We start from the raw sequence: 55721 nt of genomic DNA, 5'->3' as shown, positions 1-55721 counted from the left end.
GTGCCGGACGGGAGCACCAGGTGGCTGGTGGAGTCGCGCAGAGCTGTGTCAGCTCTCAGAGCTGCAGTCGAGTCTTCGACACGGCCAGGTGGTCACCCGCGCTGTCGTAACGGAGTGGCGTGTGTCCCCGCGGCGTCCGGGACAGTTTTATTCACCGTCAGTCATGCTCGGTAATGCAGTCGGCGCCTCGTCCATGTCAAACAGCAGCGTATTACCATGCGGCGGCCGCCAGCGTCTGTTAGCCGTGTAGAAAGTGGGGTCGGCCAACGGTGCTATATAGATCCGTTTTTAAGCGGCCACTGCCGGGCAGCGCGCGGTTCCTGCCACGCCCACATTAACCCGGAATGGCCCACCGCCGCCCACCTAGCCCGAACTCCAGAGGAAGGCCCGACCCGGCAGAGGCGGTCAGAGCGCACTGGCCTTCCGGCGAGCCCTGAGGTGTGACTGCGCACCACGGAACGGCGCTGGCGGGCTGCCAGCCAACCCGTGACCGCCCAGAGGCGTTGCTAGTCTTTTCACACCTTGTGCATAGGAGAGTGGTACTTCTTTTCAGGTCATACAGATGGATATCGTCTCTCTCAGAGAGCTATTCCTATAAATGCATAAGAAGAACAACTTGCTACCTTCTGGTACGGAAGAGGAACGGTTGACGATATACCTTTCTATCGGGAAGTACGTTTTCATTATTTTGTTTGCAAAGCTATTTGGACAATTTAAACTCGTAGTCCGTTCAAAACTCAACCAAAGGGGAATGCCGCAACGTTCACTTGTGGACCATTACGTTGACTTAGTCACTTAGCTCGACAGTTGAAGTCGACACATATTCCTGAATCTGCATTTCTGTTTGATAAACCAACACACTTCATTCAGCATCATGACGACAGGGCATACGCCGGACCGTGCTCAAACACGCGGGTGTGTTCACTATCTATCATCATGTATTGGACTTCAACACGAATGAACTCATAAAGCAGAGTGCGGACACAGTTCGCGCGACTTCCTCCATATATTGACGGTACATTCACACGACGTTTACACAGTTAATATTACAGACATTCGTACAAACCGGCCAGTCGGCCGCTCCGCCCGCGAGCCGCAGCCACGCACACGGCACACATTTACACACAATACGCCGCACGGCATGATTGGCAAATGCAAGAATGCTCTTTGATCGATCGGTCTTTTGAGCGGCGCCCGGGGAGGCGCTCGCTCGCTCGCACCCCGGGATGGGACGGCGGCTCCCGGGCGGCACATCGCGCACCACGGCTCAGCCCGGTCTGCAGAGAGCGGCTCTGTACACGGCTCCTCGGCAGCAGCTCCACAGCGAGGAGCCAGGCCACGCCGCCCTGAATGTCAGACTTCTCTCTGGCGTCAGCGCCGCGAACTTCACTCCGCTGACGACTATTTGAACATCGTTTCACGTATCGACACTCTGTACAACATTATTCTGTGTATTTAGTGTCCGGCTCCGTTGAACCTCGCACTGACTGTCCTCAGTGTTCAGTGCTCTCACATTCTGTGACTCGCTCGGACAGTGTATCGGTCACCGGTCACCGGTGGCCGCCGGTGGCCGCTCGCACTCGCTCACTTGCACGTGTGGATGGTGCGCTCCCGGCGGCAGGTCTTGCACTGCACCTTGCAGCACCAGATGAACTTGCAGCTGCAGCGCTCCGCCACGGTGACGTGCTGGGTGTTGTAGCCGCGGCCGCAGCAGAGCAGGCCGCAGCCGTCCGTGCCCTGCGAGGTGCGGTCGCAGGTGCGGCCCGTGGTGCCTGCGGACGGCACACGGGGAGAGGTTACCACTGAGGGCACCACCAGTCACTGAGGGGCAGAACCCTGCGAGGTGCGGTCGTAGGTGCGGCCCGTGGTGCCCATGGGGGCGGTAAGTAGAGCTGACTACGGAATGTTGTTCCATTTTTCACAGGCAGAGTTGCCTGGAGTAGTAGACTGTGCCGCATGACACGGGCTGGGTTCACAGTTAGGTGCTGTTACTCAAAGCTCACCATAGACACGCTTTATTGCGTGATAAATAGCACATCTTTGCGTTCCAGTCAACTGATGGCTTCTGGGGAGTGGAACATCATTCTGTAGTCAACTGCACACGGGGAAGGGTTATAGAGGGCACAAACGAAAACACATACGAGGTAGCAGTCAATGAAGGAGCACCGTTGTTGAAGGGCCAAGCTGTCAAAGGAAAAGACAGGAGATTGGCGAACAAACAGACAGGCAGACGGACAGACGATCGGATAGATGGGCCAGCGACGGATGGCACTTGTCCCCATTTGCATACACGTATAAGTACGCGAAGACAATTAATACACTCACGCACATATGCTGAAGCCTATTCAACAATAGCCTTGCAAACGCATACAAAACAACAGGCACGCAACAGGAGCGGCGCTGGTTGTGATGGTCGGCGCTCGTGACTTGTGTCGACATGCACAGTGAACCGGAAATTAATGTGACTTTTTACGGATGCCCGGCACTCGCGCGGTCATCCACTAAATCAGTCTAATCAGGTTTAGTGTGTAATTATTTTAAACGCAGGGCAGCTTCAAGGGTCCTCCACCGGTCGTAAACATTCCAACTGACCGGTACGCCACTGTCTGACCCGGCCAGGCTGCTATTTTCCGCCACACGGAATTATCTAAACGGCTCCGCGTTGCAGCTTTACGTTTACCGTAAACATCAACATGATAGACCCCAGAGTGGACTGGCGCCGGAGGGTCGACATTGCTCTGAGAAATCAGCCGCGGGCCTTCCATTCCTCACGGGCCATGGTCGGCCTGTTACGCCCCTGGCCGTCCGTCCTGCTCCCGCTACCCGCCCGTTCCGGCGCTCACCTGACGAGCCGAGCGTGCTGTTCTTGCGGCAGTAGTCGGGACTCTCCTGGATGTAGACCAGGTCCTCGGGGGTGGGTCGCCGGTAGCGTCGGTCCGTGACCCGCAGCCGACCCCGCCGGGTCACGGTCACCTCCGTGGCGCCGTCGTACTTGTCCTTGAGCAGGTCACCTGCAGGGGCGCGCGCAGGGGGTGTGTTAGGTTATAGAGGGTCGGCGCACACAGTAGAGGGCTTACAAGGGCGAAACAAGCTTATTGGAATGCAGAAGAGCGTGAAAAGTGGCATGGTACTCACACACCTGGACACACCGGGACGCACACACAAATATATCGGGACACACAAGGACGCCCTCAGCACGAGGCGCCGCGGCTACTGCGTGCTCCACACCGGCCGCATATATGCAGAATGCTAATCCAACAGGCCCGCTCACCCGATATGGACCATAAACATGGTATCGACAGGGGTCACACGTGACAACGGACGACTTATGAATACGCCCATTTAATTCGCACGCACTGATGTAAACCCTGGCGCCACGCGCCGCTGAGGCAGCGTTTATTGCAAAACGCGTCACAACCCGGCACCTGACGTGATCGATTTATCGCCAACTGGTCTGCAAACACGTGTACAGCTGTCAATTGGACAGCCTCCTCAAACGGGCCGATCTCTGTGAAATCGCCGGCGTTTGATACAATCGGGCAAACACTGCGAGTCGGAGCCTCCCACCAATCAGATTAGGGCAGGGCGGGGTGGACAGACGGCCGGCTGATCTGGGACTACCGCGGCCGACTGACCAGCTGACTGACCGGCCAACTGACCGGCTGACTGACCGGCTGACCCGGGGGTGACCGGTCAGGTAACCGAATTGGGAGATAGCGGCGAAAGCGAGGTGATTGAGCGCAGCGGTCAAATCGCAGCATTGGTCGTTTCGTATGCCAGTGAAGGAATTTAAACAAAACGTCCTGTCCCATTCCCATCCCAACATCCAAAAACAAAACGTCCTAACATCCAAAACGTCCTATCCCAATTTTTTGACTTCATCTGTTTCCCATCCCTTCACACTCGCTCCTGACCCGTCCATGTCCGTCCATCCCTTTGCCTCCCGTGTGACACTCACCGACTTCTCTGAAGGCGGGCAGCCGCTGCCAGCAGGTGACGGCCGAGCACGAGCCGGACACGCCGTGACACTTGCAGTTCAGCTTGGTCAGCGCAATCACCGACTGTCGGAGAGAGAGAGAGAGAGAGAGAGAGAGAGAGAGAGAGAGAGAGAGAGAGAGAGAGAGAGAGAGAGAGAGAGAGAGAGAGAGAGAGAGAGAGAGAGAGAGAGAGAGAGAGAGAGAGAGAGAGAGAGAGAGTGAGAGAGAGCAGAGGGTGAGAGAGAGCAGAGGGTGAGAGAGAGAGAGAGCAGAAGGTGAGACCGGCGGCGGCTCATTATTGATGGCACACGCCGTCTTATGAATAGCCGGCCACCGTTTGTGTGTTGTCTGCAGCGGCGAACACGGCGGCGGGTCGCCGCTGCGCCGCTGATGTATACAGAGCGGGTGTCGGTATGCAGGGCGCCTGACCAAATGAGACGGACCCGAGCCTGTCGCGCCGTGAACTCGGCCCGATGTGACATGGGACCGGCCCGTATCGGCCGATGTGGGCGTCTATCCGGCTCAGATAAGGCGCTCCGGGGACATGGGCAGGGTGCGCAGACACCGGCCTGTCGCCGGCCGCCCGGCGCGGGGCCGGGGCCAGCGCGGCGACCGTGTCTGCCACTGCGGACACCAGTCCCTAACAGCGCGACTGGTGTCTGCCGGGGCGGCTGACCGCCGGGCAGTGTCCGAGTGTTGTCGGACCCGCCCCGGCAGACTGCCGGGGCGGCCTCCGAACTGGCAGAGGGCGGTCACCGCCTTGCAGCGCGCCCCTGTCGGCTCAATAGGCTGCCGTGTTCACCCGCCCCGTCCAGACAGACTGTCTGTCGATTGGGGCACTGACAGGATCGTCACCAGAGGCCCGACGATGGAGAAGGCTGCTGGCAAGGGTAAATTATGTCTGCTGCCGAGCCTCCTTGGTATCGCGCTCTGCCAGCTCTGATGGCGAGGGATGGTTGCTATCGATTGCAAACAAAAAAAACATATCGACACTTTTGTGATAATTCATTCATCCGTATGGAACTTAACCTTCCGAGTCAACATTCCGTGCGAGACGTTGCCCTCAATGCCGGTGCGTCTCTCTCGTGTCCCAGCCCGTGGCTGCTGCTGCTGCGGTGGAGGCGATGGCCGGGATAGTCCCAGTCACGGTGTGCGTGCGCCCCCCGCCGGGCGTCTGAGAGCGCCGCTGATGACGCGCCGTTCCCGGCCGGACCGGGGGAGGTGCCGCCAGCACCGGCCGTCGGTGAGCGATGATCGGTCGGCCGCAGCCGCGCCGGCCGCAGGGGGAGCTGCCCTGCCCTGCCCTGCTCTACCAGGGTACAGCTCCGGATACCACCGGCCCTCACTGATGGATGTGTGGGCGGTCAGCCGCGCCCGGAACGGTCCGCGAACGGAGACAACCGAGCCGACCCGGAGAACCGACCGCTGTCCGCTGACGATACACGGCCCGGAAACGGAAACCGCCCCGCCGGAATGGACGGGAATTTACGGGGCCAGTTCGGACGCTTCTGAAGGAGCGCATCTGCTCAGATAGCGTTTTATGGCATTCTCGGGATGGAAGTCAATTTACTGCCGCCGTTTTAGGACTTCTACTGAAGCGAAACATACGATTCGGAGGTCATTCTAATGGGCTACAAACCCTCCGAGTAATTGAACGAAATGTGACATTTATGAGCAGATGTTTGCAAACTGGGCATGAAAATACGCATGCAACACCAATGAAGTTCATTGCTCAATATTTTTTTCCCAAAGCAGGCTCCAAAACTATATGATGCAACAGCCGGGAATTTGAGAGCTTGTGCTCACTGTATGCTCTGCTGCAAATGAGGCTATCGGTGTTGTTATGCTGTCATTTGTCATAAATATTAACACATCCATAAGCCGATGTCGCCATGAGCAATGCTTTACTCATTGTCATACACGACATTCCGTGACATCGACACACATGTTGCAATCTTATATATGCTGTGGCTGCTGTCGGCCTGACGAACCAATGACCCTTTCTTCTAAGGCACGCAGAGCTTTCTCACCCTTCCAGTTCCGCCGCGGGTGAGCTCTGCCCCCTCTCCGGTCTCAGCCGTTCCCAGAAGGCACCGTCTCCCAGTGCGCACCGGCCGGCCCTCTTTACCTCCCCCCTCGGTTACGACCGCGCCGCGTCTATACCGGAGTACCGACCTCTGGCGCGATCGGACGCCGGGGTGCCGCCGATCTGCCGCTCACGACCGCCGAGATGGTGCTATGACGAATGGTCGCCGCCGTACGAGCGCCGGTGGCGGCCCGCACTCGTGCCGATACCCGCCGAGATTCGGGCGACCGGCCCGTCATGGGGGTTTTATGGCGTCGCGTGGGCTTACCGCCACTGTCAATAAATTTCTGGACGGCTTTTAAGCTAATGTTCAGCAGTGATGGCAGCTGTAACTTCTGGCGGCGACATTCCCGCATACGCTCGTGCGTGCAGCTTGGCGCCGCGATGTAGGTATCTGAGGGCGTGCAGCGTCCGCGGCGCTCTCGGGTTCCGACGGCGGGCGATAGCTGCGGCTGGCCGTCACTCGTCTGGGCTGGCCGCGTCCGGTCGGAATAAAGCCGTCGGCGGCGGGGCGCGCCATGCAGTCGGCCCGGTGCGACACCGGATGGTGGACGGCCCGCCGATCGGTATCGGCGAATTAATGCCTCATCAATGTCCGCGCCGGTATCAGATGGGTCGCGCGCACGCCCGCCGCCGGCCCGCTAATAAATTGATGGTCTCTCGGTCATAGCAGTGACGCCAAGCACGCCGTTCGCAGCACGTTTCACTCAGCGCCATGACACAAATTCGCGACTTTACGAGCGGCGAGCGGTGCTGGCCCGAGCGGCCGCCGTCCGCCGCACACTGGGCCGGGGGCCCGGAAAAGTGCTAGAAATTATCTGTGATTGAGTTGTTGATCTCAGTGACAAGCAAACATGCTAAAAACGAAGTGGGGCTGCTTAACCCTCGCCGGACCCATTGTCGGACCCCCCACCCCCTCGGCCGGCCGAGGGGGGAGGGTTGGTACGACCCCTTTTCGCCGTTTCGCCCCTAATGGAGCTAGAGCCTCGCGGAAAAAACAAGCGTGTGCGCCGTTTCAAGACAGAACGAAAGATACCCGATTTTAAGGTCCCAGGTCAACCGGTAACCTCTGAGGTGAAGTCAAAAAACCCAAGGTAGGGTTTGGTTTTTGGTAAATAATTTCGCATAAAATGGCCGCAGAGCAGCGATTTTGGCACCATCGTGTTCGCCTGGCTCAGGCGCGTCGAATGGTATACTTTTTGTCCGGGTGAGGTCAACATAAGGTGTTGACCTCGAGTCAAGGTCAGGTCAGAGCCCATCAGGCCACGAACTTAATCGAAGGAAGTCGTATTGCATATCATTCGATTCGGGAGGTCTTTCCGAGTCCATTGGTGATTTTTCCGAGTCGCTGGCTCAATTTGATCATGAGTTATTGACGAGAAACTCCTATGACCGTAGTGACGTCATAAATGACGTCACGGAAGGTCAAAAATGCAAAAGTAAAGCATCGGATCTTGCAAGGAGTGCATGAAATCACGATTCCGTGTGCTTGAGATAGTTTGAGATCATTCCATGCGCAAAAACAACAGTTTCCTTATTTTCCCATTTACTTTTAATGTTGAGGTCACGTGACCTCGAAGAGTAGCAGGCATTAGCAAAAATTGCGAGTAGGGCACGACAGAAAGATGATTAGTGGTTTGTATGGCATGGTCATTTTTAGCGGCTAGAAATAACATTTCTCAAAAAGTCTAACTAAAGAGCAAGTTGTTGTTGATTATCACTGACTTGTGTTTGGGGGTTAATAATGACTGAATTTTTGAATTTGGCCCAAAAATTTTGACAGCATTGTGTGCGTTGATCAATTCTGAGCTCAGGGACATATATTTTATTCAGATTATACGCGTTTGTTTTTCACAACTTCCAGCGCTTTAAAGAGCGCCGGGCCTTCAGTAGAGCGGCGAGGTGACAATTGCCCCTACATCATGTGGTTTACTGGCGCATATCTCGAAAAGTAGCAGGGAAAAGCAGCAAAGCACCTATATGGAACGAAAGATGAGTAATCAGAGGCTAGTATAAAATGTTCATTTTTAGCCGCTCGAAATCACATTTTTATAAAAGTCTAATTAAAAAATTAGATATGATTTTTAATTACGTCTTGCAGCTGCTTGCAAAAAGCTAGCTTATCTTGCAGAAAAGCGATGCAATATGTGAGAATGATGTTGGCACAGTGAACAACAGTGCCCTGAACTAGTCTGACAGGAAATTTCGTTCAAAAGGACGATTGGTCAACTAATAAATTACCACCAAAGATCATCATGAAAATCGGTAAATGTGGTGGCCACTAGAGAGTCTAAATTGTCTTGTGTTTGGTGACAACTGACGACCTCAATTTTGACCTTAGGGAAAAACTGGCATCGGAATCGTATTCTTCGATCAATTTGGGATTAAATGATACCTATTTTGTTCATATTGCGGACAGTCAGTTTGGGGGAATTTCTAGCGCTTTTTCGGGCTGCCGGCCTACAGTGCGCCGGCGACTCTCCGCGGCCCGCCGGCGACTCTCCGCCGCCCGCTAAAGACCCGCTAAAGGCCCGCTAACGACCCGCTAATCCGCGGCAGGTCGTTGGTGAACCGGACTTGTATGAGACGACTGGGCTGAACCCGTGCCAAAGGAGGATGTGAAGAAGAAAGGTAGGTACTGCTTCGTGCACATTGCACATTGCACATACAGCGGGAGACACTGACTGTATTTATTGATTGAATGATCGGTGATATCTGCACGACTCGCGGTATATGAACGATGACGGGAAACATAAGTAGTCAGATGTCATCTCGACTCGAGACTGGTCCTTCTCCACTGATATGAGAATGAATGACTGTTGATTTGTGTTTCCGCAGAAGACTACTCAAAGCATAAACAAATACTTTTTAAAGTGAACCATGTAATAGCTACACGCAGCGTCTTGAGGTTTCTGACTAAACAATAAACATAGAACACACATTATCCTGTAAAGTTAGTCTCTGGACACCTTAAAAACCTCATTTGCGTTACACCCACATTTCGCTTAGAAATCCCGGTGTGTTTCCCAAAAGTAGGTCTGATTTAGCGTCTCTCCGGGCTGTTAATTGGCACCTGTGGTGACCAGGTTCTTGTGCAGTCGCTCCGGCCGACCGTTACCACCAGCAGAGGTGGCCGGAGCCGCTGGCGGCCGGCGTTGAGGCTGAGCCAGCCCTCCGGAGAGGCTGGCACTGCCCCACCAATGGTCTCACACAGAGGGCGCCGAGGAGTCAGTGATTAGCGATGCAAATTTGTGGCGGTCGGGTGTTGTGTATGAGGATCGCCGGCGGACGCGCTGCCGGAGGAGGGGTCGGTAACAAACGGATCGGTCGACGGAACAGCACCGAGCGAGAACAGCTCCCTAGCTGACAGAGCCGACTGCAGTGGGATCCATCGCCCATGGCGGCCGTGTGGAGGGCTGCTGTGTGATAGACTTTCAGAAAAAGTGGAGGGAGGACCCAGCAGAGCACAGGCTATCATAAGAGGTCGGGGGAGGGCCGGAGGCAGAGACCGGCGACAAAGTCCGAAATACCCAAAGCTGTGTCAGACCGTCTGTGAACAAGTTAGCATCTCGCTACTCATATGTACTCACCCGCCGTCCCGCCTCGTTATTGTGAATGTTCATCCGAGACCTGGCGAATTTCACCGAGCCGCGCTTGTGCTTCTTCTCCTTTTCCCGAACGTCTACGAATCCTTTCGCAAACCTGAAACAGAAAGGACGGGACTGAGTTGAATAGAAAACAAACAGAATGATTTTTACTTCTTTGGTAAAAAAATGCGCAGTATAACATTAGACTCAATGCTTTTCCTCACCGTGCAGTGCAGAAAAACGATATCAGAAAATGGAAATCCTACGAACGTTATTGAGGATTGCGATATTCACGATTCATCAATTCGACGGCGAATTTTGACGGGGTAAGGAAGATGTATGCTCGTCAGATGCGCACTTTCACTTATCGCGGACGGCTTTTCATCTGTCTCAGCCTGATGAATGGATGAGTCTCTGTACTTGATCCGTGTTTCGTGCATTCAAAATTGACAATCTAATGCAAAATGGTTAGGTATGCAAATATTACCTATTCAATCATCCACGAACCATGGACGTAGGATAGAGTCCTAAACAACAAACAATCAAAGTACATATCAGCGTTATATTATAGCATTTGGGAAAATATGAAGGAAAAATATAGGACTTCCACGTTAGATAAATGGCAATAGAATTGCGGTTCAAATTATTTACCATAACCTATATCTTTGCGCGTGCAGCCACAGCGAGGATAGGTCATTACGTTACGACATTATCGGATCGCACACACACGCAAGAACGGATTGATGAATGGATAGCTATCTAGTAATTAGGAAAATAGGATTATGTCCTAACCAGCCGCACTAATGCCATATGAGCCAAAAATGCCACTCGGGCGTCTGTAATTATGACATATCTCTTCATTTGGTAATAATATTGTGCTTAGATAATCTATCAGAGATTTACTCTTTTTCATTACGGACATTCTGAAATTCTGACATTATGGACATTCGATAAGGGACATCCTTATAAACTCGTTCGGTAAATCATCTGCGGGGACATGAATGCCATGATATCAAACACTGTGGTAACATTTTGGTCTTTACGACTCAATATCAAAACACCGAACGGCTTTGGGCACCCTTCTGCGGCCTGTAAACGGTCCACGTAGAAGCTGTTTTTCGTCATTTCCTGATCATAAATTTCCCTCGTGCTCGCGATAAACTGGGAACTGGAGCTAACTCTAAATCTTTCTGGGGCTGTCGGCGGCGGCGGACGGCGGCCGGCGGGCGGTGCCGGCCGGTGGCAGCGGTCGCTGGCGCCGTTCATCACTTTAATAGGCATTTGTCGCAATAACTCTCTGCGAGGCGTTTTCGGCGGCTTAGTATCTTCACTGGGAATGATATACGGCGGTGGTAGAAATTGGACTGCTTTGTGGTGCGGTCGGGGCTGTCTTTTTGACAGGGCCGCCGGCGGTGGTCGGCCTACTGCCGCTGCCGCTGCCACTCGGCACATCGGGATACAGGAGCAGCACGGGACCGCCGCCGTAGAAAGTCGGCTATTCTCGGCACCGCTCGTGTTAAGTTGTTGTTAACCTTATTGTGCCTCTGACATTAATCTAATTAAAGACACTAAATCGTGATACTTCTCTTAACCATAATCGCTGGTTTGACAGCGGTGCGACTGACTATGTGTAGGCACGCACCGTTCTACAGATAGGTGCGACGTTTCCTCCGTTGGTGGAATACAAATGCCATGGTGAAGTGTACCGGTGCCGTGGACTGACCTGCTGCGCCTCTCTCTCCCTCTCCCTCTCACTCTGTCTCCGTACTGACCTGTATCCGTAGTGGATGTTGTCGCCGCAGCCGCCCCACACCCACTCGTCGTCGAGGTGGTCGGGCCGCGCCGCCTGCGAGCACCCGCACGAGGCCAGCTGCCCGTCCCGGCACGAGCGGGCCACCGACATCACCACGCCGGCGGCGGCGATCGAGTGCGCGAACGCCGCCTCCCGGGACGCTGCCGATGGACATCAGTGCCAGGTCAGTGGAGGGATCACAGGTCACAGGTCACAGGTCAGAGGGAGGAGGGTGGGCTGAGGTCACAGGTCAGGGAGTGGGCAAAGGCCACAATCACATGGATGAGGGCGGGTCAAGGTCAGTTTCTGTGACCTCAGAAGTCCGGGCTAAGTTTTGGTACGTTTTGTTCAGTTGTTCTGTTCCGTTGTTCTGTTCAGGTATGTTCGGCCCACGTGCCGTGTCACCTGTCGAGGAGTGCCCGTTTCTCCGGAGTGGCCATCCGCAGCCTCACCTCACCGCTCTCTGGAGCGGGGACAGGGGTAAACAGGAGATTAGTGGGACAGGACAACAGTTAATCCAGAAAAAACGATAGTTAATTCAATCAACACATGTTGATCAGTGTAAAGTGGACGATACTACTTCATATTTCCATCATTCATGAATGTTACATTCAGTCGCAACACGCGACACAACCAAAAATAGTCAGAATGACAATTGTTATACCGGTCAAGACGTGAGCCATTCCAACATGAGTCATGTAAGACCCTTACTTCATCATGTCATAAGATAACTTCGAGTACCTCGATTCCAGCGCGATTCCTGGAATCCCCAGGTAAATCCAAGCTAATTTATGTTCCCGCAATTCATGCAACGGTGTTAATAGGCTCTGGCTCAATGTAAGATTTTCTGATCCCTCTACTGCATGAATGATTTGATATCATGCTTATGAATCAGCCAGAGGAAACTTATATTTTTTCCATTTCGACATGCGTCTACGTGGATAAAAAGTAGGAATGCTTGTTACATTTAACAATAAGCTTGGGAGCATAACTTGTGATTCAGAAAGAACTCAGACCTCATGAAATGTTGCGCCGGACATGGTGAATGGTCCTGTCCGTGACCGCTGGCTGAGCGCCGTTGGGTCACTCTGGGTCACCGATTCACCTCGGGTCACGTCAGGTTACCTACCCTAGATCACCGGTCGGGTGCACCAGGTCGCCTCAGGTCACTGGCCCTCACTGTGCCCCAATCAGCCGTCCGTTTATGGGGGCCGTTACTGCTGCCGCCGTTCGCTCGGCGTTCCCACGCCGGTGACGGTGCGTTTACTCCCAGGAGGTCAGCATTCGGACCGGCTCATTGTGTTTACACGGGGTAATCGGCGTGTCAACAAGGAGCCGGCGGACAACAGCGCGCGGCGGCGGGGACATGGGACCGCCGCCGCGCTGCTCTGGGGACTCCGGGCCGTGGGCGGAGGACGGGGAGCTGGTGGCGGCTGGTGGGCGGTGGGCGGAGGACGGGGAGCTGGTGGCGGCTGGTGGGCGGTGGGAGTCGGTGGGCGGAGGACGGGGAGCTGGTGGCGGCTGGTGGGCGGTGGGAGTCGGTAGGCGGAGGACGGGAGCTGGTGGCGGCTGGTGGGCGGTGGGAGTCGGTGGGCGGAGGACGGGAGCTGGTGGCGGCTGGTGGGCGGTGGGAGTCGGTAGGCGGAGGACGGGAGCTGGTGGCGGCTGGTGGGCGGTGGGAGTCGGTAGGCGGAGGACGGGGAGCTGGTGGCGGCTGGTGGGCGGTGGGAGTCGGTAGGCGGAGGACGGGAGCTGGTGGCGGCTGGTGGGCGGTGGGAGTCGGTGGGCGGAGGACGGGAGCTGGTGGCGGCTGGTGGGCGGTGGGAGTCGGTAGGCGGAGGACGGGAGCTGGTGGCGGCTGGTGGGCGGTGGGAGTCGGTAGGCGGAGGGTGATATGTTGACCGATTGTAAGGACTGGTGCTTCGCCGCTTTGGCTGTTATTGGCCGTACTCACCCACTTTTTGGTTGCGCTCCTCATCTACCACAACCTTGGGTGAGACGACGGTACCTATTACTGGAGACAACTAACAAAGACAACGAAGCAGGAGTGGAGTTAAAAAAAAAACGAGAGAAGGAGAGAAAAAGAAAGGGAGAGGGGCCGCTGTGCGGGGATGGTGGGCGGGGTACGCGCTGTCCGCGGTCCATCTCCGCTCCCCGCCGGCCTCTGCCGCAGACTGACGGCTGTCCCCTCCGTCCCGTTTCCCCCTCCCTCCCCGTCCTCGCCCCCTCCCCACAGATCGTGTTTCCCGACCCTGCCTCAGACCAGGCGGCTCGCGGAGTCCAATTCGCGCCCCGTCGGGCCACTAAACTTCATTAGCGTGCCCTAATGTCGCTTAGTGTTTCCTCCTCTATCGCCACTGTCCCGTGCTCCCATTCCCATTTGGCTGTTATTGGCCGTACTCACCCACTTTTTGGTTGCGCTCCTCATCTACCACCAAATGCCCCTGTCGCGGTCGTAGTGATGAGCGGGGTCCATGTCCCGTTGCATTGATCTGAGCCCTCTCCACTGAGTCGTCCTCGATGGTGCTCACTAGGCCACACTCTACTCACGAGCCCGACTCACAGGACGTAAAGCACACGCTCTATCACACAGGGACGCGCTGTCCGCGGTCCATCTCCGCTCCCCGCCGGCCTCTGCCGCAGACTGACGGCTGACCCCTCCGTCCCGTTTCTCCCTCCCTCCCCGTCCTCGCCCCCTCCCCACAGATCGTGTTTCCCGACCCTGCCTCGGACCAGGCGGCTCGCGGGCTCCAATTCGCGCCCCGTCGGGCCACTAAACTTCATTAGCGTGCCCTAATGTCGCTTTAAATCATCTCCTTGATTGACACGAGTTTACTTTCTTGTGCAACCGACAACAGCGATCGACATTTGAGTAGGTAGGCATATTCTAAATTTCTGCGCTGGCTGGAACACCAGCCAAAGTGCGCCGCTTCCTATTTGTCCGTTCCGCCGAGATCCGGAAGTCCTGAGCTCCGGTTCCGCCACTCCAATTCCTTGCCATCCAATTCCTCTCAGCAATACGCCATGCTTCACATACACGAGTTTACCGTGGAGAAACCGCCACGCCAGACTGCAGACCGATGCCGGTGAAGTCCCCGTCTCCTGCAGCAGTCGGCACTCCAGCGTCCACAGAGTCAACATCAGCGGCTCTCGAGTCGTGTGGTCAAACTGACCACTGCGCCGACAAACGTGCTGGCACACACCCGCACACAGACACACAGAGGGTGCTGAGGGGTGGCCCAGGCGGCGCCGGTACCGAAATGGGCGCCGGCGCTCCCATATACGGTGGGTTTGTGATGCAAATTCAACACCGTAGCTTCACACGTCTATCGGTGGGTCCACTCATTTGAAAAACGTTATGGGGATAAACTATGGATGATGACACTATTATGTCGAATTACAAGGGATCGTCTCACAATCTTCTCGTGTAATTCCTCGTTGGAGGGTCTCTTCAATGCCCCATTGACACAGAAACCGGGTCGTGCGGCCTTCACACTGGCGACCGAAGAATGCGACCCCACCACAAGGCAGCCCTGGGCATTGTGCCTGGCCCGGAGGCCGTCTCCTTCCCACCATCAGCGGCTGGAGGTCTCCATCAGCATCACACACCGGTACCACAAACCTTCCCACAACTCTCAGCAACGTTTGAAGTCGCACTGACGTCATAAAACCCTCCCTGGCAGACACGTAACACAGGCTCATCATGGTAATAAGGCTTCCGGCGGTTGGAGAGCCGCCGAGCACACACCCTTCCTTTCCCTTCTCCACCTTGGAGCTGAGGTGTGCCCTGTTCGCTCCGTGGTTTCCTCGAGCTTATCTACAGACACGAGTGTGTTCTAAACAGTCACGAATCCTACCGCACTGCAACATCTGTCCGTCAATATACTCACGAACCGGGGTAATCACTTACTCTCAGTCCAGTACCGTAACCGCATTGAAAGTCACGCATTCACTCGGACCAGAGTCATACACTCTCTCACAGTCTATTCTTCATGGCTGTAACCTGTTCGTTGCCGCAATCCTATTCTGTTTTCTAATGGATGCAACGATCAATTAACAATCAAACGATCAATGTTCACTGTTATCTCTGCTATCATTATTGGATGATACCGATGATAGCGGTGATACTATCCCAGCTCTCACGACATCACAATGATCACGACTTGATTCCCCGCCCCCTGCGGCAGGGTGCGGCGGCCCAGCCCGTGCCACGGTTCAACCCTGACTAATAGCGGCAGGGTGGTTCACGGTCAATGTACTCACGGATCTGGAGGACGGGCCCGAACACGGACGAGTCGTCCACTGTGGAGCAGTTCCAGCGACTGTGCCGGAACTGGTGCTGGCACTCGGCGATTCCGGCCCGCGCGCCGCGACCCACGCTGCTCATGTGGTCCTGTGGGCAAAGAGCCTCAGGTTAGACAGAGGTCAGGGCTGGGGTCAGGTCTGACTCGGGACACGGGCTCGGGACAGGATAGTCAGGTCCGGTCGACTCTGAACTATCGTGGCGAAATCTTTCAAGGGACATGCTGGGTAGAGGTCGATGCATGTGCAAATGCATCCGGCATCAATCCATATCAGCTGGTTGGATCAGAAAATGGTGGCCGTTGGAAGTCCCAACAGCTCTACAGCTACTGGGAAGCACATTCGCCAGACTGAGACCTGCGTGCACCCCCGACTCCACACGGTCCGATAAGTCAGCCTCGGCCCTCAGCCCGGCAGTGAGCTCACCAGGTCTGTGTGGGCGGCCCGCGAGTGAGCAGCGCGTCCGAGCGGCGCGCGGGAGGACGCGGCAGCCGTGCTCCATGCAAATCAGACGCATAAGTATGCACGAATTCGAGTCTTCAATCGAAATAACGAAATGGCTGTCGGTGGGCTCCGGATGATGGACAGACGGCTGTCAGGTGGCGGGGTGCAGGGGTGGCGCGGGGGTGGGACAGACGCCGCAGATTATCAGCGGCCAGGACCGTCGGGGTCGCGGACTCACCTGCCGGAGCTGGCAGAGCTTCCTCTGACCCGGACTGAGGCCGGGGATGCGGCCACACAGCGGAGATGTGCCCACCACGTAGATCTGTGGATTCCGCCAAACGTCCAGACCCTGCATGCCCAGATTCCTGAAACACAGACAAATCCAGGTGTGGGGTAATTCCAGCCGAGGCAAACACTACCAACATGAATGAGCGACTGGAACAATTTTGGAGTCTATCGTTAATGGGATGCACACACGTTGCACCAATACGATGTAGTGAGACGTTGAGTGTTCTCCATGACCGGGGTCAGGGGCCGCGATAGTGTCCCATCGTGTGGTGTACTGTGTGCAGTGTGCACTATATCCCCCAGTCAGTCGACGCCCCTCTAACTGCGACCCAAGAGCAGCCCAGTGAAACACAGCAGCCCTAATCGCATCCCACGCTGGCTGCCGGAGACCGCCACCCCTCCCTGCATCCCTCTCGCTTCTCTCTCCTTTCAGCCGGCTGACTTGGCCAATTACCTGCTCCAAACGGAGCTGCGGAGCCCTTTGAAGGCGGCACGATCCCGCTCTGCGGCTCAATTCGGAGCGACACCGCGTAATACCGGCGCGCTGTCGGGCGAATCATCGCGCCATTAGCCGGCCGTCGCCGCCGACCAGATCGTGATAATTAATTCCGGGCGAAAGTCAAACGGGTGACCGAGTCACTCATCACGGCGGCTGTCCGTCCCAGGACGGCTGTCAGCGCGGACCGCCAGCAGCCGGGGACCATTAGACCGGTATGGTCCGGCCCCGGAACTGTAGGCGGTAGCAGTCTCGGCCGGGAACCATAAGACCGGCATGGTCCGGCCCCCGGTACAGTCGGTGGTGGCGGGGGCAGGGAGCGGACCATTAGACCAGTGGGCGCCGCTCTAACCACCGGCTAATTTGTATAAACATGAGCCGGGCTGTGGATGGGAGGGCGCCACTCGGCGGCGACAGTCGGCCTCTAATGACAGATCGCTGCGCCGCTCCGCTCCGGCCTGAGCCACGTCAGCGGCGCGTCACGGCGCCGCGGCTCATTGAGCAGCCGTCACGGAACGGCCGCAGACCGCGTCATAGAATGGCCTCAGACCTGTCACGGAACGGCTGCGGACCCGTCACGGAACGGCCGCGGACCCGTCACGGACCTACCTGAAGTCGCAACCGCAGTCCAGTCACGGATGATGCACAAATCCTTTTGTCGACCCTTAGACTGCACTGGTCGGTCGTGGGCTCGTGAGAACTAGCTTGTGTCGTGCAAAGCCCAGAGAGGGTCCGTTGTTGACTCTTTGCAGGTCTGCGTCAACGATCGAAGGTGCCGCCGGTTGGGCAGAGCGGAAATGGCCACAGAGGGGTGCAGCATTACGGAAACGACCGCAGTCAATTGCAGCAGGACAGTAACGCTCCGAGTTCCTGCCCATTGCAGGGTGGAGGCAGGAGTGCTCCCGGGCGCCGTAGGGTGAAACGAGCTCCTTCTTCTAGAACGACGGGGCTGGGTTTTGGGCGGCGCATGACTCGACCGGGTGAATTAAACGTCGTTAGCTCTCCAAACTGCCATGCTCGTGCCATACCCCTGCTGTATTTATGCCGTGCCCATCGCCCATGCCGTGCCCTGACCTGTCGTGCTCCCTTCCAGTAGCGGTGCAATGCCGGTGACAGGGCCGTGGGCTGGCGACTGCCTGCCGGGTGGCCCTGTGTGTCAGTGCCCTGACTGGAGCGAGCTCCGCCCTGCCATTGCCGGGGTACGGGAGGGGAGCCGGTGCACCACGAGAGCTATGGCCCCCGCTGACCTCGCTAGCACGAGTCCACCTCGCAGTCTGTGTAAATTGTGCCCGGCGAGCACCGCCAAGGATGAATGAAATCGGCCCACACCGCCATGGGCCAAACACATAGCGCTCGCACTCGTTTCACCTGAAATTCGGTATCTCGAGTGCATCAGCTATTACGAGTATATCACCTTGACCGACACACTGGGCATTTGCATTTTGCCGTAAAACTGGGCCTGTGCCGCGACTCCCACCGCTGGGCCGGCCTCACGGCGCACCTGGGTGTTCCAGGCCCGGTGCCGACATTTGAGCGCCCTTTCCTTGGATCTTATCGACAGTAATGGGGCGTCTCCGATCGGCTTTAGGTGAGAAGCGGGCTGTCCGCGGGGCGTCATTGGCCCGCGTTGGACGGCGTGTCTGCGGCGGCTCCGGAACCATCGACCGACGGCCGATACTATCGCTCGGTGCATCGCCATCTCTCCGAAATCGCTTCACATCGCTATCGCCCAGTCATTGTTCTGCCATCGCACCTCCATCGCACCGGCATCACCGTCTCGCCGGCATATCACTCTTATCATTACCGTATCCAGCTGCATCCGACCGATCTTGCCATCGCTATCCATCGCCTATCTCCGGTCCCACCATCGCTGTTCATCGGCCTAGCAATGGCCAGCCATCAGATCACCCCACCCACAATCGCGGAAGGGTGGCTCGCGATCCGAGCCAATGTCAAACGATTCGGCCTTGCTCCCACCATCGAAGGCAGAGCTTAGCGCGGCAGCCAGTGTAGGCGAATCGGTCCGGGTCTGTCCGACATCGCCCAGTAGCCTGACGCCTGACGCCTCAGCGGGCCGACGACTCGCCCGGTATGCGGACCGTAGCACCCAGCCCAGCTGTCTGACGCCCTGGGCGCGACGAACAGTCGCGACAGGCGTGAGACGGTGGCGTGGGACAGTTGTTCCGACAGTGAAAGTGACACTACACGTCTGCAATTGGACGTGAGGGCGCGCTCTGGCCGTGGTCAGCCCCGGGCGGCGGGAACTTCCACCGACAGAGAGTGCGGCAGCGCCGGCGGCGACCGGAGAGGGATGGCCGAGCGGGCGCTACTGCTCGCTGACACGCCAGGCCGGCTCAATCATGGTGTTTCACTGAGACACAGTCAACGTCTGTGGTGCTCGATGTTTGATGCTTTTTTAATTGGGAGCTTAAATTTTTGGACAGAGATTCCATCGGTGATTATATAAAACTTTGGAACTGATTATGATAGCTTAAATGATTGATGAATGATGGCATAATTATGCGTCATCGGCATGAGCCAAGAAGCAGGCGTCAAAAATGCTTAGTCACAAATCGTTGCATTGCATGTTTAGAGAGGCCTATCCTTTGTTAACCACGCAGTATAGCGGTATGATTTGGCAAATTAACACAGGAGGTAGTAATTGCCTTTTAGCTGCTGTGGATTTCCCTACATTCCAATCCCCACAGATGTTTCGAAAGCTATACCCTTTCGTCAATCCCTTCCTCTTTCTCTTTCCACCCCTTTCTCTGCTTCTTTCTATCCATCCATCGCAAAGTCCGCCCGTCCGTCTGTCCATTCGTCCGTCCGTCCGTCCGTCCGTCCGTCTGCCTCCTCTCCGTCCGTCTGCCTCCTGTCTGTCCGACGGTCCGTCCGTCTCCGCGTCTCTGCGTGGCTCGGCGCGTCTCCCGATGACGGCCGTGTCTCCGGTGTCGGTCCGCTGAGGCGGTGGTGCGCCCCGCCCCCGTCCGTCTCCGCACCGGTACACCGGTGTCACCCGTCTCCGATCTCCCGGCCCACGCCCGCTCCGGGCCGGTGAGATACCATCGCAGGACCACCCCGGCACGCCCGGGCCGTCAGGAGCCGCTAACGGGACGCGGGCTGTCACAGAGACCGTCACACCGAGCTGTCACACTGAGCTGTCACACTGCCGCCCGGTCTGACACGGCCGTTTGGCAGGGTGACACGTGCAGTCTGTGCAACTATAGAGCTTGCCATTTTATGGAGCTGGTACGGGCTTTAGTCTGACACTTTTGATTGCCCCTCAAAAGGCAGTCCGCTGACTGCTAAGAGCAATGCTAGCCCTGGTCTGCACAGTGCACTGCATCTCTCATGGGCTGTGTCGCAGCATGCCTGCGTCGCCTGGCTCCCCCGACCTGCGACGTGACTTGACAAATGGTTCCATCTTGTCAACCCGTCCGCCGGACGCTCCTCAGTGCGTCCTGTGGTGAGGGTCTGTCCAGGTCATGCTCCACCACCGGGCCGCCTGGACACAGCCTGCCGACCGCTGCGGGGCGCAGAGCGGAAGTTTTATTCAGTAGATAAACGATGACGACGGCTAGATTTTTGACATTCTGTAAATGTAACAGAAAGTGATTTAATGTGTACGCTCCTCGTAAGAACGTGGCATTGTGACTAAATTGACGTAGTCTTTTATTGGGTTGGTATAGGAGACGTCATTAAAACTGGCAGATGAGCTGGTTCCCGGTTCATTATCCATGCTAATCAACATAATTCTTTCCAAAAATGTCCTACACACGTCAGAGGCCGTTGCCTTACTCGTTCCGCCCGTAAAGGCCTCTAACCGCGTGACGCGGGCGGTCACATGTTGACACAGAGCTCGCTGTGTCTTTAGCACACCGGTACATGTTTTCATTCATTGGCCGTAATCCTGATTTAAGACGGTGTCGCGGCGACTTTATCTGCAGTGGGGCTCTGAGACAGGGGAGAGACGGGTCCAGATCGGCCCGAAATCGGCCGCAACACCACACACCGTCCGCGGTACCGCAGAGCGGCGGCGAAAAAAGGCACCTGTCACCGTCCGATCTCAACAAATATGGACAGCCAATCAGCCCGGGCTGAGGCGAGAACCAGTCTCCCGGAAACCTGCAGAATGGTTCTGGCCAGAGCCATTCATGACTTCAGCGCTCCTCGGACTGGATTGCGGCTTTACGGGTAACCTCAAGGTGAACCGCTGCTTAGAGGTGTTTGACAATGTCTTTCATCTGGAGCCGCCCATTTTTACATTTAGTTCTAATTTTTCCAAGTTAAGATACCGGTTGAGAGCGGTGGCCGGTAAAACTGAACAATGCACATATATGGATCTCTTTTAGAATGATTCTCTTTTGACTTAGGATTAACGTTTCTAATTAAAATGGTACGGGCTACCGCATTGACCATCAATTAATGCTAAAAAATAGTGTTCCGAATTACCAAGGAAGAGAGTTGGACTGGACTGGACTACTACTTACGTCTGTAGAGTTGGACTGGGCTACGTTTCGAGGTCTTTCATTCCGTGCCACGGAACTCAGCATGTTTACACCCTGCATGACTATTATCATTATGATGGTCTTTGATTGCCGCCCGACGACAAATCGCGACTAGTGACTGACGTGGCGTCACGTGACGTCACTTCACGGGCCTCAGGTGGTGGCTGGAGCCGTCAATAGAGGCGTTAATGCAGCCTGTTGCGATCTGATACTGGTCCTAATGACTTCCTGGCCACCCGTGCGGTCGGGCGGCGAGGTCACGTGCGATCGATCACTGGGAGCTGCCGTCGCAGTGTAATCAGAGTGAGCGGCGTCACTAATCGGCACACAATCGGCGCAGCTGCCGACCGGCCGCCGCGCGCCGCTGAGGTCGGCGGCTGACCTCCGGGTGACCCCGGGTCACACAGGAGACGCCCCAATAGCGCCCGGGGGCACCTCCAGCGCGCCGCCGCGCCAGCCAGGGTGGCCGCGAGGGGCGTTCATTAATTCCGAATTGATTGCGGGTGTGAGATGTTTTGACAGGGCCGCGGAGAGAGTGGGAGGGGTCGCCCGAGTGATTTCGCCCACGTGCCTGGCTGGGCGGCGCGCCGACGGTCGGGGAGCGCCGACTGATGTGCCGTCGATCCTGGGCTGTCGATGTGCCGATCGACTGGCGTCTTTTGTCCGAGACGAGGACAATGGAGCAGCTCCGCGCATGGTTTCCACAGGCACTTATTACTCAAAATGGCCGTTTTTCTCAGAACTGCACTTTGTATTGTTCGCCAAATGTTACCTAATGTATGTACTGATTACATAGTGTGCAGATTTCATCTGATACGAAGAGTTCCTTTTTAATATTTCCTCGATAGTCGATTTTTGGCTTTTTCCCAGCAGCACAAGGCATGCTTTTTATGACAGTTTGACCTGTAGTGTCTGTGGCGGTGTATTATATTACACCATAAGCCATAAAACACTGGCATGTCGCAGATGATTAACATTCGACATGTTACAACATTTGACATGAGTTTCCACGTTTTATTGTCCAAAATCCAAATGCACCATGTAGACTAGATCTACCTGTCGATAATGACTTCATAGCTGCGAGAAACACACCGTAAACATAATGGAGCTGTGGGGATTAGACAATCACCGAACGAAGTGTTCATTTTCCTCGGCCGGGCACAGCCGTACGGACAAAGGGCCATCGATATTGGTGTGCGTAATCCAATCGCTCCGGCTCTCCACTAAATTACAGCCCATCTTCCACCGTTCCTGCGAGCCCCCGGCCGACTGACCCGGCCACCCACCCGTACGATAACCTTTTGGTCCGGTCTGAACATTCCCTAACCAATGGCTCTAGACCAACAATACCGGTCAAAACGCCTTTGATCCTACACTGAATAGATCACGCCTGGTTATTGGCTTGCCTTTCAGGCTTTCCCAAGTCTTGATCCATTCGTGCGTAACTCACGGTCACGTAGTTCTGAATGGCATCGAATAGTCGACTTTAACAAGGAGTTCTTGCTTTATCGTAATTTTTAATTTTGTCTAGGTAATAAGCCATCTAACTATAAGTCATCTAACATTATAGCATAACTTTCTCATCTCGGCCTGAACATTACAAGATGACTGTATGAGCCCTGACGAAGTTGAAAGATTCCTCCCCAAACCTCTCCGAACCTCGCTCCGAATCTCTCCAAAGCTCGCCGGACCACTCCCTAACATCGCTTGCCCTCCCCGAAGCACCACTGGCGGCCGTTTCCGGAGCGGCGCCGGTAATTGCCGGCCGATTTCTCGATCGGCCCTGCTGTGCTGTCCCGCTCGTCTCCGCTGAGATAATGGCCCTGCTACCTGGAGCTGACTTCCTGCACCGCGCCGCCGAACACAATGGCTGTTTACGGGCCGCGCCGCGCGCCGGCGAGCGGCGACCGGCCGACCGCTGAGAGACCGCTGAGAGACCGCTGACCGGCCGCTGAGAGTCGCTGAGAAACCACTGAGACCGCTGACCGACCGCTGAGTGGTGACCAAATTCTAGCGTTGGCCGAGCTCTGAGTGTTTGGGAACACGGCGCAGTACGACTGGAAGCGGCTCTAATTGGGTCGTCGGTCTGTCGACGCGGGCCGGCAGCGCGCCACACGGCGATGGATCGTGTGGTGGAGTTGGAGCGACCACCGATGGATTTATTAGCTGTGGGATTTGACGCCGCTCGTAAGTGAGCATCCGACGGCTGTTTGTTATGATTAGTCGCTCAGAAGCTGAGTATTTTGGTCGGCACTGCCCGCTGTCTGGGTCGAATCATATGCCAGAGAGGCGGAAATGAATCGCGGAAAGCGCTGGGCATTTCCAGGTGAGATCCGATTTGGTCAAAGGTGTTCGTGCAGCTGCACTTTGGGAACTTCTGTGCAGAAGTTCGCGTGAGCAGTCATCCCGTGCTGTGCCGGCCGGGATCGGTTGGTGTTAGTGCTCTGTGCCGGCAGCGGGTGATGCAGTCTCCCGGCCGTCACCGCGCGGCGCGGCGGCCCGAGCCAGGGGGGGGGGGGGGGCTGGGGAGGGGCTGAGAGAGCAGTAGATGCCGACTGACGAGAGAGTCGCTTAGAAAACACTATGATGCCCAGCGGAACTAGTTGCGAGTGACAGCCGACGAGCGGCACCGCAGCGGCTTCATCAGAAGTGAGCCGTTTGGAGCCAGCCGCTTGTGGTTCATATCAGAGCCATTTGCATAACATACTGTAACGCTGTTGTAGACACTATCGGAGCAGTTCATACGGTCCGCCGACTGGCGCTCGTTATAAGACAAATGGAGCGGCGTAACTCATCCCGTTCGGACATAATCGGGTGAGGAGATGGGGCGTGATCTGGGCAGGCCGAGCCGCCGCGCCGCGGACTGGCGGTCACGAGTGCAAGGTCGGCCGTGCTGGGCTGGGGAGGCACGCCGCGCCTGCCAGAGCACCTGGGTGGTCGCTGCGCCACTGTACGGCACTGACGGCGCCAAATGGTGCGATGATCCCGATACACCGTGCTAGAAATGCCCCGAGCACTGTGTCAAACCGAATGCAGGTACGGGAGCACGGAGTTCAGCACCATGTTTTAACTCTGCACCGACAGAGAGTGATTAACGATACATATTGTTCTCTGGTTTCTCGGCTGCCGCTACAACTCAATCGAATGCCCACCTTCCATGGCGCATAATAGACTGGTGTAAATGACCGAAACAGACTGGTGTAAATGACCGAGACGCTGCCGCTGCCGCAGTTGGCGCTCCCCTTCCCTGCGCCTGCCGTGCCAAACCTTACCCCCGGCACCGTGAGCCCCCGGTACATTGGAAGCGGAGGGGAGCGAACCGTGAGCCTCAGTCACGACACGCGCCAATCGGTCTGGGAAATCGATACTGATCGTACATACCACCGAGGGCACCCTAGTGAGGACCTCTAAGTGGAGCCACCCCGGCGGTAGTGGACACGTGTGAGGGCTGAAGCTGCCCAGAAGTAGCCGATGTAAATGGTTGAAGTCACGAAATATACCGGATAGCTTGTTTCCACTTCGGTGCCTCTGGTTTTACTAGTAAAACTCGGGGTGTAATTGCATGTCAATGCCCGGTGCACGTTTCGGTAATCCGGTCTGTGTGTTTACGGTGGTTATGCACGGTCCAGTAACCCCCCGAGTTACCTCCGCACCCTCACCGGACCGCTGTGGGAACCAAATCAGAGCTCATCACCCAGCGGCCGGCCGGCGGGTCTCGCGTGGGGCCGTATCAGATACATTCCGGCACGATCGGCCCCCGCTGGATTAGGACTCGTGGCGCGGCGCGGGCATCAGTGCCCCGGGTAATTGGATTCGCGTGCCGTCGGGCGCAACAGTCCGCCGGTGTGATGCATATTGCACGGCGGGCTCTGCCGGCCGTTACCACGTCTTAGGCCGGCCCCGAGCCAGGGCCAGTGGGACGCTTGAGGTGTTTCATTCCCGATATATCACACCCAGGTAGGCGATACGGCCCGACTTTTATGTCTTAACTGTAAATGGGGGAGACGAAACATCGCTATTTATGGGTTAGGACCTGAGTGATAACGACGCTTTGATTTTATTTAGGGTTTCTTAATCTTTCACCAAGGCAGAAATCGATGGCGCAAGACTGCATACTTATACCGCTTTCTTCATCCATGTTACTGGCGCCGATTTTTTTAAAATCAATTTATATTTTTTTATACGGAATATGGGCTATTGCTGTTTGTACGATGGTGAAAACAGCTATATTTAAATGCGTCGCACATGGGTTGGTTTCAGTAGCGGCGGAACACCTTCAACTTTAAGGGGGGGGGGGGGGGGTCACTGCCGACTTTTGGTCCCATTCTTTCCATGCAGCGCCCATAGGGCTAATGTTAAAATGGCAAAATCAAAGGGGGGCACGGTGCCCCGGTGCCCCACCTCCCCCCGTTCAGCCACCCATGGTTGATTTCTGCAAACCTACATTAAAAATGTCCTTATTGCTAAGAACAATGTTGATGTCTTTCAAATACCTACGGTGTGATGTAATATGTGCTCAGCACACGCTTATGACGCAAGCTATTCCAAGAAAATGTCCGTAGAGAACACAAGAACATACATATAAAGCCGAATAACTGCACATTCAAAACTCTTGCAGTGTTCCGAGAAACTCGGACGTCATTGCCGTGGGGCTTGGGAAGCAAGGGATCACGATGATGAGATTCAGCTGTCGACCAGGTGATCAAGGTCGTGAATGTTGAATTACAAACCTGAAGCTACAATTCTTTTGCTTCTGCCTGCTGCTCCCGGACGGACTCCCTCTGCTGCTGATCGGCTGCCCCTGCTCGGCTCCCTTCCTCCGGAGCTGCCGCGTCACGGCAATCGTACCGAGTGATTTGTCACGCCGTCATATTACTCGCTCTAACGGGCCGGCCGGCGTGCCGACCCAGCTCAGAGCTGAAGACCATGTCACGTCGCCGCTAATGCGCCCTCAAACGCGTGTCCACACCCGAATAATGACATTAATTATCGTTATCTTAACTTAATGAGGAGTGACTTTTTACGGCGCGGTAAAACACGAACACGATGTTATCCGCTCTCGGCCGGTCGTGTTTTTACCTTTCCTAGGGATCTTTACGGCCTGGGCCGGGTAATGTGGCTGCAGGGGCCGCTGCCGCGGATTCTCCTTTACCCCACAGAGTCTGCTGATGTGTAACCCAGCGCCGGCCGCGGCATTGCGTGTGTCGCTCGGGCCGATTCCACCTGCCCCGAACGCTCTTCGGCCGCGGCGGGTCGCGGCGCGTCCGATCCGGCCCTGCACCCCTGTCACAAATCATCAGCGCGACTGAATATTGCATGACGGCCATAGGCTGCCTGTCGGTGGACGGCGCTTTGCCGCTGCCATCAGCCGCGGCGCGCTTCAAGCAGGCCGTAAAGAGCCAGCCGACATCCCTCCGAGCGTTAGAGGCGGCGACACGCCGATCGCCGCGGTCGTAAACCCGGCGCGGATAGACCGCGTCGGCCGGCGCCGGCGTGCCGTGTTATCCCACACCGATACGCACCCGGCGCCGTGACACTGTGTGCAGCCGTGTTGGTACACTGAGCTGTGATGACTAGCCGAGCGGGTCGGAGCGGGGGTCTCGGTGAGCGGAGGAGAGGACAGATGCGGCGCCCAATGCCTATCGACCAGCGGCTGCCGGTGAAGGGGACCGATAGAGAGCGGCGCGGCCGTTCGACACGCCAGGCCGGCTAATTACAGGCCCCGGCGCCGGCCGCGTCACACACAGCAGCTCCGACACACCGCCACCGTGAGGGAGGGCGGCAGGGGCGCGGAGCAGTGACAGACGGAACTGTAGAACACCAGACGGTCCCAGAGGACACCAGACAACAGACGGTCCTAGAGGCATCAGACAGTCCCTGGGGACATCGAACAACTGCCCCAAATGGTCTCAGACTGTCCCAGGTGCAGGCCCAAATGGTCCCAGACCGTCACAAACTGTCTTAGACGGCTGCGAAAGTCTTAGACGGTCGCTAGAGGTCCTAGCTAGACGATATCAGACAACTACAGACGATACCAGACGACGGCAGACGCCAGCGCCGGAGAAAGGTGACGTGACAGCGGCCAGGACACGTCCGATAACACACGTGAACAAGGCCTTACCTGTGGCGACACGCAGCTGTGCGAGTTTTTACAGCGGTCACATCTCTCCACATTCACTGCCACTCTCGCTATGATAATGGTGTCAGTCCATGGACACCCGAGTCTGGTTAACAGCGTGCCGGCACGGATGTGACAGTGACAGACGCCGCCTGTAGTCGCGGCGGCCGGCTGTCCGCAGGGTTTCACGCACGCTGCGCCGCTGACGATCGCCGTGACCACATTGTCGGCCGTGACGACAGCTGATAACTCTTTGTCGATCACTCCTGAGTCGCTCCTGAGGCTGTCGGCGCTGACAGGCTGCTGTCGGGATAGGGTGGTTCTCCGGGCCGCGACCACCGGCTACCAGAGGTCCGGGGCTCCAGCTGGGCGACCTCAGAGAACACGAGCCAGGTCATCTCCATAAGCAGTGGGGGCAGTTTTGCTGAACATCTGTTAGACGAAGGGAGCGCGTGCAGACAGACGCAACTAGTGGACGTGCAGGAGCTCGGCGGAGGTGAAGACTGCAACGCACACGAGAGACGTAATTGAATGTTACCCTGTCCAATTTACGGCAGGGTGCAAACTGAGCAAACATTTCTCATCTCGAAGCATCCGGACCCTGTGGAGCAAGACGTAGAGACCGGCAGCCGATATCGAGATTGCTCGCGTCAATATGTTACCATCACGGATGTTTGTGCCGTAAATTCCCTGCCTGCGAGGGTTCGGGGGTCAGATTAGAGCTGTTCCCGGCTCCTTCTGCATTATGCAGTCAGAAACACTGAGTATCACGGCCGCAGCCCATTGATCACTGACCCTCGGTGCGTCACCAGTTCAACCGCAGAGCTGGCTGCCACGGCCACTGACGATCGGTGACGTCAGGACATCTCACCCAGCCATCAATCACCGGAGATTATCCTCGTACAGGGAACCGGTGCACGCCTCCCGGCGAACTGTGCACCGGGCAGATGATCCGCGCCGGCCCCGGACGGACAACTTGTTAACAGGGCCGGATCGAGACCGTTTCCCTGGCTCGGCCGTCCTTGCGGGTCGGAGATTACCGACTGCTGTGGCGAGGAGCGGGTTCCTCCGCCGAGCCCGTTCACCGCCCGCCCGGTGGGGTCGGTCATTCGCCGCGTCGCTCGGCTCCCCACTCTGATTGCCGCGGGCGCGCCCCGTCGGCAGTTTGCGCTCCACGGAGCTGTCGGTCGTCACACCCCCGCTGGCACCGACACTTAGCGGCGCCGTCAGCCGCGACCATCAGCCGCCGGGCCGCCCGCTGACCAGCCCCCGCTGAACGTTGGGGATACCGCCGGCGGACGGGTGTGGGGCGCCGACTCAGCCGGCCAGTTGGAACCGACGAGGCGGAAACTACAGATGTGCGGAAACAAGACGTTATAGTCCTTCCGGTATGTGCTTCATGCATTTTGGATTAATTCCAGCAAACTTAAAACTATAAAGCGCCAGCAAGTTTGAGCACTACATCCTGTTATGGATTTGGTACCGAGTGTCTCACTAAATCTTTTATAATAAAACAATGACTTAAAAAGTGATAACGCATCTTTCCAAGTCGATTATGCATAAAAATTTATCACAATAGCCCAGCAAGGCGTTCAAAGGCTAACACGGGCTATTTTCTACCAGTCTGCCCACTCGCCTGCCGCGTTCTCCGCAGTGGGCCCGCGACTCGGCGCCGCGGCCCGCCCCGCGGCTCCCTCCATCTCCACAGTCCGTCTGCGTCCGACGCCAAAGGGCCCATTTGTCTCAATGCCGGCCGAGCGGCAACAATTTATCATCCTCCTCACCAGTCACATACACTCGGCATAAGCGCATTGCGTTAATAAATGAATTGATCCTTTGACCGGCCGAGCCTTGACCTGTTTGCACATCGTCTTACAAACGACTTGAATTGTCAAAGTAAATTGCTTGCGAAATGACAATGGAAGCCAAATGTATGGCTTACAAGAAACGTGTTATTGCAGTTGTATACATGACAAATATTGCAGCTTAATAGCTGGTCATAAGTTCCATATGGCATATTTGAGTAATGGCGGTAATCAAGATTGAGATGTTAGCCTGCGCCCACCGAGAATGGAGATCATGGCTTTATCAGGCAGAATGCAAAACGAATATCAATGTTAAAAATGATTTGAGCCGTGCAAATTTCAGATGATGCACTTAGTCGAACGAAACAGCTGAATTGTCGATGTGTGAAGACATTCGTACCAGTTGGCCGGAGGCTGTCGTTCCAAAGCGACTTTAAGTCTCTGTTAATGTCGGGAGTTGCGGCCGTTCTACCAACGCTTAGCTTAGCTCGCGGTCTGTAACATACAACGACAAGCCTCAGCAGCCCGGTAGCGTTGCGCTTTGATCTATTCTTACCAACTCGCCCAGCTCGTCCGTCTCTGCCGCCGGTATGCACACCGCGCTACCTGAGCCACGTCCGACGCATGGCCGAGCAAACGGCACGAGACGCATAGACGTGGTTTCTTGTCTCACGCATCCGGCACTCGACGGCACGCGACACACAGACGTTCTACTGTGTCCGCGGCACTCAGACGTTCCCCCCGTGTCTCCGCGCGCGGACGGTAGTCGAGCACGCCCACAATCATTTGTCATTTGTCATCGGCGGGCTGTTTTTCCGCACCACGGGCCAGGGAGCCCGTCAGCGGACCTGATTGAGAGAGAGTGCCGCCGCGGACGGGCCGGATTCCGCGCGGCGCCCGCCGGATGGTGAGAAGGCCAGGGCGGACGGAAGGTCGGAACGCGCCGGCCACGGATGCCGAGCGTGGCACAGACCCGTGCGTGCGTGTGAGGGAGTGGGGGAGCGATGGGGTGGATGGTGCGCGGCATGACTGCTATGGACAGCTGAGCGCTGCTGGTAGTCAATGAATGCTAGGCTGCGAGGCCTGGTTGGTTTGCTGCAGTGTATAGAATGGGATGATGAAGCGCCTCGGCAGCGCGCGGTACTCACATCCACGATCCATAGTTGGCGTAGGTGCAGGAGAGCATGAGGCCCACGCAGGCCGCAAACAGGCGCGTCCCCTCCATCCCTGCTCCTCTGACAGAGTCCGGTCACACCAGGTCGGGTCAGGTCACCTACATCTCCTCCGGACCGCGCGCCGCCCGGGTCACCTCACCAGCCGCCCTGTCCACTCCCAGCCACCAACTCCGCCTCTCGGCTCACTCCTCCGTCACTCCCTCACTCCACAGTCCACACTCGCCACTCGTCACCTGCCCTCAGTCGGACGCTCTCGGCTCGTGCCGCCACCGTCGATTGTCGAACAACACTGACTGCTGCCGCCGCCGCCGCCGCCGCCGTCCGCGACGGAGCGCCGAGCGGCCCGCTGATTGGTGGAGGCTCTGAGCAGCTCGTGCCCGCGCTGGTACGGCGGCGGGTCGGCAGGCCGCTGCTGGGAGCCACAGAGCACCTCTCATCAGAGCGAATGTGGATCAGAGGGACCGCCGCTGCCGCGGTTACCCGTGTTGGGACAGTGCCGTAGCGGCGACTGGCGGGAAGCGGGGAGAGATGAGCTGGGTGGAATCTAAACCAGTCGGTAGCGACCTTTTAGCTACCAGTGGTGGATAATATGACAACCCTCCTTTTTTGCCACCAAAGCAGTCAGCCATAGCCAAAAAACGGATCTTGTGGGTAAATAAGTGCATAGGCAATGAACTGAGTAGCTTTTCGAGCATCGATACAGCTACATGTAAACTTACGCATGCAACAAAAGTTCCGAACACATATACCCTCCACTTGGGTCGTGATCACCTGGCACATACCAGCTCGTATTTAACCTGGTATCAAACATAATCTGGTGACCCTGCTTTGCAAGATATGCAGTTTGCCCGTCATCACACTAATATAGTTCCTCTTGACGTGCTGACGCGTGGACATGTGCCACATGACAGATGCAGCCTGTCCCTGTGTGGATCGGTCACCTCCAGGCCTGTCTTACTTCCCCAGCATGTCACTGCCATGTGTTACGGCGTGTGGTGTTCAACGGACCATGTGGAATCGCTCTGACGTCTGGGACAGGTGGAGCAACGCAGAAAAATGCACCGAGCGCGCCGCATTGGCTTATGCACATACATACCCACCTGCCATGAATAATTATTCAAAGCTCGTAATGGTTGCTGGATACGTAGCTTTCCGTGTCAAGGTGGTTTTGGTGAAAGGAAAGCTTAAATGCATAGTCGACGAAGACAACCTGTGAAATTACGTGCAGAAAGAGATTCAGCGCAAATAGGCGTGCGGCGATGTGCAGCCCACAAATCTGCTCACATGAAATATTGAATGAACACATTTATGCTTCAGACCGAAAAGGTCATGTAGAATCTCCGTATTATATCACATTTTTCGTCGTATTTAAATCGTATCATGATGGTGATAGCATTTGCAAAGATAGACAGACGTAGGTATACCACAGGCGCATATGCAAATCAGAATAGACTAACCACTATAAGTCGGCATGTTTTTACGAGTACATCTGTCTACGTCTACGTGTCTCTTTCTCTTCCCCCCCTCTCTCTCTTTCTCTCCCTCTCCCTCCCCCACTTCGTCCCCTGCAGTGATAACGACATTAAGTCAATATACCCTGAACGACATCACACGTCTGGAGTCTGGACAGTCATTCCCGCCCGGCCGGACCCGATCTGGCAAATCACAGCCGATCTGGCAAATCACAGTCGTCACGACAGCCGGCCGCAAATGACCGCCGAACGACAACTGGTGTCGGCGCCGTCTGACACGCCGCAGAGCTGCTGATTGCTTCAGCTGCGGCGCCAGGGTCGGCGTTTAAGGGACAGTGAATGAAGTACAACGAATGCCATGTTAAATGCTATATTCACCACAACAGATGAATGAGAAGAAAATGATTTTATATTTTTAAATCAAAAGTTTTTGAAGCATGAAGAGAAACTAATAGAAATTTACAACAGCTTTAGCTACAATTAGGTAGGTACTGCTTTTTAATTGGCCTATTTTGGAAGATAAAGATGATGTCAACTTCGTAACTTATAAAGCTCTGAGCGATGAAACATGTCCCAAACATTTTCGGTAACAGCGGCGGAGTGTCCCTCCAGTTGCCTTTGTCCTCGAGGCCAGCAGAGGAGAAGGCGATGCGCGGATCGGCGGGGATTATAGCTCGGTAACAGCCGCCCATCATCCGCCGAACGAAATCAGAACCCACATCAACCGCCTGGCGGTTACCTACACCGGTTCGAATGAATGTTTTTGGCCGTGGTGCGATTGCATCGGAATGTATGTACGTCCGGTTGTTGTGAGCGATTTGCTTTAATCGCCTCGCTATCAAGCGCTAGCTGTCCACCTTTCAAAACAACAAACTGAGCGAATCATTTTCGAGCCTCACCGACCACTGAAAAACGTATGAGCATCCCGAGGTCGAAGTGAGCTCTACATAAGGGCAAGCATAGCTGCGCAGAGGGCTTATTAGACACAATCATGTACGTACATACCTATGCTTCTTTCTTTAAACTTTCTATCTGTATTGTATTTCTTATCAGCGAAGCATCAATCCACCAAACCGTTTGCCTAAAACGAAGTTAAGAAGAAAACTTTGACCAAAGTTCGTTTGCTTTACTGTTGAGTATATGTAGGTCCGGTGAATACGGTAATTTTGCTGCATTTTATGTATTTGAAGTAAAGGCTTTTGTTGAATGGTGCATTATGATCATTCACAGTGCAATTAGCCATATTTTGCCCAAAATTAGCATGGTTGGTTTAACGTCACACGAGTACCACACATGCTCAACAGTCAACACATACATTATACAACATTCACAACTTTTTTTGTGATATGATATTTTCAGACACAGTGAACCGCCAGTATATGTTTTCTGCCGTGACGTCTCTTTCTGCCGTTGTCATATGACGTGAATGACGATGACGTCGTTGAGCGGCGTCTGTCTCGATCCAGTGACGTCACGGCCGGTGTCTGCCGGTCCGATATACGGGCCCCGGGTCGGCAGTTGGTCAGACGGCGCTGACACCGGCTCGGCGGGGTGTCTCTGGTCGCCGAGAGCCGGGTCATGGCAGCGCTCCTCTCTCCTCCCTGCTCTCCCCTGCGCTGCAAATGCCGCCACTGCGCCGTAAATTACCCACCGGTGGCGCGGCGCGCCAGAATGGGACCCATTAAACGCCCGGCAAGGGTCGTGCTTCCGCAAAAACGCGCTGAAAGGCCGGCTCGGCGGCCGCCTCAATAGCCCTCGGTTGGTTGGTCCAGGGGATGGCACGGCACGGGATAGATCGGGACTGGGGGTGCGGCGCGGGGTGAGGGAATCATCGGGCTTGGAACGGGTCGTTATGAGGAACTGCAGGAAAGATCCTAAGTCCGAGACTTACCTGTCGCCGGACTCAGTATATGCACCCAGCTGCCGCCCTGTCATTTAAGGTGTCCGGTCACACCAACCGGCATGGGGTGGTACATAGTCCGGTATGCGCGTCACGCGCTGTGCTAAAACTGAGCCGCGCTAATGGGACAGCGGGCCGCAGCCGGGGGCGTGCGCACGTCTCTTTTGGCAGTCTCAGCACCGGCCGAGCTGAACTGCCCGGAGACTCTCGTCAGCTCAGGCGGGGAGTATGAGTAGTCCCATCAGGATGCCGTGGGGTATCCCTTACAGGGTCACATGACGACGTCCGGTCCCAGCCAAAGACAAGATTTAAAGGTAGTGTGCCACCTTCCAATCTACTATACTATTTGTGAAATGAAACTCTGTCTTTCTGTCTGTTTGCACCGTGTAGAGGGGTGCTTTGACGTCGTGTACAGGTCAAACGGTGCGGTCGATTGGGCTGAAATTTTCGCAAGGTGTTGATGACGTCATGGGCACGTGCAGTGGCGTGTTTCGGGTCTCGGGGGTGGATGGTTCGCACGTGGCACGCGCTGGAAAAAGGCGCATTTCCTCACAAATTTGTTTGGTCTTAACCCTCGCCCGCACATGGGGGGGGGGGGGTGGTTGCCACCCCCCCCAGGTAGTCTTTCTGCTCTGCACTCAACATTTTTAGAGCTAGAAGGCTGATTTTTCGTATAGCTGCTACTCGATCCTTCCTTGACGTCCACTGAAAATTTCAAGTTTCTGTGATTTTTGGTTTCGGAGATATGACCTTGTTTTTCAGGTCATGTCATGACCCAAATGGCCAATTCTCAACATCTTGCGTTGGCTATGGGCCTTGTGAGCTTTTGACACCTTGATTTCGGCCTTTTTTGCCAGTCTTACCTCCCACCTATCATGGAACATGTTGTTCGACGATGTACAGATGTCAAGGTCAAGGTCAAGGTCAACCTAGGTCATCTAAGATAATTGCGTTTTAGGCAAGCGGAATTTACTTTTTGTGAAGTTTTTTTGACTGCATTTTTGGTAAAAGCTTCTCAGATCATGATTTCATGTAATATGGACACATAACTAATCGGTGCACACATCAGTATACACACAGACACACACAGACATACAAACACATATAATTGACCTTGACCTAACTTGACCTGAAATGACATCAGCAGCAAAAACCTGGTCGGGTAGTGTGACAAAGAGGTTCTAGCTGGCTTGGCACCAGAAAACGGCATCGTCATCGGTATATGATAAGCAGCGCACTTGATATTCAACGGTGACCCAAAACAGCAACATTTTTTAGTTTGACCTGACCTGGAAGGTCAATGACTGACCTGAGAAGGTAAAACTGGGTATCATTGGATTTGTCTCTTCCCAAATAATCTTTTTGGTCTTTACCGCTAAGCTCTATCTCCAACAGGACGAAATGGCGCGGGGGGTGGCAACCACCCCCACCCCCCATGTGCGTTCTAGGATGGGAAAATGGCATGTGCGGGCTCAGGGCTGTCTCATCCCTATCTCCGTAACGTGTCGTGTGCGACCAATGACGTCACGGCATTGCGGCGTTCTGATTGGGCGGCAGCTCTGAATCGCCCGACTGGTGGTCCCCGCTCGACAAGCGCACGTGCGCCGACTAGACATTTGTAGTGGCATTGACGGCAGAAAAAGTGAGGTAATGCAGAGCTCTGAATATACTTGAATAGAGTCTAAGCCGTTAGCAATACGTAAAAACGTCAGATAGGTTTCTTGTTCGTCTTGATTTGAGCTTTTATGTGATATAACTTTTACCTTAGTGTCGAGGTTGGCAGCTATGTGGGAGAGCCCTAAAGTTGGGTCATTTTCCATAGGACTGCATTACAGCCGTCCGACCCTTCGTACCAGTGACGTCACGGAAATCGCTGCTTCGGCCTAATGAGCATACCTTCTATATAGGGCCTTGGTGCGGGCTAGGGTTAAAGGCATCGGCAGCCGGGTTCGATGGACTTTGACAATAAAATGCATGGCAAGCGGCGGCGGGTGCCTCTCATTTACGGATTGACAGCTTATTTATTTTGATACACAGAGGCGAATGAAGATGTTGATTTTCGGTAAATAAAGACAGTTTTTAATACGCTTAAGGTCGCCGTCCACTGCACATTGGCATCCGCCGAAAGTAAGCGCGTAATCGTCGATAAGCGCGAATTTTCGGCGTTTCCTAAAATGACGCCGTCCACTGCACAAAAAGCATCGGCAGAGGTGCTGAAAGTACGCGCTTATGTTAGTATCAAGTGTTTTGTTATTATAGGGTGTGCAAGCCACCTGAAGTCATAGAATGATGGTAATTCTGTAGGAAAATAAAAAATAAAAGTATAAAAAAATGTTTTAGCAGGTTAACCATGATGCAATAGATTAACAAATAAAATCCTTCGAAAATAAGCACGCGACATTTTTTCTTAATACTCTTGGGTTACGAAGCAAATACCGCCGTCAGGAAAACAAATGTAAACAAAACATCTCAGGTAGTACCTTTTCTTGTTATTGCTTTTATACTTTATATATCTTCTTGTTATTGCTTCTATACTTTATATATCGAGAATGGACGTCGGCTTAAGTTTGGCCCAAGCCGAGCTATTAATGATGGAGTATGACGAGGAGTGCCGTCCGAAACGTCGGCACAAGAGCTGGGTCGCTGACGTGAACCGCCGCCGCCGAGCTCGGGGGGAATTCTTCAACCTCGTACAAGAGTTGCGTACCAACGACCCTGAGCGGCACCGCACCTACTTCCGGATGACCCGCGACACTTTCGATCTCCTTCTTAGCAAGATCGGGCCAACCATCGCCAGAAAACACACCAACTTCAGAGAGCCCATCGACCCCGCGCAGCGCCTGGCCGTTACCCTTCGGTATCTGGCGTCAGGGATGGAGTTTTCGGCTCTGGCTCCCACGTACCGCCTGGGAGAGAAGACGGTCCGCGCCATAGTCTACGACACGTGTGCCGCGATCATCGCCGCCGTCGGTCCGGAGGTGTTGGCCTCCCCTACTCGCCACACCTGGGAGAGGAGCGAGGCCACCTTCCGAGACCGTTGGAACTTCCCAAACTGTGTGGCAGCTCTCGATGGAAAACATGTCGTCCTGCAGGCGCCAGCCAACACCGGCAGCGAATATTTCAATTACAAACACACGTTCAGCACGGTTCTCCTGGCCGCTGTGACGAAATATGCAACAAAAAATAATCAGATACAACCACTCGTGATCAGATACAACCACAATGCGTGTAATGAATTTGAACGGTAATGAATTGGAATCAACACGAGTACAAAATTGATGTGCAAATAAATAATTACGGCGATTCTATAACCTAAGATAATGATGAAAAGCCGTAGCCTTATAATAAAGTTCAATGTATTGCCGAATATAATTAAACCAGAATGAGACGACAGTTTCGGGCGTAGCCCATTATCAAGTCTGACAATTCCGGATTTGAAATTTCAAATTTCAAATGTAGACTTCGGATTTGAAATTTCAAATTTCAAATCCGGAATTGTCAGACTTGATAATGGGCTACGCCCGAAACTGTCGTCTCATTCTGGTTTAATTATATTCGGCAATACATTGAGCTTTATTATAAGGCTACTGATTCTTATCATTATCTTATTAACAATGAGCCTGAGAAAAGCGCTTGCTAACATTATCAAACATAAGCCTAGCGATTCTATAACACATTAAAAACAGCATTGATTTAAAGCAAAACAAATGCCGTGCCCTGTAGCTGTTGCAGGACTGGATATCACTAACTTATTCCTCATATGCCGCAGCGTGGATCAGCTGCATGATTTGGATTTTAAGAAGGGACTTCTTTCTAGTTGCCACTTGCCTGATATCCTGACCCACCAAATGTCCAAAGATGGCATCATCGTCCTCTAGCCTCTCGACGGCTTGCTGCACCTGCTCAATCGCCCGCTGCAGGATCTCCCTGGTCCCTTCGTCGGCAGCCACCCGACGGGCACGCCGGCGAGGCCTCTGGGGCTGGACTTCGCCCTGCTCTGGTCGGTCAGCGGTCGGCTCCCGAGGAGCAGAGGCCTCCTGCGCGCGATCAGCAGGCGGCGTGCGGGGTGCGGAGGCCTGCTGCGGGCGACCAGCGGTCGGCGCCCGAGGAGCAGAGGCCTCCTGCGCGCGATCAGCAGGCGGCGTGCGGGGTGCGGAGGCCTGCTGCGGGCGATCAGCAGATGGCTCCCGAGGTGTAGAGGCCCTCTGCGGGCCAGCCGGCGCGCGGGGTGCGGAGTCCTGCTCCCACTCGTCGTCCACTGTCGTGAAAGAAGGAAAATTATCCATTTGCAGAGTCGGGAATCGACGACCGCTTTTCTCTAGTTCTTGTGTATAAGGTACATAATAATTTCGACCCTTGTGGGAAGGGGCATTTAATGCATTACCTTCGAATTCTATTTTTCATCTTTAGTAAAAACAAGCATCAAGTTAGATAGAGCTATTAGTACATCAATCACACCTGCTATTTTCTTTCCGAAACAAGCTTTGGTATTTGTTGATGCTTTAATGATCTACGGTCAACACACATCAAGTACGTTTGGCTAGCCTACATACATAAAACCTTCGCTGTGATCTCAAGAACTCTAAAAATGCATAATACACATAAAAAGTATCTCCATCATACTGCATAACATACGTAGACATTATAGCCTTAGTAAGAAACTGACCTTCCGAGAATACGAGCCATGGATCACCAGAGTGTTCTTCTTCTATGTCAGGGTTCTCCTGAAAAAGAGATTAGCATGGCTTTGACCGTGGCGCTGAGTATACAGAACGGTAATCTGTGTACCCTCGTACTTTCAGTCCTGTCCGCCTAAACGACATAACTAGTTACAAGTTAGTTAGACATAAACGCCCTTCTCTTCTTGTTGTTGCTTTTTAAGTTTGGAGGTTTTGGAGTATTGGAGGTTTCACCTTGTCAGTTGATTGTTAAATTGCACAACCCACAATAGACGAATTGCAAGATAAGTAGCTACCTGACAGGATTACGCTACTACACAAAGGTCATTATTACAAGAGCGCGTCATGCAAACCGTATCGACTGCGCAAAGCATCAAACCTACCAAGTGAGGATCCTCTACAAACGATAAGGGATCAGGATCAGCATGTGGCGCCGTCAGGTTTGTTGTCACGCTGTGAAAGGACCGTCATAAGGCAAGCATGGTGTGATTCAGCATTGGACGATAAAATGTTCATCGGGGAAAGGGAAAGTTCATTGTGGATGGGGCGTTCAGTTGGCCGACCGTCACCAGACGGAGTAGACCGCACCCCGTACGTGTAATCTAACTTTCCGTCCAACGTTACAAATCTTATTGCGTACTAAAATATGTTATGTACAGAACTATTGATAACTAATTTCAATACATAACAGTGAAGCGAAAACAAGCTATTCAAGCAGGGGAGGTCATTTCATCTAACCTACATATTACAACCTAAATGTTGTACTATAAAGCCCTCAGCGAAGCCCGTTTTAAAAACAACTTTTTATAGAGGGGTCACAATCAGCTCTTGTCCCACATAACATCTACAACTATAGAAAACTATACATTCATATCCATTTACATATCTGAGCTAAGCAAGCTGACAACTGGCAATAAACAATACAGAAAATGCACGCATTGTACGAATTTATCTATTACGGAAGGGAAAAACGGTAAGAGTAAAAAAAAAAAACTCACGGCTTTGGCTTGACAGAATCATTGAGGAAACTCAGCTCCCTCTGCGTGGCGCCGTCGGTGGTCGAGCTGGCAGCAGAGCCGCTCGGCGGGGCCTGCCGACACTTCATAAAATAGTCCCGGATGGACTTCCATCTTGACTTTACATCAGCAACTGAAAAAACGAAGTATTTAGTATACCTTTATTTTTTACTACATCTCTATCCTGGTATCCATTCACATGTATACATACATACATGCATACATACATACATACGTTTTGATTTCGATGATAATGATGATTAAGTCTAAACAATGGTGGATAGTTCGTCAGAAATCTTAATATATAAATGTGAAGAAAAAACAGATTAGACGTCATACAGATGGTGATTGGATTAGATATGGCGCCAGGGGAGGAGCTTCCTATTCAGTTGGTGGGGCGGCTACCCCACCAACTTGCCATTTTGCAATTTGCCCCACCTATAAGCGTTTGGCCCCCACCAACTTAAGCTCAGTTGTAGGAATTTGTTGCTTAGCAGACCAATCTTTTTCGCATTGAGGAGCTTTGAAATGTCTGTGTAGTGCAAAATATTATCTATGTAATGAAAACAATCGATTCAGTGATGCACCTTAACTAACATAACAATTGGACACGAATTTCTGCCCCACAAACTTCCTAAGAAAGGCTATTTTCAAAATAAATTAGTCCGAACCTTTTTGATAGGAAGGTTTCACAAGGACAGGGCCACCGCTAAGCGAAGCTTGTTGCGGTGACCCTGCCCTCTACCCTCCGATCGCGCAATTCCGGTTCTACGGCATAATTAACCCTCGCCCGTAAACGGTGTTTTGCCACCTTCGCCCATGCAGGGGGGGGGGGTTGGTGCGACCCCCTCTGGCGTTTGAAAACGGAGCGTCGTAGAGGTTAGCGGAAAAAACCAACGGATTGCTCTCAACGAGATCTCGCGATTGGTGGTATATTTTTTTGGTCATAGGTCAACATTTGACCTACTTATGACCGGTCAAAGGTCAAATTTTCGGAAAAATCTAACTTTTTCAGATTTCCGCGCCGATTGCGGCAAAACGGTAAGAGATATCGACTTGAGACCTTCACTATCGTGATCCTTGATCAATTCTCTATCGTTTAGTGTGTATTTCGATGTCATAACTCTAAAAATGATGCGTTGGGAGCATCGGAAGTCTGCAAGGTCATTTGTGCATTGGGTCACGTCAGGCGTGTGACGTCACTGACCTGACCCTGACCCAAAATGAACTACAAGAAACAACAGACGATGCCTGAAATGGATAGCAAATTCGAATTCAGGGCATCAAAATACCCCGAAAAGGCATACAAGTGCAAGAAGTCATTACAGGTCAACCGAGGTCACTGACCTTACCTTGACCTTTAGTAACCTTCAAAATGTCAACATGGTGCCAATGTCAAATCAGCCAGTTGTGATTCTAAAACAATCCATCAGTGTGTCAGGTCAGTCGGCATTTATACCAATGTGAAGCAATGTCCAATTTAGCGTAAATCTGGCCGGAGGTTGTTCCCTTTATGACGTCATAACTCCGTGACCTGACATGACCTTGACAAAAATAAAATACCAAAAGTTGCGCAAAGGATGCCCCAAAGGGTACTGAAAATTTGAGCAGGCTATCTGAAACGGTTCGGCGTGTAGCTAAGAAAAACCTCAGGGGGGGGGGGGTTGCACCAACCCCCCCCTACATGGGCGAGGGTTAAGTTTAACGTGCGCACAAGCCGCGCACGGCCGGTCCCCTCTCTCACAGGCTTAGCCTGGCTACGGCCTGCCACCAACCGCAACCATACCTGTCAGAAGGCCCATAAATATCAAGCGCCCGTCGCGCTTCGAACCCGAACTGTTATGACCGGGCACGCGTGCTCTCACCACACGGAGTCCAACGCTCTACCAACTGATCTACGGTACCGCCATACAAAGGCTCCGCCTATGTATGGCGCCGCCGACTTCATGCTGTGTGACGTGCGTGCGTTTACGCATGGTGGGGCCGCTGGTGTTGCCCTCTATTGGTTGGTGTCTACAAGCTCCGCCAGATGTCAGTGGGGTGGTGGCTAGGCGAGCTCATTGATGTCTCCAGACCTGTATAGATCGTCTTGTGAAACGACCATTATACGCCCAAAACAAAGTCAATGTAAAAATGCATTTCAGAAAATGCTCACCATTTCGTCCGGTCTCTGCCGCCACCTCCGCCCATAGCCGCAGCTTGTGCTTGCGCTGGTGATATGCTGCCTGCCGCACATTCCAAAGTGCCTCCCGCTTACGAACAGCTTCGACCAGCTGGCTGTCTCCGGGCCTATCGTGACAGAAAAGGAAGATATCAGAGCAACAGCAATGGGATAATTTTTGACAGATGTTGTTATAAGTTGGAGGCAAGTCTGAGAAATCTTTGAGCTTGAGAAATCTAAGATCCCCCCCCCCCACACACACACACACACGTCATAGAAATACCAGCATTTAAAAATGACATTACCTTGGGAAAGATTTTGGTAATGCTAGTGTCCCAAAATTTGTCGATTTGGGTGGCAAATGACACCGAAATGAAACCCATTTTCACTCTTACCTCCAATTTCTAGGAGCAATTTTGCACTCCCAATTTTCTTTGATTAAATATTTGCGTCAGATGTTCGCTTTATATCATAGACCTACATTCTAATACACTTGTACATCATTTTATGCTCTTGGTCTCTTTCCCACCTTTTTTGGACCCGTTATCTGACCTGCAATTTTCCAATCTCATTTCCTTTTAGGTGGAGAATTTTCCCCTCCGACACCCACACCAAAATACATTTTTGGGACACTGGGACTTTGTAATGTTAAAAAAAAATACCTAGAGTGGTCATCTTTGGCTTCAGGCAAAATGCTGAACACCTGATACACAATCACTCAACCTAAAATATGACTGGCAATGAAACTGCCATGTAACTTGCCAGTCACAGGCTGCGCCGAAAAATTCAGCAGCCACCATGTGCTGACCTTGGTGCATGCGAAGTTAAGATGGACATGCACTGAAATCTTTGGCACAATCCTGCCACTACGCTGGACATATTCGGCATAACGTGTTTTTCCAGGTTGGCAGACTCACAGTTGTTAAGAAACACATTTTATTTCTTTACTTTTATTCAAATGTGCTGCAGAAATGGATATGGATCAATGCGAATTTGAGAACGAAGGAATGCCCATGCCGACATAAATAAATTTGGGGAAATAATCTACTTGGACATACCAGATCTGGAGTGGATTAGATACCTACAGTCTCATCCCAGACTACCTATCCCAAGTTCCATTCAGAAATAGGTACATCAACATTCAGTGGCACCTTTGAGTGGAACCCAGCAGAAGGCTGCCTGCGTCTGGAATATTGTGAATTTATTTGAGATGATCTATGATTCAATATCAGCCTGCCACCTACCAAGGAATAAGCACTTACAGCATACCACGCCCATGATGAGTTTATGTCAGAGGTGGAGATCTCGGGGGGGGGGGTCGGGGGGTCAGGACTCCCCCCCCCTGAAAACAAATTACTGCTATGCAAGTCAATGGTACTGCATCCAGCCCGCCTCCATCTGCCCAGCCTGGAACCCCTTGAAATTTTGACAGATCTCCACCCCTGGTTTATGTCATGCATATAATAAAATTGTCAACAAAATGCTATCATTTGAAAGTCTACAAGACACAAATAATTCGAAAAAATGCTGAGATGTCGTTGCGGAGGATGAATAGAAAATCCTTGCACAACGATTTTTCCCCTTTATAGCATGAAAATAAACCTCAATTGGGTTTTTACAGGTTGTTGCTATATCAATATATAAAATATACTCACTTCATTTCAAGAAATCCCGATACCGCCGTCTTTATTCACCGCAAAAGATAATAGTATGGGCTCGAATCTTGCGCAGTCGGCGTCAACAGCGGCAGAAAAAGCTCCCACGATCCAACTTTTCCGCCACTAAATTAAGAGCGTAAAGTAAGCGATGAAAAGATAAACATGCCGAAAGACGTTGTCGGCGGCTGGGCCGTTTCGGCGTTTACAGATTCTGCTCCTACCATTGCCTCTGTAGTTAATTCTGCCAATAAGCGCTTATTTTCGGCGGATAAAAGTGCAGTGGACGGCGACCTTTACACAAATGCACCGCGTTCGCCGTAGTGCGCCACATTTGTCACGAGGTGCCATTTCTGCCGCAAATCGCACAACTTTGTCAAATATGGCCCGATAAAGGTGCAATTCGGTGGAACGATGCATGATAAAATGACAGGTACAAATGCGCCACGTTTGTCTAAACGCGCCACATTCGTTGCAAGGCGCTATTTCCACCAAATATGATCAAGAATAATGAAATTACACGAGTAGGAGCACGGTTAGGAACTCTTTTTTTAGGTCATCAGTTTATATGATAATCTGTGACTTCACATGACCCAGTGGTAGTGGTAGGTGTAGTGATAGTGGTAGTGGTAGTGGTGGGGGTAGTGGTAGGGGTAGTGGTAGGGGTAGTAGTAGTGGTAGGGGTAGTACACCTTTTTGCAATTGAATTCAACCATTGGCCATAACTGTTTGAAGAGCCGTTTCGACAATCGGCATTGAGCACAACTATTCCGGCGTCGTGTGTTTCATTTCAGCCATTCGACAAAACAGATTTAACACTGAAATGAGCGATTTGCAAAACAGTTTGACACTTCGCCATGACTTCGGCAATGTGCAAAACTCCTCGGTATTTGGTGATATCACTTCAGCAATGTTAAAAACAGAATAGATGGATATCCAGGCCGTTTTTTTAAATGGATCTAACACACCTCGACCATTCACCACTTGAGCATGAACATTATGGGCATTTCTAAGTCAGCCGTTCCTTAGCTTCTTTCTATGAATGGAACAGTACGGTAATTGTCAGTCAAGCCATGCAGTACGTTTATCTTACCGGCAAGCATTGCCAATCAATGCCGCCGACATTTTTTGTTTAAACTTACCTTTGACGTCATTTAGTCAAGTGTCAACAAGAAAAAACAATGTGCTCTTCGGGTTTTTGTTTTTGCTTGCAATGTTTTGCCTGCAATGCCACACATACAGCTGATTTCAATATGTGAAATGCATGCATTGAAGTCATTTCCGTCAATGCACCATAACATTCCAACCTAGCACGCCTACGTTGGTCGGTGGGCACTTAATTACAAAAGTTATAATTATGTAAATAGCCTATTCAAAGACGAGCTCTTTATTGGCACATCGAATAAGCAAACTATCCTCATGGCGGAGGCTGACGAACGCCGTGCACATCTGCCATGACGGTCGCCTTGGTATCCTGCAACTCCCTCACGAGGGCAAGGTTTCGCCAATTTATGAGGCCTATCTCATTTCGAGCCCAAAGGCGATACCGTTCAGCTGACTTAGAATGAGCGCAAGGTGTTGCTTATCTGTTTGGTGTGGGACTAATGCGCACAAATAAATATGGTGAGCTCCCGGGCTCAGCCGAACGTACCTATATGCTGGGTGTGCCGGCTGAGGTCGGTCTCGTCCAGTGAACACTTACTGGCCGCCCGGTGTGCTTGTTCCATCATCCACTCGGTTATATGAGGGAAATGTCAAGGATTGGGCCCCATGAGCTGCTCCATACCCCCTGTGGCCGCCAGTGCACACGATCATTTGTTTGTTGATCTGTTTTTATGAATGCTGAAATTTCCATAGACGGTTTTGGCCAATCATGAATTCCCGGCTGCTCAATGACGAATAGTTTCGACCATTGACGATTTGTTTTGCACAATGTTGAACCATTCGCTCAATGTCGAGTTGTAGAGGAGGATCGCCGAACAGTTTTGCACAATGGTGATTCTTTTTGGCCAACCGCCCATTTGTAGCGCCATCTATATGGCGAATGTGTACAAATGTTTTGCCCAATGGTCAAAAGCTAACGCAAAAAGGTGTAGTAGGGGTAGTAGTAGTGGTAGGGGTAGTAGTAGGGGTAGTGGTAGGGGTAGTAGTAGTGGGGTAGTAGTAGGGGTAGGGGTAGGGGTAGGGGTAGGGGTAGGGTAGTGGTAGGGGTAGTAGTAGGGGTAGTAGTAGTGGTATGAGTAGTAGTAGGGGTAGTAGTAGTAGTGGTAGTGGTAGGGGTAGTGTTAGGGGTAGTGTTAGAGGTAGTGGTAGAGGTAGTGGTAGGGGTAGTGGTAGGGGTAGTGGTAGTGGTAGGGGTAGTGTTAGGGGTAGTGGTAGGGGTAGTGGTAGGGGTAGTGGTAGGAGTACTGGTATGCGTAGAAGTAGTAGAAGTGTGGTACAGGCCGATCCAATGTGACGTGGTGACCTATACGACCTGGCCTCACCGAAGGTGACCTGACCTGACCCAGTGTGACCAGGGATATCCAACTTGACCTGACTTGACCCCGTATGACCCAAATTCATCCAACTAAGCTCTCAGAATAGTTATTATGTTCAAAGTTTTCCTCTGCACGTTTCCGTCCATATCTCTGTTTCCAGACGACAGATCAATTTAAATCAAAGACCATTCGAAAGCAAATTGACTGCTCCCGCATTTTCTGGCTACGACGCGAAGCAAGTGGCGCAGCCGCTTGTCTACTATACTATTTGTAGAATGAAACTCTGTAGGTATGTGTGAATGTGTGTGTTTCTGTTTGCAACCTGCAGAGGTGTGCTTTGACGCCGTGCACAGGTCAAACGGTGCGTTCGATGGGGCTGAAATTTTCGCACGGTGTTGATGACGTCACGGGCACGTGCAGTGTCGTGTTTCGGGTCTCGGGGGATGGATGGTTCGCACGTGGCACGCGCTGGAAAAAGGTGCATTTCCTCACAAATTTGCTCGGTCTTCAAGGCATCGGCAGCCGGGTTCGATGGACTTTGCAACTAAAATGCATGGCAAGCGGCGGCGGGTGCATCTCATTTACGGATTGGCAGCTTATTTATTCTGATAAACAGAGGCGAGTGAAGATGTTGATTTTCGTTAAATAAAGACAGTTTTCAATGCGCTAACACAAATGCAACACGTTTGCCGTAATGCGCCACATTTGTCGAAAGGCGCCATTTTTGCCGGAAATTGCACAACTTTGTCAAATATGGTCCGATAAAGGTGCAATTCTGTGGAAGGATGCATGGCAAGACGACAGGCACAAATGCGCCACTTTTGTCGCAATGCGCCACATTTGTCTCAAGGCGCCATTTCCACCAAATATGATAAAGAATAATGGAGTGATACGTGTAGGAGCAGTTTTAAGAACTCTTTTTTAGTTTATCAGTTTATCTGATAGTCTGTGACCTCACATGACCCAGTGGTAGTGGTAGGTGTAGTGGTAGTAGTATTTGTAGGAGTGGCGGTAGGGGTAGGGGTAGTATTAGGGGTAGTGGTAGGGGTAGTGGTAGGGGTAGGGGTAGTGGTAGTGGTAGGGGTAGGGGTAGTGGTACTGGTAGGGGTAGGGGTAGTGGTAGAGGTAGTGGTAGGGGTAGTGGTAGGAGTAGTGGTAGGAGTAGTGGTATGGGTAGAAGTAGTAGTGTGTGGCCGATCCAATGTGACGTGGTGACCTATACGACCTTGCCTGACCGAAGGTGACATGGCCTGACCCGGTGTGACCAGGGATGACCAATTTGACCTGACTTGACCCCGTAAGACCCAAATTTCATCCAACTAAGCCCTCAGAATAGTTATCTAGATGTTTAAAATTTTTCTCCACGTTTCCGTCCATATATCTGCTTCCAGTCGAAAACAAATTGGCTGCTGCCGCATTTTCTGGCTACGCCGCGAAGCAAGTGGCGCAGCCGCTTGTCTATATTACTATTTGTGGTGACGTAGTTTCTGTCTGTTACCGAGGTCGCGACATGGGGCTACGTAGCGCGGGTTACAGGTCAGACCGTTGCACCTACCGCGCTGAAATTTGCGCAACTTATAGAACAAGGATGGACAACGTGCCTTTGAGGGGTCTCGGCTCGATCGGATCGATAGCGAGCGCGTGGCGCGTGCCCAAAAAGTGCAAATTCGCGTCATAGACTTTACATGTATAAATCGGCTTGCAAAAACGGGCGAAAATGGCTAAATTCGCCCGACACGGGTACGGTCCCCGTACAATATCTCGGTAACCGTGCTCCCAAACGGCACGGGGAAAACAGCATCGTGTAGAGAATCGAACGGGCTATCGAATGGTGTGCGGTGCAGTGGATGGCACGCGCCACGTGCACCCGTGAGGGCACTTTTGTTTGAAAAATTGACGTTTCGGACGGATTTCGGATTTTATTTTATTTTCACGTGACCGTCAGACTGAGAGAGTTAAAACCAGGGCTGCGGAGTCGGAGTCGGAGTCGGAGTCGGAGTCGGTCGGAGTCGACAGTTGTGACCGGAGTCGGAGTCGGAGTCGATGACTCGATTTTAGAAACCCGAGCCGGAGTCGGAGTCGGAGTCACCGAAAATCTGTCGACTCCGCAGCCCTGCTAGGTCTGCGGAGTCGGAGTCGGAGTTGGAGTCGGTCGGAGTCGACAATTCTGCCCGGAGTCGGAGTCGGAGTCGGAGATGGTTTTTGAAAGCCGGAGTCGGAGTCGGAGTCGGAGTCGCCGAAAATTCATCGACTCCGCAGCCCTGGTTAAAACAATGCCTATTGGCAAAGGAAATGTACCACCTCTCATGGGAAAATTGTGAAAAGCTAATTGATCAAAAATAAGGTGGAATAAATCGCTAAAGAAAATGGCATTTGTCCATAATGTGCCACTAAATAATTACACGGGGTTTCCTGCTTAGCCTGATGCGTTTGACAACTGAAAATGCTATCATTAGAAAGAGCATTCAATTCTCTTCAAGATCCAATCATCACGTTTGCATGACAAGCAACAGTACTCTTAAAAATATAAATGTTTCAAACCTCTGCAAACCATTTTTAGCGAAAATTATCTACGCCTTTCATTTGTCATAAAACTACGCACCTAAGTTATAAAACACATTTGACAGGTTCACTGAACTCAAATGGCAGTTTCTGAAGTAGCAAGCATGCTTAACAGACACGGACACCTCGATGCGATGGATATTCTTTCCAAACCAAATCGTTAAGCCGTTAAAAAGCAATCGACCGAAATGGATAGATAACCCAACCGACACAAGAACAAACAAACACCCGCCGATCAAAAATACCCATTATCGCGTTGCGGAGCACGCGGGTCACCCTAGTGATTTCCCATTTTATTTTTCCTAGGATAAGAAGCTTCTGTTTTTACCTAATATCGCAAAAAAAATCAAAAATGGGCCTGAAATAGTGTTTTTTTCACCTAAAAGTTTATCGGTTTTTCGATATGTGTAACAACTGTAGTGGGCTGACCTGCAAACAGGCGTCGGCAACAATCGCGAATGCGGCGCACATGTGACAATAAGCAAAGGTCATTATAGAGTTACGACCCACGGGAATGAGTTATCAGCTGTCTAATCGTAGACAACACAATGTCGAATTTAAACTGTAAGCCTGTATTGGTATTGCTTCTGTAATTTGGCTGTCGAACATTAATTTATGGTTTGAAATATTATTTTATGAAAAATAATTGATATGAAACAGCCGTCTCTAAAGTTATGACCCCATCTCACCACATGAAAGTGGCAGAAATGACAATGATCAGCTGACGCATTTTCTTGGCCGAAGTCAGAGCGCGCGGCCCGACGCACCACCACCGCACCACAAAGTATGAGCAGAAGCCACCTGCGGTAGACCGCGCCCAAAGCCAGGGCCCCGGTAACGTGAGGTAGCCGAGTCGGGGCAGCGTGCGCTGACCCAAGCCGGGGCCGCGGCTTTGGGCGCGGTCTACCGCATCCCCGGGCAGCCCCGGGCTATCACATGACACCGGGAGGACGCGCGGCCCCGGCTTGGGTCAGCGCACGCTGCCCCGACTCGGCTACCTCACGTTACCGGGGCCCTGGCTTTGGGCGCGGTCTACCGCACCACCTAACAGGCGTGTTCGAAACCGCAGGAGATGATGCTGAACGGGTTTATCGAAACTTGATTGGATGAGCCTATCGGTAATAGCGATTTCAGTATGTGCATTTATTGTTCATAGTGGTGTGAAATGTGGTTGGGGTACGACCGACAACCCGTCGGGGCGAATTTCGCACTGGGGTACTCAAAATTTGAAGAATTTAAGACGTTTCCATGAGTTTTGAAGGTATGGATAAGTTCTAAAAATCCGGTTCTCCTTATCTGGGCCATTAAAGGTAGTGTGCCACCTTTCCTGGACCGTATGGAGTTAATGGCCCAGATAGGGATAACCGGATTTTTAGAACTTATCCATACCTTCAAAACTCATGGAAACGTCTTAAATTCTTCAAATTTTGAGTACCCCAGTGCGAAATTCGCCCCGACGGGTTGTCGGTCGTACCCCAACCACATTTCACACCACTATGAACAATAAATGCACACTCTGAAATCGCTATTACCGATAGGCTCATCCAATCAAGTTTCGATAAACCCGTTCATCATCATCTCCTGCGGTTTCGAACACGCCTGTTAGGTGGTGCGGTAGACCGCGCCCAAAGCCAGGGCCCCGGTAACGTGAGGTAGCCGAGTCGGGGCAGCGTGCGCTTACCCAAGCCGGGGCCGCGCGTCCTCCCGGTGTCATGTGATAGCCCGGGGCTGCCCGGGGATGCGGTAGACCGCGCCCAAAGCCGCGGCTCCGGCTTGGGTCAGCGCACACTGCCCCGACTCGGCTACCTCACGTTACCGGGGCCCTGGCTTTGGGCGCGGTCTACCGCAGGTCGCTTCTGCTCATACTTTGTGGTGCGGTGGTGGTGCGTCGGGCCGCGCTCTGACTTCGGCCAAGAAAAATGCGTCAGCTGATCATTGTCATTTCTGCCACTTTCATGTGGTGAGATGGGGTCATAACTTTAGAGACGGCTGTTTCATATAAATTATTTTACATAAAATCATATTTCAAACCATAAATTAATGTTCGGCAGCCAAATTAAAGAAACAATACAAATACGTGCTTACAGTTTAAATTAGACATTGTGTTGTCTACGATTAGACAGCTGATAACTCCTTCCCGTACGTCGTAACTCTATAATGACCTTTGCTTATTGTCACATGTGCGCCGCGTTCGCGATTGTTGCCGACGCCTGTTTGCAGGTCAGCCCACTACAGTTGTTATGCGTATCGAAAAACCGATAAACTTTTAGGCGAAAAAAGCACTATTTCGGGCCCATTTTTGATTTTTTTTGCTATATTAGGTAAAAACAGAAGCTTCTTATCCTAGGAAAAATAAAATGGGAAATCATTGGAAGGTGGCACACTACCTTTAACTCCATACGGTCCAGGAAAGCTGGCACACTACCTTTAACCTTGTTGAAAGATGCCGCCACGGGTTGGCTGTCGCCTGCTGTGAGGCGTCTGCAAAAACAAATCACAAAATGTTTTAGATTGCGGGCTGCGTGTTCAGACGAAGCCAATCTCCAAGCTGTTCTGCTCGATCCGAGCCGAGTTGCCCTGAAGCCGACCCTATCCTCGGCCTGCAGCGCACTGTAGGCGATCCATGCATTCTAGCGCTTCAGGGGCCCGAAAAAAATGATGGCAAATATGAATAAATACTGGCGTATTTTGTAGCTAAATATCCCAGCACCCGAAATGTGACACTATTTGTAACATCAAGCCAAACACTTTCAAACCACACACGTCCAAACACGACCTTTTTTGGAGAGGCTGAGCACTGGTGCCTGGTCGTGATTTGATCCTAGTTATATTTAGAGCTGTAAATCAAGACAAAAGTTGAATATATTGAAAACTCTAATTTTGATTGAAACCTCATTCCTTGCGAAGTAATATGCATGCCATACTTTCAACTTTTGAAGCTTCTCTATATTTTTTATAATATTTTGCATTACACCTTTTTGACTGCATCAGTTCAAGACTGTGTACAACGTTTGGCAATGCGCATGTTTTACTGTCCGCGAGATCCGGCCACAAAAACACCATTACTTAGTAGCCTAATGTTTGTTCTCAATACCCTGTTAAAATTGTCTGCGACTTTTTGCGATTCACGGAGTTATGGGCGTTTTGCTCAACCCTTACCGTATAAGGTGGGGGCAGGGCCGAGGGGAGAGCGAAGTACCGCCGCCCAACCGAAGATTCTGTTCGCGACAGCTCCGAACTCACCAGCGATAGAAAGCTGAAACTTGGCATACCTGACCTTTGATTCAAGTCGAATCTTGTGACACCAACTACATTTTTAGGTCAGGTCAGTTCATGGACCAATGACGTCATAAGTGAACCTCTGCACGATCCTCAGATGTCGCAATTTCGCAAAGCCCTCAATGCCAGAGCAGCTTTCACATGGAGATGAAACTTACAGAACCTAGTATCCTCCAGAGGATTCACAGTTTGTATGTCTCGGATTTTCCCTAAAGGTCACATGAGGTCAGGTCGATCACATGACCTCACCATTGTGAGTCAATGTTGTAAAATGAACGCTGCTATTTTGGCGCCGGGAACGATATCAAACTAGTTCAAGCTTTACTGTTGCAAGGTCCGATGCTTTACTTTTGCATTGTTGAACTTGCGTGACGTCATTTATGACGTCACTATGATCTGGTCATTATAGTTTTTGGTCCATAACTTCCCAACAAATTGAGCTAGCGATTCAGGCAAGCCACTAATGAACTCAGGAAGATCTGCCGAATCAAATGGTATGCAATTTGACCTCCTTCGACCATTTTCGTGACCTGGGAACTCTGACCTAAAAAACTTACAATCGGGTAGGTAGAAATGGCTTCCGTTCGGGGAGAGCAGCATGCCCACGTGGCACCGAAGTTCTAACTCATTTAGAGGCCAAACGGAAAACGAAATTCCTACCCCTTCCTTTAACTCCGTTAGCGTACATTCATTTCGCAACTTTGAATCCCAACCACCAAACATAAGCGTTACACTTACGTTGTAGGTAGACACGATACTAGGCACTAGCTAAAGCTATTTATTTGTAGAACATGTGATCGGAACGTTCAAACAACCACAATTTTTCGCAAGTCATGGTCTCCTCTTTTTTGCTTTGCAATTGCATCTTAGCTTTGCTTACATGCAATTTCAGCGCTAAACCATTTCTATTTCACCGATAATTACCTTCTTCCTAAAACACGATAACTTGCGATCTCCTGAAATGTGGTAGTCTGTTGGTACTATTTTCCCCCAAACAGACCAGTCTGAAAGCGCCTTTGCAACCACAGAGATCTCTATGTTTGCAACAATGTTTTCTTTGCAAAACCAGCACCCGTGGTTTGCGATCAAGTGGTTCATCCGTAACTGACTAGTTGAGAAGTAAGTCATAACACAGACAACACTGTATATGTTTTTGTTAAGCCTCTTCTGTCCTGTGTTAAGCCTATGGGGAAAAGGCATTGCTCGCTCTCTTGCACGTTGCAAAGAAAACCTGATTACTTCTGATGCAAACACTTATATCAGTTGAAGCGCACTGAAACTAGGCACAAAATAAGGGGTTTAAGGATGACTGGTTTTGAGTCTAACTTAAGATATAGCTCATGAAGTGCTAGGATAGCGAAATCGCCTACTGTGCAGCGGAAGCAAACCTGATCAGTTCGACTTAACCTTGCGTATAATCAACAAGATGACGCTATCGGGTTAATTTCGGAACCGCTTTCATGTGGGCGAGTTTGAAATTGGCTCCGACAGGTTCAAAGGGCACCCGGTGATTCGGGCAGTATGCGCTGTTGGTCAAACCAACTAAGGCGAACTACGCGTAGCTTTGATGTTCAGAGCGCAGGCACAAACTATTACACGTAAAACATCGCAAGCAAATGCCCCGGGATAACAGTACCAACATGAAATGAAAATCATTCACTGCAGCGCACAAAACTGCCGCTTTTCTCCACCAGAACTCGAATGGGAAGTTTGCTCTGGAATGGTACACAGCTAATCCTTCCTCAGCAAAACTGCGATGACCTGGATTTCCGATGTGTATGTTTTGCAGTGACAAGGACGTTCGATGGTTGCGACATTCCCTGTACTCTTCCCTCAAAATGACAATGGTTATCCAAGGAATGCTAGCCAGGAATGGTTAGAACCGTAGAAATAATTTGTTATTCATTTGACATTTAATATTTGTGCTTACTAATAAAGAAGTGACTCATTTGTTTGAAGCAATTCCTGTCACCCCCAAACATGGCTGCTGCTTCCCCATCCAGCCACCGGAATCAGCCATCGATATTGCGACCTTCATACTGGATCTCTGTATCTGTCACAGCGTGTGGGACCGTGCTGCCGACCCCGGCGGGGCGGCTGTCCCTCGGGCGGGCTCCGACACACGGGACGATGAGCTCGCTCGCTGGCGCTGACGGGCCGATCCATCGACACTGCCTGCTGGTGGTCGGCGGGCGGTCTTTCTTCGCCGTCAAAGGCGCGCGCCTCTTCCCTGAAGAGCGCCGCCGCCGGATTTTACGCCGGCCCTGTTCGGCAGAGGGTTCTCACGTTTCATCATTGGCTGTGTCAGTCGCGGCGCGGCGGCGACACAAAGGTGCGCGCCGCGCCGTGAATGCCGCGATGAGGTGCCGCCGGGGAGGGGAGGGTGCGGCGGGAGGCCATTGTGGAGCGCTGGCGGTGATCACAGGTTTGATGATCCTCTGTCGCTGTGCTAGAATACAGGTTTACGCGATAACTGTACGTTTGGATAGATATTGTTGATGGGGCCATTAGTTTGGTTGTCAAAACTTGTATGTTGATATAATTAGGGTTGAGTTTGATAGTTACTTTATTTAATTGTATAGTAGGTAGATATGGCTCTTCGAGGAGCACTACGGATCCAAAAGTTTGGACATTGGATTATAAAAAACACGCCCGGCCGCCACCAACCGCAAATGCCGCAAAAATAAAAACGACCGCCTCCAACCGCAAACAACACCGCAAACGCCGCAAAAAATAAAAACCGCCCCCATCGCGCGCCCGCCCACCGCCAACTGCAACCGCCGCAAAAATGGAAACCGCCCCATCGCACGCACGCCCGCCGCCAACCGCAAACGCCTCGAAAAAAACGGCCGCCCGCCGCCAAACGCTAAAACCGCAAAATGCGCCAAAGGCACGCCCGAAATGCTGACGCAAACGTCGCAAAAAATAAACAATCGCCCGCCCAACGCAAAAAACGCAAAAGCGCCGAAAAAACGTCCGCATCGCACGCACGCTAACCGCCAACCGAGAACGCCTAAAAATCGCCCACCCGCCACCAAACGCAAACACCGCAAAAAAGCGCCCGCTCGCTCCAAACGCAAACACCGTAAAAAGGAAACAAAAAATCGCCCGCCCGCCGCAAACCGCAAAAAACGCAAAAAAGCCGCAACCAAATCAAAACCGCTCGCATCGCCCGCCCGCCCGCCGCCAAACACAAACACCGCCGAAAAAAAACGCCCGCATCACACGCCTGCCCGCCGCCAACCGCAAAACGCCGCAAAAAAACGGCCGCCCGCCGACAAACGCAAACACCGCAAAAACGCAAACACCGCCGCAAAAAAACGCCCGCATCGCACGCCTGCCCGCCGCCAACCGCAAAACGCTGCAAACGCCGCAACAAAGGAAACCGCCCGCATCGCACGCCCATCCGCCGCCAATCGGAAAAGCCGCAAAAGGCCCTACCCTACCCTACCAATATACATATTACATACCCTACCCATACCCTAGTCCTACCCATACTTTACCCTACCCTACCCATACCCAAAACTACGTCCATCCTATACACTACCCTACCCATGTCCCATACAATACCCTACCCTACCCTACCCTACCAATACGTACCCTACCCTACCCTACCCTACCCTACCCTACCCTACCCTACCCTACCCAAAGCCTACCCTACCCAAAGCCTACCCGCTCTTCGAGGCTACCCATACCCTACCCTTCCCATACCGTACCCTACCTATCCGGCATACTCATGCCCTTCTCATACTTGACCGATGAGTTTTACCAAATTTGAGTGCTATCGTCCTACCTGTTCTTGAGATATATAAATGGGCCCCTGCACGTGCGCACGCGCTTACTGAGACTCCAGATGACTAATGTGATCCACCTATTTAAATTGTCCCCAAAAGTGTACAACATTTGAGTGAAATCGACCAAGGGATTCATCAGATGTAG

General features: G+C 52.6%; 2 protein-coding genes across 3 annotated transcripts; both read right to left on the bottom strand.

Moving 5' to 3' along the window:
• Window positions 1–916: 916 nt before the first annotated feature.
• On the bottom strand, window positions 917–30873 carry LOC122366776 (protein Wnt-5b-like). The gene is made up of 8 exons (XM_043339342.1): window positions 30552–30873; window positions 16427–16553; window positions 15706–15835; window positions 11423–11603; window positions 9654–9765; window positions 3959–4061; window positions 2844–3011; window positions 917–1772 (listed from the first exon to the last, which is right to left on the bottom strand). The coding sequence occupies exons 1-8, from the start codon at window positions 30626–30628 to the stop codon at window positions 1585–1587; spliced, it is 1086 nt and encodes a 361-aa protein (XP_043195277.1). The 5' UTR covers window positions 30629–30873; the 3' UTR covers window positions 917–1584.
• A 5121-nt stretch (window positions 30874–35994) lies between these two features.
• Window positions 35995–43665, bottom strand: LOC122366777 (translation initiation factor IF-2-like). 2 transcript variants are annotated; one of them, XM_043339343.1, is made up of 6 exons: window positions 43462–43665; window positions 41801–41934; window positions 39628–39778; window positions 39013–39082; window positions 38617–38674; window positions 37460–38208 (listed from the first exon to the last, which is right to left on the bottom strand). In XM_043339343.1, exons 1-6 carry the CDS (start codon window positions 43464–43466, stop codon window positions 37700–37702), a joined length of 927 nt encoding a protein of 308 aa, XP_043195278.1. In that variant the 5' UTR covers window positions 43467–43665; the 3' UTR covers window positions 37460–37699. The 2 variants fall into 2 exon arrangements, 1 of the variants encoding a protein (XP_043195278.1); XR_006253944.1 differs by lacking the exon at window positions 39013–39082 and having other exon boundaries at window positions 35995–38208; window positions 43462–43653.
• Between the last annotated feature and the right edge of the window lie 12056 nt (window positions 43666–55721).

This window comes from Amphibalanus amphitrite, unplaced genomic scaffold (assembly GCF_019059575.1).
Source record: "Amphibalanus amphitrite isolate SeventyFive unplaced genomic scaffold, NRLGWU_Aamphi_draft 000830F_arrow, whole genome shotgun sequence".
NCBI lineage: Eukaryota > Metazoa > Arthropoda > Thecostraca > Balanomorpha > Balanidae > Amphibalanus > Amphibalanus amphitrite.
This window is presented reverse-complemented; position numbering and strand designations above follow the sequence as displayed.

Bases quoted from the DNA above. Each gene is read 5' to 3' on its own strand.
- LOC122366776 (XM_043339342.1), bottom strand. From the start codon at position 30,628: ATGGAGGGGACGCGCCTGTTTGCGGCCTGCGTGGGCCTCATGCTCTCC. The intron at 16,554-30,551 runs GTGAGTACCGCG...TCTGTGTTTCAG, and splicing joins GCCAACTATGGATCGTGGAT to GAATCTGGGCATGCAGGGTC. The intron at 3,012-3,958 runs GTGAGTGTCACA...GCGCCCCTGCAG, and splicing joins GCCCGCCTTCAGAGAAGTCG to GTGACCTGCTCAAGGACAAG.
- LOC122366777 (XM_043339343.1), bottom strand. The intron at 39,083-39,627 runs GTGAGTTTTTTT...GTCCTTTCACAG, and splicing joins GATTCTGTCAAGCCAAAGCC to CGTGACAACAAACCTGACGG. The intron at 38,209-38,616 runs GTCAGTTTCTTA...CTTTCACGACAG, and splicing joins ATGGCTCGTATTCTCGGAAG to TGGACGACGAGTGGGAGCAG.